This window comes from Schistocerca cancellata, chromosome 4 (genome assembly GCF_023864275.1).
Source record: "Schistocerca cancellata isolate TAMUIC-IGC-003103 chromosome 4, iqSchCanc2.1, whole genome shotgun sequence".
Lineage (NCBI taxonomy): Eukaryota > Metazoa > Arthropoda > Insecta > Orthoptera > Acrididae > Schistocerca > Schistocerca cancellata.
In genome coordinates, this window is record NC_064629.1 from 533,725,454 (window position 1) to 533,797,542 (window position 72,089).

Sequence of the window (72,089 nt, forward strand, 5' to 3'; positions counted from 1 at the left end):
AAGGCTAATTTTGTATAACTAATTTGTAGACACCCCATATTTATAAATTAGTTAGTTAGTAACATGATTCCTACCCATCGCCTTTTACACATTACAGTAACAGAAATACTGCTGTGGAATAGAAGGAGTTGTCAAGGAGAAACTCTTTCAGTTTGTTATCAAATTTTACTTTTCTGTCTGTCAAACATTTTATGTCACTGGGTAAATGATGAAAAAATTTTGTTGCAGTATTGTGCATCCCTTTTATGCACCTAATGTGGAGTAATGAATGTCATTTTTCATTTTGGTATCATAATTATGTACCTCATTGTTCCTCTTGAACTGTAGTGGATTATTTACAGCAAACTTCATGAGGGAATAAATATACTGTGAAGCAGTAGTCAGAATGCCCAACTCCTTATACAGATGTCTACAAGATAATCGTGGGTGAGCACCACATATTATTCTCACAGCATGTTTTTGAACAATGAAGACTTTCCTTCTTAAAGATAAGCTACCTTAGAACATTATTCCATATGACACTGAATGAAAATATGCAACATATGTCAACTAACTGATTTCTCTCTCCCCTGAGTGCAAATGTGACTGAACGAAGTTGTTTTAGGAGTTCCAAAATGCGTTTTTTTTTTTTCAATTTAAATTCTCATCAGTATGGACCCCTAAGAATTTATTATTTCCTCACTTTGTGTGCTATACTTATCATTGGTGTAGTACCTCTAGATCTGCAGAACTAAATATGTTGGGTCTTTTTAAAACTGGGGATGAGACCATTTGCAGAAAACCAGTCAGTGATACTGACAGGAGTGCCTGCGATGGTGTACTCAACGAGGAACCTGGGTGCACGAATGGCAAAACGTCATTTATTCGGATGAATCCAGGTTCTGTTTAGAGCATCATGATGGTCGCATCTGTGTTTGGCGACATTGCGGTGAACACACATTGGAAGCATGTATTCGTCATCGCCATACTGGCGTATCACCCTGCGTGATGGTATGGGGAGCCATTGGTTACATGTCTCGGTCACCTCTAGTTCGTATTGATGGCACTTTGAACAGTGGACATTACATTTCAGATGTGTTACGACCCGTGGCTCTACCCTTCATTTGATCCCTGCGAAACCCTATGTTTCAGCAGGATAATGTATGACCGCATGTTGCAGGTCCTGGACAGGCCTTTCTGGATACAGAAAATGTTCGACTGCTGCCCTGGCCAGCACATTCTCCAGATCTCTCACCAATTGAAAACATCTGGTCAATGGTGGCCAAGCAACTGGCTTGTCACAATATGGCAGTCACTACTCTTGATGAACTGTGGTATCATGTTGAAGTTGCATGGGCAGCTGTACCTGTACAGCTGTTTGACTCAATGCGCAAGCATATCGAGGCCGTTATTACGGCCAGATGTGGTTGTTCTGGGTACTGCTTTCTTTGAATCTATGCACCCAAACTGCGTGAAAATGTAATCACATGTCAGTTCTAGTATAACATATTTGTCCAATGAATACCCATTTATCATCTGCATTTCTTCTTGGTGTAGCAATTTTAATGGCCAGTAGTGTATTTCAGATAAGACTGGGCTTATCACATGTAAACAAATTTATAGTACTCTATCGGAAACACCGTCAAAACCAGATGAGCTATTATTTGTAAAAGAGCGTATAATTTTCTTAATTTAAGAAGGAGAAGTTGGTGATACATTCGTATGATTGAATTAACTTACAATTTTAACACACTACTGTGATTTTGCTCTTGAGCTGTTTTGTCTGTATGCTTTCTACAATATTTAAGAAATGATTATTAATTGCATTTGCTACCTGTGACTCATCATTTATAGCCCTTCCATTCAGTTCAGTAGTGCTGTTGTGTTGTTCTGCGGCTGGTTGTCCTGTCTCTTGGTTCACTACATTGTGTATTGTCTTAAGTCTGTTGTTGGAAGTACTGATTTCTGACACTGTGTGTGTGTTCTTTGATTTTTTAATAACCTTTGTCAGTAATTTTGAGTAGTTTTTGTTGTGTACAACTACTGCGGGATCCCTACTTGTTCTTGCCAAAAGACACATTTCCCTTTTCCTTTCACAAGATACTTTACCCTCTAGTGTTACATGATTTTTCACCTGGCTGTTCAGTGTCCATTCTGACTAGCTTATGTGATAAGCTATTTTCAATTAAGGATATGCATTTATAATGGAATAGGTTAAATGTTATGTTAACATTTGGTTCATTATAAATTACATTTCATGTCATCTCCTGTAAACTAAAAACATTTGTCCTTCAGTCATTAATTATTCTAACTGATTTCAACTGAGAAGTACCCATACTGTAAGGCACTATGTTATGTATTCTAAATAACTGTGCATCATGATCAGTGAAAGCATTTATTACTGGGTGAACAATTATTTTCTTACTTTGAGCTTCATCAGAGAAAATATTATCAATTAGGGCCCTACTGTTTTTATCTGCCCCTGTTGGAAAGTTAATTACTGAGACCAAATCGTAGGATCCAAATAAGGTTTCCAGATCATTTTCCCTATCAGAATCCCTTAGAAAATCTACACTGAAGTCACCACAGACTTAATTGCTTGGCGCTGTATTACATACTGCACAGTAAGGAATCCAGATTCCTCATAAATAGTTCAATATTTCAAAGTGGGGATCTATATACAGTTACAGTTAAAAGTGAACTATTTTTCAGCATTAATTCACAAGCACACGCTTCTATGTGCTGATCACTACAAAGACTACTTGTCTCAGCATTTTTGAACTTGTGTTCTGTTAATGTATATAACAATTCCTCCTTTTCCTATCTTATTTTTGCATCAGCAAGCTGCAATAGTGTGATCCTTTATATGTAACTTATCTAGCCCTGTGGTTATGTGGTGCTCAGACAGGCACAGAATGTATATCTTTTCAGAGTGCTCTTAATTTTCCAAACAGACAAGAAGCTCTTTTACCTTACTACTCAAGCCTCTAATATTTTGATGAAATAAGCTAACCTCACTTTCCTGTGCATTATTAAGCATTTCGTGGGGCTTTTCTATTATTTTCACTTTTTTCAAAACAGGTTGCCTGAATCCTGATTCTAACCCGAAAAAGGTGCCCCTCTGGCACCAGTAACCACAGGGACCTTACTGAGAGTGATAGCCCCCTGTATATTATCTGAAAGACGCTAAACCAACCTTTCCTTCCATCCCCTATTCAGGTGTAGAGCATGTCTAGTATATTCCCATTTCTGAATTGTAGCAACTGGCACTGCACTCATATGAGATACAATTTCAGTCAGCAGCAGCTTGCGTAACTCTGTTCACACAACTCACAGCAGTGTTTACCAACCATCCCCGGTCATAGCACTGTAGGACCTCCACAAAACTCACATTTGTGTGTATAATTGCTACTCCTATTCCATCCAGGTCACTTCTAATGCAGTAATTACTGTTCTTAGCCAGGCTGTTCCCTGCTCCACCAACTATAAGAACCTGATCCTCCTTACTGAAACCTATTCACAAATTACCTATGTCCTCTGTCACGTGGCTAAGGCTAGTACTTGGCTTCACAATACTTGTGACCTGGTACCCTATCTCTAATGTGTCCCGTACCATCTGGCTTACACCACTCCCTTGACTACTACCTAGCAGCAAGACTCTTTTCTTCCTACTCTTTTTCAGTACTGATCTACATTGAGTTTCTTTGCTAGAATTCTGCTGCACCCTACTGTGACCTACAGCTGTAAGAGGCTCTTCCCCTCCTACTTTAGGTAACAGGTCAAATTTATTGGACGCTGTTAGCTCAAATGTAGTTGAAGTTGAAGATCTGTTCACCTTTCACCCAGTCCTTATTACCTTTACCCAGTTTCTGAGCTCTTTCCCCTTCAACCTATCTAGTTCAAATTTTGTTTGATCCAATTCAGCCTGAAGGGCACAAATCTTTCTCTCCTGCTCAGCAGTTCTCTTGTCTTTTTTTTGCAAAGTCTACAGCTCAATAGGAGAGCCTCGTTGACTTCCCCATTCAGTTCCCCGCTACAGTCATCCCAGTGAAACTCCAACCTACAGACCACACATTCTACTCCATCTTTGGCTACCCTATGGCAACAACCACCCCTATCACACATTGCAACACAGATTGCATGCATAAAAACAGAATCACTTAACACACTTTACACTATACAAATTCTCATTACTTATCAGCAGGCCTACAGGTTGGCACTTCAGGTGTAGGATATAACGTAAAAAGTTATAGTCAAAGAATTTTAATAACCTATCAAAAATTTCCATGTTTGCTGGTGGCATAAATCAAAGTTCCAGACTCAACATGAGAACCAGTTTAACTATTAATTTGCATCAACATCTGTAATCTGCATATTGTTATTAACTACAAAGTGACAGATATTTATTAACATCACCAGAATTTCACTTCTGCCCAGTCCCAGATGAAATACAGATATACATTTAAATATTACCAATATTATGATTTATCTTAATATTTTCACCACAATATCCACATTAGCTGCATATATGGTGTTTAGACTTGCCAATGAAAGTTGTCTCAAGCAATTTTAACTGAATTTTCTCTGTGTAACTGCCATCTTCCTTCAAGCAGATTGTTTGGCTCTCATATTCACATATGAGAGATACAAACTTATGAGCATCCTCTTCCCTTTAAATATTCTGTATCTCATGTGAGCACAATAAAATAAAATCTCCAAATACAGGCACAATATTCTGCAGTATTTTAGACATGTTTCATGCAGTCTACTTTGGTGATTACCACTGTGTTCAGTTAAACCTATGACAAGAAACTTTTATGGAGGTGTAGTTTCATTAAGCTGTTAGTCATTTCATTAACCCACAGGCACAAATATTATTCGGTATTGATCCCTCAATTGATTTAATTACTCATGACACTGCAGAGCTACAATTTCTGACTATCTCAACAATGATCAAGTATTGCTACCAAGTGAACTGATTTACTAGTTTCTCATACAATCCAAAAAAGCTTTATCATTTACATGTCACGCATTTACTTGTCATACAAAAATTATGAAGACTCATTATTCCCACAGATCTTAAATAAGAATCAAACTCTTGCACTGACAATCTAACCATAAAAATAAATTTATCATGTTCACTCCGAGTCCTGTCTAGCATTTACAACAGTGTACTCTGTAATTACATGCTAGGTTAAAGTTTTGGATTAACACATAGCACCCCTATAAGTAGTTTTATTTCTATATACTGACTGAACAATGATTTTTCAGATTACACTACTAAAGTACATAAATAAAAATAAGACTCTGTACTTAAATAATTGTATATTCTTATCTTTTCCCTATACATGTAGAATTACCTAGTTAACATATTAGAAGCATGACATTTTTATATGCAGTTACCATTATGACGGTATGCCGAATTCAGTATATAAAGCTTTAAGTGTGGTGTCTTAATAGCCCCGGATTTTAAGAGACCACATTTGTGGGCTGTATTTTTAAGCTATAAACGTCACTACTATCAGTGATGAATTTCAAACCAATATAAGCACACCTCCACTGGTTTTCAATCTTGGGCTGTTTACAAATACTGCAAGTCTAATTTTGTTAATTCAGTGCATAACCACATATTGTTGTGAACTTTTGTGAAATGGGCCCACATTTTACCTGGAAAAGTACCTTGGTTTTGCATGTACTGATATTCTGAATTTTGATATAATTATCAGAGCTAATGCCTGTAATAAACTGTACTTTGTTTATAACAACTTTATGAGTGATGTTTCAGCAAGTCAATTGGCAGGTGCCAGCTGACTGCCAATTGTAGTTGTTTCTCCAAGTTCATGTGCTTGTGTTGTCTGGAAAACCTTATCAAGCATGGCTGGCTCCTTACACTGACAAAGCTATTCGTAATATTTGTTTTATAAGCATTATGCTGTGATTCAAAACATAATTCTCCATCTAATGTTTCATCTTGCAGTTCTGGAGACATCATCAGGGGCTTTAATGACTCAGAAATATGGATAAATCAGCTGTAGCAGATCATGTGCTGCGACCAGGGAACCACTAAATTTGTTTCCCTGTTACTGTGGTGTTATCAAGATCTAATCATTGCAGTGCTAGGAAGTACAGAGAGACCATAGAAATTCAAAAGCACAAAGGCAGCCTTAAGAGAAAACAAGAAGGATTGAAATCAGACAAGTCATGGGCCTTAGTGCTGAATAAAACAGCACCAACCCTTCCACAGTGTAAGCTCCATAACATACATTGGTACAACCCTGTGATCTTAGACAGCAGTCTTATGACATTTCCAACACTGTTGGGTGGATATGTATAAACAGTTTGGCTTGCTGAGCATGTTTCAGAATTTAATTTGTAACAGCTTTGAGTCATTAAAGTCACTGATGATGTCTCCAGCACTAGAAGACAAAAAATTACACAGAAAATTGTGGTTTGGACCACAGCCTAAAGCCCATAAAACAAGTATCACCTATAACACAAATACTGACCATGAAAGCTTTTATTCTATAATCATAAAGCTATTTTATTCAAGCTATTACTCTACTTTTCAGGTTTCTATTTTCTCGTTACTGTAGTAGGTCCACAAAAATGAGCCCAGTGTCTGCACATAAAACATGAATCTTAAGGTTTTACAATGGCTGTTTAACATACTGGTGAGGACTTCAACAGGTATAATCGTGCACATTTTGTGAGTCCACATGCCTGAACAGACTGAAAGTGGATTCCTTTGATGATATGAAAAACTGGGGATCCAGCTGTCCTAATACCAAGTCATTCAAAGTCATTGACATACTTTAAAATTCAAAAGTTGGTCAGGTTTTTAATTGTGCAAAACAGAAAATTTGTAAGGGTGAAGATGCAGGTCATGCTCTGACATGACTGAATTTCATTTTAACTTTCACAGCCCATAGCTAACCAGTGTTGCAATCTTTCAATTGAGCAATATTTTCTGGTGTTTGTTCTCATTTCTAATGACCTGTTTCCTGTTTACATCACACTGCCACAAACACATTTAGGCCATTTTATTTTGCTTGATCTATAATAAGGTTCTAATACCAGACTGCTGCTAAAATGCCAGTTCACATAAACTACTGCTAAATTAATTATGCTTGTTGTAAATTATACAATTATATAATTACTTATCAATATTTATCACACTATTTTACTTATTTTCATCATTTCAACTTTGTTATTGCCTTTCATTACATCATGAATTTATTTCCAATGACCATTAAATCGATTCAGTATCTCCATTAGGGAAACAAGTGATATAAGAAATTCTTGTCGCCCATTTCACTAGTGTTCCATGTAAAATCAATATCAAAGTTCTTGCACAATATAGGAGACACGCAATATAGGAGACACGCAGTCAGGCCCTGAAGACCACACAGTAATTGACCAACTGCCATATCGTTCTCAGTCATTCATCAATGGATGTGCTATGTAAGGAGATGAGGTCAGCACACTACACTCTTGGTCTTTGTTGACGTTCTGACCTTGGAGCCACTACCTCTCAATCAGATAGCTCCTCAATTGGCCTCATGAGGCTGATTGCACCCCAGACCAGTCATCCCACCAAGGAAAAATCCCTGGCAACATCGAGAATTGAAGTCAGGTCCCCTGCATGATCTGTGATGTATATATGCAGATTGAAGTGATGAATGAAAATCAATATCAAGGCCAGGATTCTAAACCAGGTCTTCTGCTCAGTAAGCAGATGTGCTAACCAATATGCCACCTTGGGACAATGGCTTCGCACAACTCCATGAACTACCATAGCATGCCTCTGTCCTCAACCGAAATCCTCATTCATGCCTCAGCCCACTTGGTATTACCCCTAAACTCGCACAGCATTTTCATTTGATTAAAGCACCTATGCCTGGCTTTCAGGCAGGATACCCCAGGTAGTTTGATGCTGAGGTGTTATTCCAATATAGTTGGAGAGCCTCTACAATGCTGTGTGAGTTTAGGGGGAATAGCAAATGGGCTGGGGAATAGGAATTTGGATTGACATGGGAGGCATGCTAGGGTAGTCAGTGCAGTTGTGCAAAGCAACTGTGCCAGGGTAGCATAGGGACTAGTGCATCTGCCTAGAGAGCAGGAGACCCAAGTTTGCATCCCATCCTTGGTACAAATTTCCATTCATCGCTTCAGTCTGAAATAAAATAGATGTTGGAGACTTGGAAATGTCTCTGGACCCATATAGTTTCATTTGATAGCTGCCTTTATGAAATTTCATTGTAACTAATTTATGCCACTTTATATATTTTATTTACTTATGTTTACATTTCCTGTTAGTATCCTAGAGACTGCAGTTTACAGAAATGGGATTTATTGATCCACTTGTACAGCACTAATTGTTTCATTTTAGATTTGTAGTAGTAAGACTGCATGTTCTGTCTGCTCAGCATAATCTTAGCTGACATAAAAACTAAACTCTGCCTGAACAGGCCATGAAGGAGCATTGTACTGACCGGCCGCTATGTCACCCTCAGCCCACAAGCATCACTGGCTGCTGATATGGAGGGGCTTGTGGTCAGCACACTGCTCTCCTGGCCGTATGGCAGTTTATGAGACTTCTCAGTCAAGTAGCTCCTCATTTTGTCTCACAAGGTCTGAGTGCACCCTGCTGTGCTCGGCAGACCGAATGGCCAAGTTCTAGCCCAGCCCAACAGTGCTTAACTTTGGTAATCTGCAGGGAACCAGTGTTACCACTGTGGCAAGGCAGTTGGCCAACAATAGCCGAGATCCGAAACATTATTCTGTGTATAGCAATAACTTTGTATTGCCTCTTACTTTTATTGGTTTTCAGTCTTGTGATTATTTCATTATAAATCAGATGCAAAAGTGATCCTTGAGCCTGATGATACCTGCATCTTTTATACTCACTGCATAACATGGCAAATATAGGCATACATAATGTGAGTGAGTGAGGTGAATGTCTCAAACAAAATTTGTTGGAATGCATTCCCTAAACTCTATGGTGGAACATTTACCAGCAAGCCTTGCTCGCAAACTTGCAGAACCAACATTGTTCTTCACATATAAAACTTTCTCTCACCAACAATCAAAATACGCTTATCAGCCAGAACATTACAAGCACCTACCTAATAGCCAGTACATCCACCTTCGGCATTGATAAGTCACTTAATCCCCACAAATTCTAGGCAGGGGGAGTGATGAGCTCTGACACCATGCTTGATCATGTCTGATGTGTTCGATCGGGTTCAAGTCTGGCAAGATGGGTTGGTGGGGAAGGGGGGGGGGAAAGAGGGGGGGGGGGGGAAGAGGGGTGGTGAGCACTCAATTTAAACTTGGCACTGTGTTCCATGATGAACCATTCCATCACACTCTTGGCCTTGTGACATGGCCCATTATCTTGTTGAAAAATGCCGCTGCCATTGGGAAACAATCATCATGAAGGGGTTTATGGAGTCTGCAACCAGTGCATGATACTTTTGGCCATCGTAGTGCTTTGCAAAAGCTCCACTGGACCCATGAGTGTTCCCCAGAGCATAATGGAGCCACTGCCAGATTTTCTCCATCCCACAGTGCAGGTGTCAATAAGCTATTCTCCTGGCCTACCCAGTGACATGGTGAACAAGGTATCTGGATTCATCAGACCAAGCAACACCCTGCCAATGGTCATGTGCCCATTTCACCCTGCTATGGTTTCACCAGGTGTTGAAACACACTCCACAACACCCGTCAAGTCGTCAAGTTTCTGAAATGCTTGTGCGAAGCCTCTGCGTCATCACAATTTGTCCTATGTCACACTCGTATAGATTGCACACCTTCCCCATTCTACACAAGGACAGCACACTCACTGATACATGCACTGTGTGTCTGACAAGCAGCCATTCCTCAGCTGGTGACACTTCTATTGCCTGGACGTGTTTGTATCGATAGTACATCTGTGACGTAAATGTTCTGGCTGATAAGTATATATTGCCTCAGACCTACAGCTGCAGCTCTAATTCAAATTATTGTCTGTTCCCAAAAAGCTGACAGTACATGTTTTGTAGCACACTGTCAATAAAGAATAATACTGTTGAGGTCTTGTTTGTATTTCTAGGTCTTAACTACCCTAGATCATTAACATAAAGCTAACAAACAAAGCACTAAAACAATCAAAACTTTTGTACCGGTCTGAAGATTCACATGATTACTGCGAGCATATATCAGTGGATTACATCTCCAGATCAATCAGAACAAATAAAAATTTTCACACATTTTATTATTATTATTATTATTATTATTATTATTAGATTGGTTCTGCACTCCCCACATTAAGAATACGCAATAGCTGTTTACACATTTTCTGGAAAGAAGTGAGGAATGGGAAACGACTATAAACACACAAATTGCTGCCAAAATGATCAATAACAAATATATTTATGTTTTATACTGATGTAGTTAAAAGATGGAAAAATGAATTTTCTGTAATTACTGTCGGGACAGACCTAGAACCACATATGTCACCAAGAGAATTTATTAGCTACAGAAGGTAGTAACTGCAGTATTTACGCATGCATTCTAGAATAATATTCCAAAAAATGTCCTTATGGGTTCTGCTGTCATTGCTGATCACAACTACTGTGAAGACCCACATTATATTGGGTACTTATGAAGGTTAATGTAACTACCTGTCAAACTGTGCACACATCATAATAATTCTATGTGAAAGGTTAGTGTCTAAGATGAGGCAAACCTATACTTACCACTGATGGACTCCCTACATTGGAGAGGAGGAAGATTGGTGTTAATGTCCCAGTGGAAATGAGCACCCAAATTGAATTAATGTAACATTTGAGAGTGGCTAGGTATTTGTCAGAATTTTCCTTCCCACCTCGGAAGTTTTGCTGATAATTTACATTTTACAAGGTGTACCTAAAAGTTCAGTGACAGGGTACACATTTAAATGTCTTCAAAATTTGTGTACGCATGTAGATACACACTGAAAGTACCACTTGGCACCATATGTTTTAAGGTGAAAATAATTTGTCTCCTGGTGCCAGGTTTATGTAGTATTAGCACATGTGAGTGCAATGGATTAATGTGTGAAGTTCTTATCCGTGTGATCTTGTCTCAGCTTTAGTTTTTTTTTTTAATTAAATCAGTTTTTCTCAACCAACTCTTGGTGAAAGGTGGCATTAATGCTCTTTCTGGGAATCTAATTCCTATGATACCATTTTGAGACATGCTAGAATGCATCACTTACATAGCTTGGTATGTTGGTCAACCTAGATGAGGAATACGTTTCCATTCTGGTTCGCGCGCGCGTGTGTGTGTGTGTGTGTGTGTGTGTGTGTGTGTGTGTGTGTGTGTGTGTGTGTGTGTGTGTGTGTAAGCATTTACAACAAGTGTATCGAGATATTTCAATTGATCATATACCAAGAGCCTGTCCAAAATCCTGGTAAAATGTTGTTTTTAAATGCTTAGATTCTCTCAATACAATGTGGTAAGTGCCATTGTATTGAAGCCATTATTAAATATATCTCAAATTTCATAGCCCCTATACACATGTGTACATTCATGTGATAACAGACATCAGAACTTCCTTTGCTCAATCAATAGTAAAACTGTCAAACTTATGATACAAAGCATCTATAGAATTTGTTGCCGTGCTGCACTCTAGTACAAAGGCTAATCACAATGTATTTATTTTAATTCAGCTGAAGCGTGCAATTTGCATTGCATCAAAACATTGTTATTAACAATCCGAATGAATTCAAAAGTAATAGTGTACATGGCTACAACACTAGAAGAAAGGATCTTCACTACTCAAGGTTAAACCTAACTGGCTCAGAAGTGAGTAAATTATGCTGCCACAAAAGTATCTTCTTTGGTCACTTACCTAATAGCATCGAAAGTCTGACATAGCCATATAGCATTTAAAAGGAAATTAAAGAAATTTCTTAATGGCAACTCCTCATTAGATGAATTTTTTGGATATAGTAAGTGGGTAATTTCCCCACCCCCACCCAAAAAAATATTAAGTGTCATGTAATATTTTGAGTAATGTAATATCTTATATAGACATCTTTTATTAACCTGGCATGTTCCACATTATGAAGTGTCTTATTCATGATCTATGGAACAAGTACTAATCTAATCTGATCATGGCACTTGCAAAACATGTACTTTTGATCTCTACGAACAACCACAAAAATCTTTCTTTATATCTGATCTGTTTTTAAGACTAGTGTTTGACTAAACTGCATTCTATTGAACATCCTACATTTTACACCATTAATGTATATTAGTGCTAAAACTTTATAACTACATAGGGGAACAACAATATTTTAATATGTTGACTGCTGCACACTTTCTGATTGATGTTTCACTGCCAGGCAAAGTACATGGCATCTGGTGAGTATTTTGCTGTAACTGACCATAGGACAGTTAACGTGTGTAAGCTTTCCCATGATCTGAAGAATGCATTTAAATTTGTTACAACATTGCAGTTTATTTCCTCAAGGTACTTTGAAAGCTCACAATTTGTTCATCATTCCTGACAGCAGATTATCCTTTGCCCTAATGACATTACATTAACATCACCTCAGACTTTCCTGTTTCAAAAAACTGAAGGGTAACAAGAACTTTTGCAACAGTGACCATTTATGCTAACTTCTTGTCTGACAATGAGAATGGGACTTCATACTAAGATCAGCTGCATAATACCTATTTATTCTTCAAGGGTTATTTACCATTGAACAAACACCGCTTGCATACTGTCGAATGGATTTTAGTCAAAACCTTTAACAGCTTGTGGATGTGTTTGACAAAGTTTGTTACACAGAGAACAGGCTTCAGCTCAAGGCATACTTTGAGCAAACATTTCTCCAACCTGGAAACATTCACTTATTTCCAGGTTTTCATCACAATTGTCCCACTAGTTCAACCATTAAGCCTGCTCTGCCCATCTTTAATTTTTTATTCAAGATCACTTGAAGTACATCACCACTGTTCCACTAAAAAGTTTCATAGTTTGTGATTAAGCAGTGCTGAAACCCACTAGTAAAAGTCTTTTACCCACATGCTATGTAACACTAGTCAACCCAAATTATTGGCATTCTAAGTTTAGCTAATGATCAACAAAAATTCTTCCAAAACACTTATACAAACTTTCAGTAAACTGCTTCTATCCAGAGTTTCTTCCAAATTTAATTCCACTAGCTACATCACGTACACAGTAGTTGTCAGGACAAGGCAAGCTTAGAATTTCTTACATTACCTTCAACATATTCACAATACATTATATGTAGCCTGTTAAATATTTCAAAGAAACTTCTAACTACTAATATGTTTTACTGCCTGATGCGCAACTTTGTAATTCAGTTATGCTGCATATAACAAACCATTTTCATTTCAATAAAGCAGTGATGTACTAGATAGTACATCCCTTTTTACATTGCCAGTTTTTCATAAGTTTCAAAACTGCCCATTTCTGGCTTTTTTTGGAACAAGAATGTGTCAGAATTCCAGCAACACCATATCAAGTTGTTTAACTCCAATTGTGTTGATGTGCTGCCTATTACAGGAAGCCATCAGTTCCAATCAGCCCACACTTCGGAAGTTACTCCGTGACAGCATGTGTAGGAAGGACTTTAGGCTCCTTTAACCTCTGTTAGAATCAAGCCCTACAGAATAATGTCTTACTTTGTGTTTAAAGTGATTTCACTTCATACCAGTTGATTGGGAGGCCACCTGAACCTATTCAACCTAACTTTTCAAATGCCAGGTTTATGTAATATGCTACATACACTAAAAGATCGCCACTTTGTGGAGATTTTAAGGTAGTAACTGATATGGATTGAAATTCCCCTAATGAATGAAAAATGCAGTACAGGCTTTATACCAGCAGATTTATCATATTAGAGCAACTTAATGTACTTTAGCATCTTATTTTATTTTATACCAATTCAGATTTTCAGTGAGTGAATTACCATTGAATTTTAAACCTTCCACATTTATAATAAGCACCTTTTTCTTAGACACTTTCCACCCATCCCTAGCTGCACATGGTTTACATTGCATGTGTGATTCTCTTTCCTACTTGCTCTTGTAATGTGAGTAAATTATTGTAGAAAGCAGCTAAGCCAAGCAGATTTTCCATATGTAACAAAGAGGACTTACAAGGTATGAAGCATATTGATTCAAGATTTTATTTTGTAAAAATTGACATGTCAGACTGCTGCTTAGGTTTGAATCTGTTACATTGTTCCTACTAAAATGGTTTAGTGTCCCAAAACTATTTACAAAACCATCGCATTACTGCTGATTACAATCTGTAGGATTAGCCACAGCAATGAGAGATGTAAATTGGAAACTGAAGACAAATCTTGTCTACAATTATTTACTTCACAAAAAATTGTTTATTTTAAAAATAAATTTAACATTTACAATGAACGATTAACTGCCAATTTATTATTCATTTTTGTCAAACAAATAATTCATGCTGAACTGCATGAAGGGTACTGTGTGGATGCTTTAACAGACACATAATGCTGAATTTTATATTTATATTCTTTAACAACATTTATTTAGCAAAGAGCAAGGGCAAGTGAATATTGCATGGGCTTGGTACTCAGTAAAAATTAACTATGCAGTTTAATCAACCAGTGTGCCGATCTGGAGCAGTATACAAACTTAACATAAAATTACTGAAACAGTTTTAATGTTTTTGAATGGGATGTTGATTTCAGTTTATCGTAACATGCAAACTTTATGTACCATTCACAGCAATCTATTTGTAAAGCAGTTTGAAGTCTTACACCATAGAGTGCATAACTTTCCAATACGATTGTCTTTTACAATTACCACTGAAATCTATCAGACAATACTTTAACCCAGATAACCCTGACATCCTTCTGGAAGGACAGTGTCACTCACTGTTGAAATTATTTTTGCCAATAGCGCATTGTTGCAATGGACTGACATTGTTATATGAAGTAGGCCAAGTCAATTGTGCACTGACAGTTTGACACTGTCGTTCATAGTGAGTGAGAAACTGTCTTGAAAATACGGCCTATTTTACCATGGACGAACTGACCGACCTTGTCATCGATGTGTATGTATATTTTCTTTCATATTGCCTAAATAATTCTGAAACTTGTCATAATATCTTCAAGAATTAACCTATATTATTTACAGGTTCATATTACGATTGAAAGTTTTCGTTAGTTGTAATTCAATGTTTTCAACCTTCCTTCCAGAAGGACGTCAGGGTAATATGTTGTCATTTTGTATTCACAGAAAATTATGTACACTGATGGAACTTTTGGACATGTTAGAATCAAAAGATGAGGAAATACCTAACACTGGCACGTGTAGTAAGGATTATTAAATGAAAGGTATGGGGGTACACTGTGGTAATGACTTACGTTGGCTAGTTACTTCCACATGTTCCCTATCTAATATACTGTGATAAACTCTTTACCAGCGTTGAACTACTACATGACCTAAAAGAGGGGCGTGGAAGCAACAGGAACAATAAGAGGAAACAGCTAAGAATTGTATTCTATCATCTGTATATAAAATGATAGAGAGAGTATCATATGAAGTTTGTTCTGACTCAGCATCCAGGATTTCCATTGTACGTTGGAATGACAATGTTACTGTAGTCACCAACTTTCAGAGTGCAACCACTACGCTCTGTAACAAGATTCTTCCAGGGAACAAAAAACGATTAGCGTGCCTCAACCTAACTTATTACACCCTTACAATACTCTTATGGGAGGCATAGATTGAGCTGACCAAAATTTATCCCTATATAGATGCTCTGTAAGAGGGAAAAGTGGTATTTCCCAATCATTGCACATTTTATAGTCATTGCAGAGCAAAATGTCTGGGATCTTTACAAGCACAACGAAGAACCCATAGATCATCTGACATTTTGTCGTCAAATTGTCACTGCAATTCTTGAAAGTAACAGAAGAGTCACTGCCAGCAGAGGACGTCCTAGTAAGAGGGCAAAACTAGATTCTAGATTTGATGGAAGAGAACATTAGGTTGCTGAATTACCAACAGACGAGATAAAGAAGCAGCTGAAATGTCAAAGTTGCCACAAATAAAAACTGCTACTATGTGTATAAAATGTGATGAACCACTTCATGTTTGTTGCTTTTTTTCTTATCGTACTTGTGCATAAAATGTATATAGGTCATTTTCTTTGTTTTTTGTATTTATTAGCTGTTTTAGCCCATAATTCAAATTTATTTAAGTTTATTTGAAAGTATAAAAACCAAAACAAGTTAATTGTGCAATGTCATACTTTAAAAACATGTTACCTTATGGTCCTGATGTCCTCCTGGAAGGACATCCATTTTTGGAAATACTAAATAAAAAATACTCAAAATTGTTTTTACTTTCTTCCTTACAACCTTGTGAATCATTGTAGATAAGATATAAATCAATTTTGAAAAACAAATAATTCAGGAATATCTGAGTTAAAGACATGACAAGGCAGAAAGATCGTAAACTTTTTTATTGTATTTAATTGAATAAGATAAATTACATTTATTTGTTAAGAAATTTAAGGGCTAATATTCTACATATTGTAATAAAATATTCCATCTACACAGAAATATTAGTTAATTAAGTAACACTGTTAAAAATAGACATTTTAACTGTTTTAAGTTACAGAACACATGCTGTAATAAGACAGTAACAGAACAAGCCATTGAACTATTCTAAATAGTTTTCCAAGTAGGAGGAATGTGCTTCAGTTTATAATTGATTGTGGAAATGAATCTTCTCCCTCCCCCATTTATGGAAGCAATTCAATTTATGTGCAGTTTAGACTGTTGCTAAAATTCACTTAAGTCTCTTGCAAACAATTTGGCTCTGCAAACTGCTTCCACTTTTACAGTCTCTAAAATTAGGCAGCAATAGTAGCCACCATTCAGGACAGTTAAGGAAGATCTGTCGAAGGCACCACCAAGGGCACAGTTTCACAACCTACATGTGTCGAGTGTTGCCAAAGTTGATCCCATGTTGGTTCGCACCCTTGTTGCTGCCATATTGCAGGCTTATCACACTGTGACTAGCACGCAGCTGCTCCTCTGTGAAGTTCCGTACATTCTTCTCAGCTTCTTTTGGACCAATGCCTGGTTTACCAAATTTCTCTGCCTACAAAGTAAAAGAGAAACTTTAGCACTAAAATTTCACAGCACACACTGCATCAAACAATCTAAAACACAAACTTATGAGGACACTAAATTTATAATTTTTGTCTATTACAATATATTTGTTGCTTTCACTATGTATATGACATTAGGTACCTTTCTTCCCAATGACTGTATGCAAATGACTACAGAATTAAGGTTCTGTCGCTCCCACAAATCTACTGTCTGGAATGTTTCCTGGGCAGGCACACCCATTTGGCGAGCAACTTCAAGGAACTGGTTTATATTCTCCATGCATTTGAATGCCATTGTGCTTTGATTTATCTTTTTCACAGATCCTGGCTGAATATGGTTAACAAGCCTGCAAATTTTTGAACAATTAGTTCAGACAAAATTTGACATGTATGGTAAGTCTGACTTACAGTTGTGGCAAGTTCACAGTAACATACCTGCACAGTACAGTTCCATCCTTCAATGTGTCATAGAAGTTGTCCATATCACCTGCCACATTTATGTCCTCTCCAGTGATCACCCTGATCCATTCTAGGCATTCTTGTGCAAGCTCTTCACTGTACTTGCTGTTAATCTGGAAGAAAATAGTGAGATTAGTTTCACTAATTACAGTAAAGTACTACAGTTTATTTCATCTGAAGGTATCTATTTTCTTTTTGAACTATCTCAAACATGTACACTGGATATCAACAGCTGTAACTTTTATTCAGTTGCTGAAAATTTATCCTACACTGAGTTACTGTGCACAAGAAAAACTAAGTGCAAGAAATCTGACAGTCTTTCAGTTCCTTTTGTCCTATGAAAAATTGCTTGTTTTGCACTGTAATGGGCCAGATACAGCAGAAGACACCAGCAATGTTCTAAGCAGAGCACACACGAGTTTTTTTTATTTATGTACTGTATGGTCTGATAACACGGGGAATTGTTCATTAACAGCTTAGTGTACTAGCACAACGTGTTCAGTATATGATCGCCTGCAAATTGAAGCGGGAAAATCTGGTGATGGCGCTACTCTAAGCAACTAAACACCTTTAATAGAATGTGGCATGAGAAACTTTTACTGTAAGAATGGCACAAACAGTTCAGGAATTATTAAGCCCATATACCGCTCAGTTATCCGATGAAAAATAAGACAAAGACCCGTCGGCGACTCATTACAAACTAAGCACAAGCTCAGGATGGCGAATTATATCTGCCGTGCACTTTACAAAGAACCATCCTACCATCAATCTTTAACGGTGTAACGAAATTATGGAAATTTGGTTGGCCGGACAGGGATTTGAATCTCCGTACTGCCGAATTAAATTCTAGTGTTCGTCACATCGCACGCTCAGTTACCCACGATTATGTCACTTCGCTGACGAAAGCATAGTTTTTCTTAAAGCGCTTCCGACCCAGAGCATTCTTAAGTCTATAGTTGCCGTTCTTCCCTATTCAAAAGCGATCTCTCTCAAAGAAATCTGTCTCAGTGCTTAGTATTTAGACAGGAAAGAAAGGAAGATTAAGAGAAAGTACTTCTTCCGTACAATACACAATCAGTAGGCCTACCGTTATGCTACTGTAACAGGTTTTCAAATGCTAGTGCGTTATACGACACTATGTTGACTTTACAACTTACCACGCTTCCAGTCTGAAAACTATGTTCCTGAGGCTTAATTTCCGTTTCGTGTACTACTTTGATCCATTGTTTTCTGAATTTTACTGTTTTGGAGAAAAATACTCCACAGTAGCGGAATCTGGGTACTGTTTAAAGAACTAAGTTCTAATTTAGAACGTAACTAGGGGCAGGTGTCCCGCGTGTTACGTATCTTTAATGTCAGTATAACAATGAATTGAGCTTACAACCCATTAGTGCGTATGAACGAAAGAAATAGTTAAAAGTTCGTGGAAAAACCGGTGTGGCGTGAGCAGCTGCAGACGTTGCGACGCTGCCAAAGGTGGCGACAGCGAAAGTGCGCGCCATCGTGTGAAAGTATGCAACGCCGCCGCTGGCTTCGCACCTGAAGATTCCTGCAGTCCCCACCGAAATGGCTCGAGCGGCAAACGTTGGGCAACCGTTGTGCAAGTCATTGCTATTAAGAAAATAGCTGTATCTTACGACCCTGTTAGTACCTTAGAGCCTTGTCGCAAGAGCTTGAAGTGCTTGGCGCGGTGACTTCCACGTTTTACGATTGAGATGGTATGCGTTTATCTAAGCTATGGTAAGAAGCAATTTGTCGTGGCCATTAAACTGCATCACTAGTGCCAGCAGTGATTTAGCAACAGAAAAACGACTACATCGCCTCTGTATCGCATGAGCTATAATTAATTCACCCGCATTAACCTCAGTCACCAACTTCAACCTGTTGCTTAGACTAGCATGGGCAGCACTACACTGACGGTATATTTTATGTATAAATTCAAACACGTGTATGGTTTATTATGGGGACACGAAATGTGTAATCTGTAAGCCGCATTAACTCCTTACCCAAACGAATAATTTTAACCTTGCATCCATTACCCACCAAATTGTATAGACAATCCATGTATGCCAAATAATGACAAGACTGCTTATCAGTCATGCAGCAGAATTATAGAAAGACACTACGGGTAAACTTATTCCGTGGCTCCTATTATACTACACAATACATTCACGACTGATCTGTAGCCCAAAGGCCTCTTCATTTCAAAGTGAAGATAATCATTAAGTCAAAATACAAAACCATTGACAAAACGTGGCAACTCTAGTACCGAGCCGGAATGGAGTTTTTCCCCCTACAGAGGGCGCGCTGCAACGAAATTTCCTGTCTTAACTACGGTTGGGACAAGGGCTTATCACGACATTCTTTTCAGGGGCACTGACTTATTTAAAACTAAGACTGTCTTCGAAATATCCTACCTCCCACGGATGTTACTTCAGCAGAATGCCGTCTAAGTAGAGATATCCAAGTTTGGTATGGGTTAAGATGGCTATCAATACCTGAAGTTCATTTTATTTCATTACCTTCCTGTAAATCATTTACATGATACAGGAATTTTCGTAAGTGTAATGAACATGCGAAGTCCGTGTAGTACAAACAAAATATCTAATAGCTATTATCAATGCATTTGAGAGTACGTTTGTCATGGACATACATAAATTAAGAATTTTACACACATTCAAAGTATTCATCTATGTCAAAAGAAAGTTTTGGTTAAAAGGTAATTTTTAAGTTGTCTTAAATTTTACTTCATCTGTTACTTCCTTTATGTACACCGTCAGCAGTATTTCAGCTGTGACGAGCATTTCGATTAAGTAGACATTCAACTCCATTTACAGATTAAGTTTAACAGAAAAAGTTTTAACTACTTTGAACCGTTAACTGAGCAACAGCGACATTATCACTCGGCCACGCCCAACAAGGAATGAATAACGTCTCGGCCACGACGTTATCAAAGACTGAGCAGAAAGTAAGGATGGTGCGGGGGGGGGGGGGGGACGACTCAAGGAACCATGTCAATATTTACCTTAATCCATAAAGACGAACTACGGGACACAGACCAGGATGGACAGACAAGAATCAGCCTATTTTCCTTAATGGGTGTCCCAGTATTCTACACACTGAGGCAAGTCGCCAGTTTCCATTCAAGAAGCAGAATACTAGGGAACTCAACCACAACCACCTCATCCTAACTTATGCACTTTAATCCATTTATGGAGTGAAATCTCTGAACACTGAAGTGCTGTAGCAATCGAGTTCGAACTCTGATGCGAGAGTTACAGCATCGTTTCTATCATACTTCAGCCTGCCATCATTGCCAGCAACCAGTTTCATGTACCAATTGTGAACTTCTAGGTAACATTTCCCTGTCCCAACAATATCGTTACAGTGTGATGAGTATAGACATGGACAATTATCACATTGAACTGCCCTGAATTATTTTGTTGCTGTGAAGGCTCAATTAACCCCCCCCCCCCCCCCCCCCCGGCTCCACTGGAGTACAGATGTGTAACCTCTGCACCAAAAATCAGCAATCACAAGAACATTTTAAGATGTTCATTTGAAGGTACTGGCAAGAGAGATTGGAATAATCTTACTTCTTCGGCGACAAATCAGCGAATCACCACTCAACATGCCTGTAGTTACGAAAGCTATCGAATGAGACAACTGCAGCTTTGCTTGTTTGTGTAGTACAAAGAAATATGGATAGGTCATGTTTAAAGAATCTCTCCAGCTGTTTAGAAAATCGAGAAACTTCTGATCCGCATTTACGCGGCGTCAGGGGTGAGGTGGTATAGTTGATAGGCTTGAGGCCGGCCAGCATACCGATGCCACGAATGAGTCAGCGAGTGCGTCACACACCATATACAGCCCAGCAGCATTGTGGGACCGCGGCAGTCGAGTTCCGCGTATGGCTCTTATCATGAGACGTCACACGCTACAGTCATGTCCATATTTAGGCGTGTGGCAAGACTGCTCCACGTGCCTCCGTCTGGGAAGCGGTACTCTTCGGCCTTTCGTCCGCGGGCCGTTTGCTAATAAGTGAGCAGAACAGCTGTCGATGATATTGCACATACTTTGCTCGATTATAGGACATACCTCATGGCAGTGTTGCTGTCATGAGCGAACGCGTACCATGAAACTTTCCTGTCTGCAAAGTAACTTTACGTTATTTGAGAACTTACAAGACTGCCAGCGACTTATTTCACGGAAGTAAATTTGATTTGTTTCATGTTTATAGACTCACAATGAACGATGTCAGTGCAGTCTGCGGAGCGAGAAACTCTAGTTTAACTGTTTCGAACGATTTGAAGCACTAGGCAGCCATTCTCGACAGCTGAATTACTGGCAAATAGTGACAGTAATCTGCTCTGCGAGTGAGGAGACACTGGACACGGCGTACTTTGTTATTCACTTACTGTTCCTTGTTCGTTGTATGCGTTATTGTACTGTGTGTAGGCCTTTCGTTCCAAGTTAGCTTTGAGGTTCAGGTAAGATGTGCCTGAAAACTAATTTACTTGTTCTCAAAAAGCAGAAACTTTCTCACCTGACAGCTTCAGAAGATAAAAGCACGGAGTCAAGTTTGTCAATTTACAGATGCATGTAAGACGGTTTACTGAAGTGCGTCACTGAAGTTTAGTTATTTAAAAGAGCTTCATTCTTGTCCCGCCACTGCAGCTGACAACCTAGGGACCTCGTACGCTCATTTTGTATTATTTCCATTATAGCTGACATTCGTTGACAAATTTAGCTTTATAAAAAATTTAAGTTTCTACAGTGTAGAAATTTCAGTTTCATGTTTTTACTGGGCGACTTGTTTTGGTGTCCCTGGTCGTGCCTTTATCTCAACTACCCATCATAACAGTCTTCGTCACTCCGAAGACCAGTGTTGCCTGTCTGGCCTAGGGACTGTGACGCTTTACGTCTAACTTTATTGGAACTGTAATTCTACTTTGATTGTTACAAGAACAATTGAAGTCACAAACGCATGGGATCTGTTGCAGTCAAAGTAGCTGTAATAACGAAAATAAGAATACAAATAATTTAAGTTAGAGGCATAAAGCGTTAATCGCAAGACCAGTGACGGAAACTACATTTTCTGATATGAAACTTCCTGACAGATTAAAACTGTATCGGACCGAGACTAACTCGGGACCTTTGCCTTTCGCGGGCAAGTGCTCTACCAACTGCGCTACCCCTCGAAAGGCAAAGGTCCCGAGTTCGAGTCTCGGTCCGGTACACAGTATTAATCTGCCAAGAAGTTTCATATCAGCGCACACTCCGCTGCAGAGTGAAAATCTCATTCTGGATACATCTTCTGATGTCTAGTTCTCATAGACACGATGGGTTGCTGACAAAAGGATCTGAAGATCATCCAGGGCGATTTAAACTAGTTACACTATAATCATAGCTAAAACTGGAAAATTAACGATATACAAAATTTGAGATGTATATGAATATACATTCACATACCACAGTGACGTTTCACCGGGCTATACCTGCTTTGTATATGCAGTTTTGCGAAACGTGCATTATCAATATTCATATCCAGCGATTCCTTATTACACTTCTATTACACGTTAGTACGAATACACCACAATGATCATTCTTTTCCTTTCCTCAGAAAACACGACTTGTAGCGTAACAAGTGTTTGGTCGAAAAAGGTTGGAAATAATGGACGGCATGACGAAGGATTGAAACAAGCGTCAATGTGCTTGTCATTCAAGATGGGTCTTGACAAGGCGAGCCGGGCTTTACTTTTACAGCTGTTTTATCGAAATAGCTGTAGTGCTGGTGCTCTTCCCTAGTATCGACGCACTGAAGGAATACCGAGAGGTCCTTCCACAGCGAGGTTTAACATGATTCTTAAGCTCGACTGAAGTTTATTTGGCAATTTCTTCTTCTGGTAGGCCGAGAGCCAACTGCGCCACAAATTGTTGAGGTTACTGTTACCATGGCTGATAATGCTGGATGCTATGGAGGCTCGATCTTTAAGCAATGCAAGCTCTTTATCACGACAGCTGAACGTTCCATGGCCTAACGTTCGGAAACTGCTGCCAACAATGATTTGTTAAATGGTACTTACTGCAATTCAGGCTATCGCTGATGCAGACGGGCGTCACATTGAGCACATGGTACGCAACTAACATGTTACCGTTACGTGGAAATTTAAATAGTTTTTTAGTTTGTTCGTTATTTCGCTTCTGCCTATCCTTACCAATGTCTCCACGAAGTTTCATTGTCCTATGAGCTCTTGTTTTTCGGTGCCCTTAAAAGTAGCGAAGGTTTGATAACCACCCTGCACTTTCGATACACCTTTCATACCGCAAATCTTCAGACATACGTCAGTGTAGACCTAGTTCAGAAATAACATTCTGGCGCTGGCTAGACAATACTGTTAAATACTTTCAGTATTGTTATTAAGTCGCGTTTTCATATACGATTGACAAATTACTGCGATGCAAGTTTTCATCAGCCCCTATTTGCTCCGCGACATAGGATTTCATCAGATGGTGGACGTTTTAGATTTAAATTACGAGTTAAATACTTCGTGAATTTTTTACGTATCTCTTACAAAAACTGGTTGTGGCTTACACGTGGATTCCTTTGGAGCAGAGTGCGGTCGACATCACGGGAACTCCAGGTATGCAAGATACAAGAGACCCTACTCAGACGATGCGTTCATGTCTTCCCGGTATTGTAGCGGTGGAACCAGCGGAAGAAATGCATTCCGAGGCCCGGTCGGGTCCGCATTCCACAACAGCTCAGCCGCCTCCGTACACTTGAAACCAGGTGGGGCACCTTTTTCTGCTTCGTTTCCAGAGTTCGAATCTTAATTACTAGTGTATTCTGACATTTAGCGATCTTGCAAGACTGTACTCTGAAGAGGTTTGCAACCCGGAACAAGAACACGTTACCCTGCTTTGTATGTATTGACTGCAGAATATAAACGGGTTTGTCGACTTTAGTTTGGAAAATTTTACGTAATGAATTTTAAACTGTTCTCATGCAGTGTCATATTCAAACGCCCACCACTAGTTTTTCCTAGTCCTGCCTCCCAGTCACCACGTGAAAACATTGGCAGCACGCGAACGATATATGGTTCCAGGTATAAATTCGTTCATTCGCTTTCAGTTCTCTACATTCACTTTAAGACTTGGCGCAATTTTTGGGCCGTGGATTTGTCCCAAATTATTTCATTTCGTAATTTACATGGGGTGAGGCGTTTTGAACGATATTAATGAGTTCTAGTACGATGGAAGTTGAAGGGATAAAGCATAACAGTAAATTTATGTCATGGGAGGAACACGTAACTGAAAACTGCAAACTTTTATGTCAGCATCTGTTTTCTATTCGTTATACAACGTGACTTCAATTACTATCTTACCGATGTCGTCCGAAGATAGCAACGGCGAATTTTCAACAAAGATGGTGCATGTTCTTGGTTTCCTGCTGACATTTCTGCTGCAGTACACGTAACACGTTCACTGAAGTATACGACAAACCGCGCGCAAACTGGAAACTTAACACGAAGTTTCAAGTACGCGTTAGAGTATGGCTATTGTGGGCCCAACTAAATTTGACTGATTCACGGTAAAATACTGGCGGTAGATGGACGAAACAGTATCACGTGCAACCGCAGTGAACTGATCCCAGCAATTTGACCAAAGTAGCAGAGACGAGGGTGATAATCGGGAAGCAAGGCCATCGATATGGGCCACAGACTACAAAGCCTGTGCCACAAGAAAATTATTCACAGCAATTGCGGATTATCCGACGATGAGGACCTTCACATAACTTTTCTAATGACTCCGTGACAATGGAGCTGATTCTATCGTCAATCATTTTTACGACTGGCAGAACGTTCTGACGTTTTACAGAGACTCGAAGAATGGTGTCACCTATATGTCACTTCGAAATGTAGCCTGCTGAAGCATTCAAGAAAATAAGTTACTTTGCTTGCCGTAACAATGGAAAACTAAATGCCCTCGTACATACATCAAATCAATGTTAAGTGTCAAAATGCACTTCATGTGTTTAGTATTGCAGACTTCACAATATCAAATTCTTTGTTTGCTCATTGACAAATTTACAAGGAATTTGCAACACAACGTGTGTCGCTGTCGCTTAGATTTTAAGCTCACTGTGGCCTAAGCAAAGTAATGCTTAATCTTTCAAAAGAACTGCATGATACATTCTTTGCTCGAGTATTCGCAAAAATTCTACGTCACCTATATATATATATATATATATATATATATATATATATATATAACTTAGTTCAATGCTCCTACACGATTCCCAAGAGTATCTTATTTTAAAGATTTTTGCCAGAGCGTCTAAACTCTGAAAATCAGTGCCACTACACTGAACGAATTACTTCAGTCTACGCCATGCTGGAAACTGCCCGCGAAACTTCGGTCCACGGCGAGTTTTAGTAGTTGGCATCGAAGTTGTGCTACGTGTGTGCAAGACAGACTGGAAAGAAGTGGGCGGAACGCCGTAGCGCGCTGGTCAGCCCTGCAGCAAAGAGGCAGCTCGCAGCCGCCCCGCCGGCGCCAGTGACGTGGCCATGGCTGTGGGTGTGGCCCGCCACGCAAGGAATGCTTTAAGGGCAGCCCGCCCCATTCATCCAGTTTAAAATAAATGTCTAAGAACGGACGCGAGGGGCCCCGTCACCAGGAAGTAAGGCAAACAAGGAATGCGGGACTACGCCCCATTTCCCCTCTTCTACTTGTGATGAACTTTGTAGACATTTTCGGAAACTTTCCATGTTAGGCAACACTGACGTCTTCACTGTTCTGCGTTTAAGGGCTATCCAGATTTCACAAACTAACCGAGCACGCTGAAAAGTAATGGCTCTCAATTTTTATTCTGGTTTCAATGTCGTGCCACCAACTGAAATCCACAGACGAATGAAAGCTGTGTACGGTGGTAATTTCATCTAAATCAGTAGTGTGCAGCGTAGGGTAGTACGTGCTCGTAATGAATGTATGTGTGTGTGTGTGTGTGTGTGTGTGTGTGTGTGTGTGTGTGTGTGTGAGCGGACTGCAGCGTAGGGCATCCGAATCATTTGCGAAGTCAGAGAAAAATCGTCGGATAGACACGGCTCTCAGTTGTGTGTGGCGTGTGTACAGGCCATCATTGCATCACTGCAGCACGGTGGGTGCTACGAACGTTCACTCTTGACGGGAGACAGGACAACAGTTTATCATGCGTTTTGAGCGTGAGTAATGGATTCGTTAACAACATTGTGACAGGTGATAAACGTTTCACCACTCTGACCCCTGAAACTAAGATATCAGTGCAGTTCCGCCACAAAGACAACCAACACCGGCCGATGAAAAAGGCCATGCCATCAGCACGCAAAGTCTCAGTCTTCTAGGATGTCCAAGATTTATCGCACATTAAATTCATGCCTATAATGCACCACAATCTCGGCAATGTACTACGTGACCTGTAAAATATTGAAAGCACGAATTCGAAGAGTTCGTCCACATCCGGAGCACCCTCTCCTTCAACCATGACAATGCCGGACTCTACACGAACGCTGCGACATCTGTACCAATCCGACGTCTTGGGTTGACGGAACTGTCATACTCTATACTCTGACTTGAACCCATCCGATTTTCATGTTTCTAAAACGAACACCGAGGACTTTGCTTTGATAGTGATGAAGCGGTGCAACCAAAGCCAACGTTCTACAGTGACTCAACAAATCAGTCTCGTTGGGATGAAATGTGTTCGTCGCCAGAGTGACGATGTTGAGAAATAAATATGTAGACATTATGAATAAATACGTAGAATGTTGATAAAGTGTTTTTAAGAAGCTTAGTGATTTCACAAATTCTGAGGCATTACTTTTCAGCACGCCCTGTTACATGTCCGCTCTCTGCACTTCGTTTAAGAAGCATTTTCGTTGCCTCGTAATTCCTGTTTCGCCACGTGCTGTTTACAACATATAAGGTTGTTGTTAGTTCAGAGGAGCTTCGCCACCTGGAAGCATGTGAAGTCGTCATGCAGTGCCTCTCGGCTGGACAGTGGCAGGCTGTTTTATGACGGGTCAAGGCCGCGCTTAACGTGGACGTAAGCCATGGCGCTGGCGCTCACCACTAAATATATCGCGCCGTACGCTTATCAACGCTGCCGTTATCAGCGCCTCCGGTACATTCCATAGCTGGCGTTGTCCAAGTCTACTCCCTACCATTTCACCACACGGGAGTAGTTACGCAGTGGTACGACTTAAGGACCTATCCTGAACTGCAACTGAGGAAAATATCCTCAAGAAAACAAAGGAAATTATGAAGTTCCTAATGCTGATGCGTTAGAAAATTTCGCTCTTGTGCTTCTTTCACACTATCCAGGCGATTCAACTTTCTCAGAAACAAAGTTCATGTTTAGATCACGTTCTCAACTTACGATATGACAGCTGCAACGTATCCTTTTTCAGCTCTGACAGTTATGGAATTACTAACTACGTCAAATATTTGCTCCAGCAAAACTTGGATTTGTTTACATTACCCGTAGGAATACGTGACGCTTAAGCACCCCACCCCCTCCCCTCCGGCTGCTAGTGCTCTTTTTCATTACTGTGTCAATACTTCAATTCTTATTTTGAAGGGTTGTAATAAAATGACAACCCCGTTACACGTCAATTGAATGTCGTCTGTCAGTGGAGTTATTTGTTCGTCCACTGTGGCGAAAGTAACCTTTATGTAAGTGAAAGTGTAACTATTAATCACTTAAGTCATTTTAAGGCTTCGAGTTGTGAAATTTTAGTAAGTATTAAAGCTCAGAACACACTGACATTAGCAATTTATTGTACAACATGGTATTGCAGCAGAGTAGAACACCAGCGCCTTTTAGTGCAGTTTATTTCTTGGCGTTTCTGTTTAGTGTAATTTTTCATGAAGTATCAACGATGAAGTCTGGCGGAAGATTTCTGTAGGGTCTATGTTTTCATAACAAGTAACCACAAAACTTATCAGATGTGCTAACAGTATGGTGGAACAGCCTTCTAGTGTTCGAACGATGTTACGGTACACACAAAAGTCACTGCTGACGAAAACACAAGAAAGTATCATCCTAAACATCAGATGCGCAAGTCACGCAGTCCCTATAGGCGTTTTCGGCCTACGAACTGCGGCCCTTACTGCGGTGGGCTGGAGTGGCTTAATTCTGAAGCTTAAATTATGAGATTGGAAACCTAATTATATTTGATTGTCAGGAAACTTAACTACTAACAAACGATCGGTTGACATTGTACTGAGGTATCACGGAATCTTAAATCTGGCAATGAAAGTAAGGGCGTTGGGGAATAAAAATTGCGAACGGGGCCGAAAAGTATCACAAGCAGGTTTAAATGAATGGTGTTCTGCAGAGCAGCTCGTAGAAGGAAGGCTGAAGAAGCTAAATCAAACTGCTCATCGTGCTGAAAACTAACGTGTGCATGGCGACTTACGTGCCTTAAATTGGGCAAATGGAAGGCAATATCTTTAAGAAGATACTCTTGCAGGAATCAAAAGAAATTACCTAACTTCTGGTAGCAAACTCATACTGACATTCTCAATAAATTAAAATCTAAATATTGCTTTGAAGTGCAGTGTGAAGCTTCTTTTGAAGAGCAAGTAGTATTCGGATGAATAATTTGTTTTCATTGTACTTTTCAAACCAATTACGTGGCGGATGCTAATTGATACAGAACCGGTCTTGAAGGTAACTTAAGATGTACGAAGCAGGCCGCTACAGTATGTAGCTATCTGATATGGGGTGACAATACTATTTTTGTGATTCATAATTATTTTAAGAACTGCGAGTTTTGAATGTTGACTTATGACAACTGGACACAGACCAGTCCTCAGTGAAAGCAATCTAATTTCAAGGCTTTTAAATTAGATAAGCCATTATGAATTTCAGTGTATGTTGAGGCAGAGCTTGTCTTTTTTTAGAATCACTCACTGCGCAACAGCGTTTACACACCGGGATTAGTCATTACAGCAATGTAGTACCTGAGGACGCTACTGAGTATGAAACGCGTTGTGAAAACAAGAGCCAAATTTAACTTTTAATTTCACAAATATCTGTTTCCTACATCCGACTATACGTATCACTGTACCTTAAATTGCTAACTTCTTTGTCTTGTGATTGAACACGAAATGAGCAATCTTCGTTTATACAGACATTAAGTACAGGCTCGTGTGCTACGCCAGGCACGGTATGCGGTTACGTGGTGCGATGCATCGCAGTCGGATTCGCAGCTTTTGTTGCAGCAAGGCGCACGGTAAGGAAGCTTGTGGTCTGGGCGTGCAGGCGTGGCCTACGTTGCCGCGTCTCCCCAGAAGGCAGGGCCCGGTATCTTCTGTTTACAGGGCACCTAAAGCACGCGCTATCTCGCACCGACCGCCAGTTGGGACCAGACCGCTCGCAGCCATTACCGCTAAATATAGCTATATGAGCCATAAACAGCTCTGCCTTACTGTTAAGACCCCACAGGTGCTGTCGGCTGCCATCATGTGAGTTGACCGCAGCCAAATCTTACTGTGCGCAGATTGAGCACACCTGACATTCGATTTAGTTTTCCGCTTATCCTCTACTCATTTTTCTAATGATTTTATCTATTTGGGTACTGGTGTTCAGTTTCCTGCACTAGTGACAATCTTAATGAACGTTTAAGGAAACGCTTCTTAGTCTTAAGAGCTCATTCTTAAATCACCACCTCTCCAACATGAACTATCAAACCAATATTTCTCAGAAATTATGCTTCCTTTTTTATTCCCAAAATCAAGACGTCTATGACTTTCGAGTCTAGCAAACTATGCATTTCGTCAATGCTACCAATAAGATCGACCGTATTAAATCGTCCCGTGCACAATCACGCTGCTTTTTGGGTTAATCTTTTATGTGTCACGTCGATGGTGCTAGCAATTTTTCGAAGCCTGTTTTATTGCTAGCTTGCTTGATAGCGAGTCAAAAACTTATTTTCTCTACTTTTCCCTGACATCAGGAAAGATTTACGATCCTTATTAAAACCCACTACATTGGCAATCAGATCACGAAATCTGTAATTTTGATGTCCACTAGTCTTTCAGGCTTTTGTATTGCCGCAGCCTATTCTCATTAAATGAGAAAACTAAAAACCCTTTGCCTATTTTGTCCTACATTATCTACGTTTTACGCCACTTGAAACGGCTGATCACTGTACGACGTCCTTTATAGCACAGATGTAATAGCAGCCGCATCTTTACACTTAAATTTGGTACCTAATAAGGTAATCTAGCCGAAAAAAATTTCCCGGTGGTTTTAAGTTACGCTGCTGCAATAGGATGCGCATAGCTTTCTATCGGTTCATACTAAATCCACATTTACCTACTGAATACCCGAACTCTGCAACTTACCAAAACTTCGTTTCATCATTACACATCTGCAACTAGCAGTGTTCTATTTTCTCTTGGCCAATCACCATAACATGCCAGCATGTCATTCTAGAAGTATAGTAATGTTAAGCTGAAGAGTATTGCATTTTATTACTAAATTTAAAGAAACTTAAATATTTTAACTGAAACAATGAGAAAGTTTTTCTTTAAACTGTAAGAAGTTTCGATTGCCAGTACTTTTATTCAGAGGACATAAGCTAACTGTAAAATTTAAACTTTCAGAAAGAAAAGTCAGACTTGGCGCAGAACCAGAGTATGCTATTTGATCGAATGTAAGCTTTCGAATTCTAGCCAAATTTTAGGGTGAGCCGATTCAAACGAAGCTAAACGACAAAAATTCTCATTTGTCTACCTGAAAAGTTGAGAAATTCGTGTGATCAGTGGCCCCTTGCTAGACATTTCCTGAATTGCGAGTTTCAGGTCCTCCAGTTATTAACCACTAGCAATTCGTGTTACCACAAACTTAAATTGGCCTTTCAGTTATCTTCACTAGAAGAACTACAGCACAACAGCTGAAGTGAAAATCATTATTGAAAAAACAGACTTACGGATGAACGCTTTCATAATTTCTTATTGCACACCTTTTGTTAAGATCCAAATTTCACACTGGAGACATTTGCAATATCTTAGGCTTAAGACAACTTCCGCTAATCACTAAGCTGTTTCTTCCAAAGTGCCATGTCAGACACTAGGAACTTTTCAGTAAAATTAATTCCTGAACAATACACGCTACACTTACTTTCTGCGATGTCAAGATTTCTGATCCAGGTTCCAAATGATCACTAAAATTTTACGCCAGCCCTCCCAGGTAATTATCTTCGTGTGAGCAACAACTACCAGCTAATTTGACCCACAGTGCTCTGCGAGGTATCCCTCTGGATTCACTTACGGCTACAGTGGAGTCATCCACGAAGTGGAGACCCTTCTAGAAGCTTTACAACTTGCGTAAGACTGATTTGGGGGAGGGGATCAAACAGCCAGGTCATCGGTCCCATCGGATTAGGGAAAGATGGGAAGGAAGTTGGCCGTTCCCTTTCAAAGGAAGCACCACAGCATTTGCCTGAAGCTATTTGGATAAATCACAGAAAACCTACATCAGGATGGCCGGACGCTGTTTTGAACAGTCGTCCTCTCAAATGCGCGTCCAGTGTGATAACTGCGCCTTTCTAAAAACTAAGAAGATTGAGAACTTCGAGACTATTTTGCGGTCTGTTCCTGGACAACCTCTTTCGAAGAATGTTGACACCACGATAAAATTTAGTTTAGACATGCAGTATGGGGCGAATTAAGCCTTAAAGACGCGAAATGTCAAAGTTTCCGAGCCGCACCCAGACTACTGTTCATCAAGATCAATACCTCTGCAGCGTACCTAATACTGGACAACGCTCCGCGCTGCTATAGGAAAGGGACAATGTTCTTATTTTGGGGCGCTCACTCCCAGCGCTGGATAAATGAGATTGGATCATGTTTACACTATCATCTGTTTTGCCATGACAATGGCTAATCTACCGAAAATTTACACCGGCTACCGTATGTTTCCGTCACCCACGAACACTATAAAAATTACTGGAAAAGCATCTAGAGTGAATGTTAATATATATGAAAAGCTCTTTCTAAAGCTATGCTAGAACTTCAGTATTGCTTTTATTTATTTGCTATTGACGAGACGCTAAAACATTGTTTCTGCCAACTCGTCCGGAACTAACCAGTCTAAGGTATGCTGACGGAAACACCTTACCGAGTCAAGTTCTCGGTGTCAGATAAAGTAATCGAAGTCTTAGGTAAAATTTAGACTGGACCGGCAAGGTATCTTGAGAGCACCACTGAGGTTCCGACGACCCACGAATGCAGCTACATTAACCGATAGGATATCTAACAGCTGCAGTAAAACGCTGGACGTTGGGCTCTTAACGGTAGGCACTCCTGAGGCGTGCTGGCATTCAGGTCTGTGCACTCCAAGCAAAGACACTCCACACCACGACCTTGGACAGAGCAGCTGGCTGCAACGTGGCTGTATCGCAGTAGATTGGCTGTTGCTGCTGCAGCAGTAGTATGCTGTTCTGGCTATTGCAGCCGCAGCAGCGGCAGAAGCAACTGCCCCAGCTACGCACAAAAGATGCTTTCGCAGAATGGAGTTAGAGCGAACAGTTCCTCTTCAAATATTCCGGCGACCTTATAGAAAATTTGCAGGTGCCACCAAGGAGAGGTTCCCATTACTTTGTTTATGAAGTGGCCATCCCCGTATATCAATTTCCCAAGCAGGGCAGGTATGAAGCAGATTTTTGTATTATAGTTTATTGATTATACAGTAAAACCATAGGTTTCAAGAATAGTTAACTGCAAGGCAGTTAGCTTTTCTGGGCAGCTATAGGGAAATCTTAGGACAAACTGATTCGGTAGAGGTTCTGATTTCTGTACGAAATACTTTCACTATTCCGTTACCATGGGTACCTATGCCGCATCAATGAAAGCTAATACCAGATAAACTAACCTCCGTGATTTTTTAGTGTAAGAATTTACACAGATAATTTTACTAAACTTTAAATTTCAATGCATATTTCTCTTTGTTAGAAACCACACGTTACTGGCATATATGATTCACATTTTTTGTGATTTTTGAAACTAGCCATACGGAAATTTAGGGACTAAAACAAGAAATACGCGTGATGTGTTCGAAACTATACGGAGATTTATGCCTTAGTGACAGCGTATATATTTATGAGGAAACTACAGGCAATCTGCGGGAAACAATATAGCGAAACAATTTGAAATCACTAAATTTCTTTGCTGCCTGGTTTTGAAAATCTTTTCAGGAGTTTCCTCTTAATGACCCCACGTCTGGGTGCTATCGAAAATATTCAGGATCATAAATCTTCCGTTGTCAAATAGCTAACTGACTCAGAGCGACAAAGATCTTGTACGGTATGCAACGCTGTTTCAACGAGGGCATATGTTATCGAGGAGATAATCTTTACGTAGCAGGTTAGCGGCCACGTGTGAAAGCTCTCTTAGAAGGTTCTGCTGCCGCTGCAGCCACAGGATGTAGAAGCCCAAGGCGTGCGCAGGCAGCAACGCCCACATGCCCCCCTCGCACCTCCACCGGACACTGGGAGAAGCGTGCCTCGCACTAACAATTATTCATCGAATTGTGCAGTGAAAATTAATCAGTCGAGGGTACGTTACTCACAACTGCTAGTTCAGTTTTAAACAGTCCTGATGTTTATAAAACTTAACTTGTCCACAAATATTAGCGACTTTCCCGTACTCTATACAATCCGAAAAATTGTGCAAGTCTTCATTAATAAGACTTGTGACTTACGAAACCATAATTGCATAAGATCCACTACATTATTATGTGTTCGACACCTGGCAGCTGCACCTATTTGTGGAACGTACTGAAACATTAAATGCTAGCCAGTTTTCATGAAGTTCTCATGCGGCTCAGAAATGCATTTCACTTATCAGTTTCAGTGTATACATAAAACTCTTGACAGCTCTGTGGAAGAAAGAACTATAAGCCACGTTTTCTTTGAAAGCCGTCTGAGTTATGTAGAAAGCTAACTTCTCTGGAGAAAAGTTACGTCGGCCAAATGATTTCTCCAGAAACCCGTTTCCTGTGATTCCTGCAAGTAAGACGACAGTTTACGCCTAATCCAACAGAAAGTTGTCTTTCCACGAAATGCCTCAGTATGGAACGAGGTACTTCACGAACAGTATGCAAAACTACGTACGTTGTTCTTTGATATGCTGTTCCGAGCAGACATTTACCGTGGTAAATAATCTGCCCGAGGAAACTACCATTCTTACCGAACTGTGCTTTAGAAACAGCTATAGGCGTCCTGAGAAACTTATGGGGCGGGCGGCGCAAGAATAAAACCAAATTGCCTTTTTATTGAGTTGGTCAGTTTCGAGAGGTGTCTTGGTCCGAGCCAGGTAATAACACCATTTATTAAATAAACAAAAAATGGAATGCGAAATCACTGAAATGACTTCTAGAAGTTTGCGAGAATTCTGCAATGAATAAAAACTACGTATTCCTGGAGAGGTGGGCCAAGCGGCTCTTGCCGCCGTCTCCCACCCCCTTCCCCTTGCGGACGTACGTTTGTAGCTGGCTTCAGCTTCGTCGTCTATGTACCTAGCCGCTGTGAAGTAAAGCGAGCAAACGCACTAAGCAAATCTTAAATAGCTACTTTACTTGCCGTATAATAGTCTTACTATTTGACAGGCATCCACGACCTATGGTCAATGAGGATTCACTTTTTAGGTAGTGCATAAAAAGTGTATTAAGAAATATTCCCATTATGTAACCTGGGGAAACTATTAGATACTCTTATGACTAAAAGGAGTCTGAAGTACTAGGTGCACTTTCATACCGTTATTGCAAGGAGACTGGACCGAACGTATAGTTACAAGTACATTAATCCGATATCTTCCCAGAACAGGCGCTGGAAATGCTCTACGCCAGCTTCCTCAACCTATTGGAAATAACGGTGACACGCTAAGCGCACTATGACTTACAATTCCAAATATTTAATTTGGATATGTGAACTGCCAAATTTTAAAAATTGCGTGAACTTTTCGTTATGAAGTCGCCATTAATATTACCTCGTTTCTTAGGCATAATGCATTTCTGAACATTTTGCATCATTAGAATGCTGACTGTTAGAAGCACATAATCTACGAATGTAGAAGACTGGTCACTGAACACTTAAACAAGGGTAGAGTTATTTAGTCTGTTCTTGAGAAATGAAGTATTGCACGTTTTAGTCCAGCAATCGTAAAACAGTAGGCCAGAAAATGAACAGTCAAGTTTATGCATACAGTAATGTCGTGAAGCAGTCATATTCAGCATCAAACTTTCGTAAACGTTAATAATGGTCAACAAAATTCGGGCTTTTCTTGATACTACCCAGGATTGGTTGCACCATTCGAAAGTTAGAGTTCCTTATGGAACCTATCAACACTGCACTTTTTCATTTCCCTCACCCAAAATAATTTGCGTACCGTATCTCATTTGTTATTTAAGGCTTCCAACTGATCAGTCTCAGTTGATATTGAGAAAGCAAAATCTATTGCTTCGTCACCAGCAGTTTCCCGAAACTAACCACCGCACAAATACATAAATTAATCACAAACGGTCCAGCGTGCTGAACGTCAAGCTACTGACTAATTGTTCAGTTACCTTAATGTTGTTACCATATTTTGGCTCTGATTATTAAGGGTGTAGCAAAGTGCTAAGCACGTATGTTCTTGTAAGCGGCTGCACGTGGCTTGGGAATCGGCCGACACGCAGCATACTCCCAATAAGTAAAAGTGGGGCAGCACACAACCGTGACTCATGGACCGCGAGCCAAATACGGGCAAAATGCGAAGTGACTCACAAGGTTGCATTCCCTTTCACGATGCCAGATTCTTTCATTTTCGGCTGTCGCCGCACCGGTCTTTGCTCTTTCGACTTTCTCCCATGTGTGGCAGCCGTACTTTGTCAAAGTGTCAAGGTCCTGAACTGGAAGCTGGCCAAAACATGTGACGTTAGCACCACAAGTGTAGCTAACGTCGCTCGACAACTAATTATTCACATTGCTCTCCACATGGGGAAAAAACCCTTTTTTGAAACCCAGCGTCTCAACATACCTTCGGGGGGTTTGACTTTCCATCGAGCAGACTGTGCGAGTTTAAACGCCTAACTTCTGAACCGTTCGGAATGAAGTCCTTCAATTAGTTGCTGTTTAATAACTTTGAACTAAAGAAAGCTGTACCTTATGAAACCTATTCGTTAACTTTTTCACGGAAAAACTATTTCCCTATTACACAACCGACGAAATTTAATTACAATGCGCCATTAGAATACAACTTGCCAAAGTTCATATTTTGCCATGTTCATGTAATGTGTTGGGCCGAGAACTTAAGACGGGCTCTCGCGCACATACAATCGTAGAATCAATGGAAACCGTGAGAAATGCAACTTGAGGTTTCCTTATGGTGGCATTTCAGAAGTACAGACTAAGTTGATAGATTGAACTCACGAGCTGTACTATTACAGCTCTTCCTGAAAGTGAAATGTGATCAGCTAGGCAATGTCGACACTTATTGCCGACTGCAGCATCATGTGAAGTATTTCGTTGTCTTATTGCAATATGGAGGTAAACCCATTGTGTGCATATAGTTCTGCTTGTTATTTTTCCCCGCACGTGTTATTCCGAGCATTCAACATCGCACAACCCCTTATCCCGCTGCCATGAACAGGGACTGACCAATTATCTTAGATGTTTATATCTGTAAAGCAGGTGGAGGCACCAATTTCCTTTAAGTTCCACAGTTGAGGGTTTACACCTGAAGCTTAGCCCAGTACCTCTAATGTGCCTTTGCACATTTACAGAATCCAACAAAATGTCCGACGATTTAGATCTAACCAGAACTCCATGATCCACCGAACTGCTTCGCCAATACACTTATCTCTGAACTATTATGCTTTCACTCATTTTTTGTTACTGAATTAAATTTCGCTTGATGAGCTGATATACGTCTTGGCATTAGAACAGCTGGGCGAGGATGAAGTTGGGCGACTGACATTTTATCATGGTTTCAAGGGATATGACCAACGTCGGCCGTTATTGTACGGGAGGTTTCAAAGTTTTAGAGCGCAGAAGCGTGTAAGAAGACTCCGTTGCCATGTACAGTCGAGATCAGCATGCCCAAACTTATTCAAGGAATTAGATATAGTAACTACTGCTCAGTACATTTATTCCTTTATGAATGTCAGTCCTGCGTCTCCTTTCACATTCCTGAGCGAAGTAGTCTTTCTGGAAAAGCACGAACAGAAAGAAGACCATGTCCAGAGTTTTATATATTATACGGAAACTTTTCGAGATTTTTGATCAGGGAATCTGAGCTATCTATAGTACATTGCAGGATAAATATATATAACAGCGATCACTGATGAAATACACGAACAGGTGGTCAATAAGGGAGCCACGGGGATTAAAATTGCTATAATACGGGAGATCCCGGGAAGTACAGGAGAGTTGGCCACCTTAGGATTAAGGCAAGAAGTCACCGCGATTCAAAGAGCGTCACTGATTTACGGAAGATCAATGATGGTCCGAAGTTAGTAACGAGATGGCTTCTTTTAATTAACACTTATGTTTAGAATATAGGTGACAGTTCTGGCTTGACACTGCCGCTGGAAAGTGCTCCGTTTAGTACAAACATATGAACCTATGAATTTGTTGCAATCTGAACAATTACTATTAATCGCTATTGCCTATCCGAGCACTGCGGAGTATATTCCTTTTGCGATTTCGCTGCACAGTTATATTTGAACATCAAGTTAGTAACTTAACAACCCACCTTCGAGAACATATTCCACTTACACTGGTAAGGTAGCAGAATGTAAGAAATGGTGCTATTAAAAAGTCTTAATGTGAGCTTTGTGTAGCGAAACATAAGTAATCAGCCCCAGACAGCTGCCAATTATCTTACGAAGTTGCACCTGAATTAGGTTTTAAATGCTGTTTTTAGTTCTCAATGTTGGTTTAGCTAAGACCAAACAATATTCAGATACATGTATTTTGCACGAAGTAATCACTACCTAACCACCTTGCGAGGAAGTCCAATTTATTTATCCCAAGAAAGTTTAGCTAAAGTTAATGTCGTGATGGAGAATGCTGCACGGTAGGAGTAACAAGGAATAATTTCTCAGAGCTGACTTGTTGCTTTGACGCCTGCGATGCTATCGATGGACTCGTTGCCTCAAAGAGGACAAGGACGCGCTGGCCTCGCGCCGCGCGGACAATCCAACCGGTTACCGCCGCCGCGTCGACAGCCACCATTCATAATACCAAGCGCACCCAAATTGCTCAAGCATCATGTTTCACCTATGTACCCTAACAGCGCTACTTGCTTATAGAGAGAAGCTGTATCTTATTGCGTAATACAATGGGAACCAAGCACGGATGCACGAGGTATCTTCGCAAGATGTTAGATGCAAACGAAACTGATGTGGTTCTGTTTCTGATCTCTGGGTAGAGAGAAAGATTAGGGTTTAACGTACTGTCTACGCGGTCACGGGACGAAGCGAAATCTGAGGAAGGCCTTGAAAGGAGTTGGGCCGTGCCCTTTCCAAAGAAGAAAATTCTGGCTTTTGCCTTAGAGTTTTGTGAAGATCGCGAATTGAGCCTCTGTCCTCCCAAATACGAGCCCAGTACACTTCTCGCTTACACCTGTCTTAGGCAGTCGCCAACTGGTTTCCAACTCTTGCTTGCAATATAAACACATGCAACATTGCATTTGTGTCCGAAACCAAGTAGCAATTTTATTCCTACTCTGTCTTTCTGATTTAACCCTGGTACTATACTACAGCAAATTCGTATTTTTAAGTACTGCTTTCCGCGTGGAGTATCGCCAACATTCGCTCCAACTTAACATGTTTCGGCGAAGGAACGGCGCAGAGAACTATAGAATTAACAGGTTTCTAGCTTGAGAGCCCCGAGACAGATCCAGTAAATTGCTACAGTCCCGACGTTGAAAAAATGTTATGTTACAGAATACAGATTAAGACACTACCTACAGAATTTCTACATTATCAACACGTTTTAAACAATTTGAGGATTTATGGGAATATTCATTACTGTTACAGATCTGCCTTACAAGAACAGCAAATAAAAACGGTATCTCGCGTGCCTTCAAGCTTCCAAGTAACAAAATTTATAGATTGTGTGCTGAGCAGTGTCAATTATCACAAAGAAACCAGCGCCAAAACATTCATCCTAAGAGTAAAACCGATGACTAGCACAAGCGTGAATTGTATTAGGCAAGGGGGGGGGGGGGCAGGAAAGCTAATGCGTGGTTTATGCATAACGAAAAAATACTGTTCACGTAGCCCCACACTCTGTTACACAACAGTACGCGAAACATTCAGTCACTGCAATACACTGCATAGCAACAATATCAGAACAGTGGTGTTTATGTAGAAGTTATCTGCACCCTCACGAGGTTAAATTGGAATATCAGTTTTACAGTCGCATTAACTTTATTTAATCCGTTAGAAGTTGCTGGTGAAATATTTGGGGAAAAAAGGGGGCACGAAGTATTACTGTTTACTATAGCACCTCGAATGTCCATTACCTTCCACACTGACTTTCCTGAATATTAGTCAACGTCGTGATGGCTCCTTTAAATAGATCACATCGTATTTTCTTAGACCATGCTTCCTGTTAGTCTGGACTTAAGACTTTACTTTTATTCGGTCCTTAATGAACTATTTCATTTTTTAGTTTCAAGTTCAGATACACATACCACCAATCTTTTCCGAACATTCCTACAATCTATGACTAATGACAACATGCTGAAAGGAACTACTGTAACCTCTTAATATCCAGCCTGGTACAACCAGTACTTATTTATTAATAGTTTTCGACAAACATATATAACGCTTACAAAGAAATAAGTTCACGGTTAGGTAAGGCTACACAATAATCCGACAGATAGCTGACCTGCGCAAACTTAAAAAAAAAAAAGAATTGGCGTGCAAGAGCAGCACAAATGCTCAACTTTCGTGCATGCAAGCCGCGCTAACGAAGGGGAAAAGTTACAAGCGTGCTAAGTTTGGTCAATCCTACCATCTGCGCATCCGCTTCTTCGCCTAGTTTACAGAGGCAAGTTCCGAGCCTCGCCAGCTACAGCGGAAACATGTCAGCAGCATATAATGCTGGAGGGCAAATGAAATCGTGGGCGTCGAACAAGCATTCCAAAAAGACTACAGTTCTAGGGAAAGAAATGCATTACCTTTACTACTTCAATAAGCGCTGTATTAACCTAACAGCAGCCACTGAAAGACGGCGAACCACACCAGTTTAATGAAACGAGGTTTATGCAGGGAAGAGGCGCCCTGAGATGGAAAAAGCATGTGACTAGGAGGAATGCCACAGTTTCTTTTACACCTCCATGTTCCGTCTTCTCCATCTCGCCTCGAGTTCCCCACAATACAGAGGCATAACATTGGCCCCATACTGTGGTAAAAATTTTTATCTTGCCCGCAGAAAGTTATATCCACCATCTTCACTTCATTAGCAAGTGTTACAAAGAGAACTTTGAGTACATCAACCATTTATCTGGAGCCTACTAATTCCGTAGTGCCATCTTAACATGTCGCTAAAAATTGCCTTTGAAGTTGCTGAAAATGCTAACCCCGACCTCCACGGTTTTCATAATTAACCGCGTATTTTAGTAAGTCAAAATTTCATAACTTCACGATTATGTTATCACTCACTTATAAGCACTTCTTTTACGATATTAATGTCAAACGTTTCATCACACGAACTAATGCCTTTGTTTCCGAACCTGGTAACTGCGCTTCTGCTTCATACACTGAGTTGCATTTTGAACCGACTTTGCAGTCTTACAAAGTCGGCTCAAAATGCAAACCTAGACCCGATGCAGAAAAGCGCGACAATCTCCCTGCTGTAACTTTGTTGTATCAAAGCAGACGCAGCTTTCAGCGCTGGCATAAACCACATTTCCACCACTCAACAATACTGCCACGTTACGAAGTAGCAACAACCAAATCATAACGTTGAAATGGTATTTGTTACCTTACCAGAGTGCATTCATTAACACAAAAGCGATTAAGAATCTTTAAGCAAATCGACATTTTTACGCCGTTCATTATTCCACGGCAACAAGAAGCAGCGATAAACCAACGACACTACACAACATTGAATACACCAGCTTTTACCAGATAATATGCACCGAAAGCGCGGCAGAACACCACCTCGCGAGACTTAAGATGTTATTCACAAACACTTGCTCGAGAGAGATGACATTGCAATTTAAGCGCTTCCGACAAAAAATAACTATATTGTTAATTACAGCAAGGTTAGTTGAAACGACTTACCTTCCTCTGGGCTTCAGCGGCAAAGCCGGACTTGGCTGCTCTGTTGTTTGCCATCGTATGTGCTTGCTCCTGTTCTCTATAGCAACACGGCTCACGCTGGAATGACAGTTACGCGCCCGGTGCTTCGAGTTATCGAACCCTCGTCCACGGTGACGTTCGCGCACACCATTGGTCCGAGGGCGGCGCGAGGGTGGGGGAAAAGCTTGTTTGAGCTCACTGGTTCCAGCAACAGCTACATCCTGACTGACGTCATCCTCTAACGTCTTCCCGCCAACTTTCAAACCGCTGAAGAAAGCGAGCGCGCAAAATTTATTACTGCCTTCGTATCGCAACACATCTGTTTTTTTGACTTTTATATCCTATCTTAATTTTTGTATTTCTTGAACTGTCATTAAATTTGATGATTTCTTACGCTGCTGAACATTCGATATTCTGCAACAGCTGCGCAGCAAGTTGCCGATTCATATCTCTTGCGTCAGGTCGTTTCCTTCCGTGCTAAGGAAAGAACTGTAAACTACGTTTTTACGAACCGCTGCAAGAACTGTGTATCAAACCATATTAGAGTCGTGAAAAATATCTATGCCTAAAAGTTAGTGGTTCTCAAGTTATGACACTGTGAAAAAAATAGCACTTTCTGTGTATGGTGTATCGTGAGATTATGATAACTAATTACCTTTCAACCTGAATCATGCTTGAGGCGGAGCATGGATGAGCTTATAGTATTCATTAACTTTTCCGTTGGTATTCTGAAGAACATGCTAATATTCACAATGGAAAAACAAGATACTATTCCTGATGCATTACAACAGTTTACATAATCATGAACTGGTTTCCGGATTTTTAGGCGAAACTGACAGTCATATCCACAGACGACATGAGTGCAGACCGGAGATATACAACATAAATTATATACTTAGAAAAATAAATTCGATTCTAGTAACCATGCCATTTTGTGACAAAATATTGTTTAATTGGAAAATAAAATGCACAAATAATGTCACTAATGGTAAATCATAGTTAATATGAGTACTAACTAATTCACTAACCGTATCAATACGGTTAAAACAAAAATACAGGCCTTAACAAGTCATTAAAATTTACATTTTTGATCAAGAGGTCTTTTAGAAGACTAAACTGCAACTTCAGCTGACTTAAGTTCCGTCAGCACCTATCCCCTGAACACAACGGCGGCAGATGTTATACAGTTGGGTCCCCCGGCGAACTCAGCTTTAAGACTTTAAATTTTTTCTTCTTACAATGATACAGACAAAACAAGTGTTAAGAAGAGATATTGAGTCACTGATTAGAAAGTATCTGTTCGGTCACAGCATGAGTTTTCACGAAGTATCACGAGAATATCATAATGATGTCGTACGAGAGTAAGTTTAGCTAGAGACGGTCGTCACCTGTAACAGCTCGTAAGTAAAAGCGGATGAACTAAACGAACAGCAAAAATATGTGTAGCATCAGACCAAACTGTCCACTTTTTTCTTTATGAAGCTGACTTCTACACACGTGAGCCCACGGTATTTTACAGAAACAACACGACACCGTGGTACTTGAAGACATTGAGCGAAAGTACATCGCTGAGCAGTTGCAACGAATGGATCCGTTGGTCTGACGGATCGTGAAGTAGTGCCGAGCCTGACTACCGCATAACCTGACTAGGCATACAATCCCATATTTGTGCGCGAAGCATCTCAGCGAAGTACCGTGGTCTCACAAAGACTTTGCGCACAAAAATCTGCACTTGCGGACATACGGACTTCAGTAGCACCCGAAACGGTTCAGAGGTAGACGGTGGAGACGCTTGCATCTTTTGTTGATGATGTTGTTTATTCACTTCCTTTTATGACACGGATCTACGACATCCCCCCCTCCCCCCCGCGAGCGTATCAGATAGGATGTAAAAAATTTAAAACACTCGAATTTTCAAAAATTTGTTCACTTTATAGCGCACGTCTTTCTGAAAATCTTTATATATAAACCATTTATGTTCGAGATGTGACACATGTTATCTGGACTTGAGTGTGCTAAAGTGCAGTGCCACGCCTCTCTACACAGCATTCTTCCATCGTACGTCTCTATATTACTCTCTGTTGAATTCTAACGTGTATATTTCGTAATGGAAACTATCAGCCTATATTCAGGAAAGTGGAAATTAAAATGTCCTGTGGTGCCTCTCCTGCTCCCAGTCGACCGGTTTGACATCCTACCCCTCTTTAAAAAAACGTCACAGCTAATAGTGAGAGGGATCATTTGTGAGCGGGAGAATAAGAACTCTTCAGAAAATCTGCACTGTTTATTGATTATTTGCTCGTAACTTCCTGTTTTGTGTGGCATAAAATGAAATATAGGAAACATAAAACCAGTAAAGACAAGGGACAAGCAAGACAGTATATATTTCATCAGTCCTTAGGTCCCAGCATATTTTTTGTCTCCAATCTTGCTACAGCTTTACACGGCGTGCTTCCGTATCTATCACATCATCGAAGTTCGTCGAACGTTTTGCCACATGAAAAATCAAAATGTCGTTGTCTAATACTGAAAAAGCTGTTGATACGAAGAGTACCGAAGACTGCTGTGGTTTCTCGATTTGATTACGTCTGTTTTGTCACTGACTGCTAGATAAAGCGAAACAGGCCTTTCTAATATTGCAGCAATTGTAACACACGCCAAGTAAGCAGGACTCTTTTGGCACAAATGGTCATTTTTATTTACCTCATTTATATAAATAACCCGACAGAATATAATTCACGAAGTACCAATATCAAATTCCTATTACGCCCATTACCAGCAAGAAGTTTTAAGTTAGGAATTATTTTCACATATCATTCATATGCTCCAGTTTCTCAAGCATGAGATCTAAAAGTACTCGTAGTAAAATTTTTATAAAAATTTTGAATCGTCATATACTTTCGTATAATTTTTGTGATGTCGCTGTTGCTTCTCCTTCGTCGTTCTAACAAAGAATTTTGTCATTATTTATTTATTTATTTAATCGTGTCAGAAACACACACTATAGCTTACAAGTTATACAAAATGTTCCAAAACATAATACTAAGAGCATTACAATTACAATCAAATGCGGTATGACCAGTATGCAGCAACTTCGCATATTTCCTTGGTGGCATCGATGACTTTCTGTGGCGTGCATAACGTTGGGCATAGGCCGCAGACAAGAAGATGATTTATTGTCTGTTCTTCACCACATTCACATGCTGTGGAGTCGCATGCAAATCCCCACTTTTTTAAGTTGGTCTTCATTCTTCCAACTCCAGAACGCACCCTGTTTAGGGTTTTCCTTATTGACCAGCTTTCTGAGTGACCTGTGACTATTCCTGCCATTGACAAAACTTATTCTCCGATTAACTTCACTGACCCTGCCAGATTCACCGGTTTAGTTATCCCTAAAACGCGTTTTTCGCGCTACTCCGAGAATAGATCTTAAGTAGCTACTAACCGGAGACTGTACAACTGGTCCATGGTAGTGTGGCGCTCTGACAAAAATTCTCTGTCAACATATAATTTTCTTGGATGCACCGAGAAGATAAAATATAATCTTCCTTACCTGTTATTCCTATTAGTCGTTTATTTCCATTCTGATCGCCTGAATGTATGGATTTCGCTAATAATTGTAGTAACGCTCTAACATTCTGCGTGGTTTCTGTTTGTTCTAAGTCGTGTCTCCCTACCACTTTCGCGCAACAACGCTCTGAGCGTGTTTTTTAGGGAATTGACTAGTTTGAACCTGGGACCTGTTGATGGTAAGGAGACGCCAGACCACACATGACATGTAGAGTTCAGAAGAGTTCAGTGAGACTAGCGATGATATAACCAAATACTTAATGATTTCGGCGTCAGCTCCACTGCACTCCCTGTAAAAGAATCTTAATACTAACTAAATTTAGTGGAAGGGTTCAAGGCTTTCCTATATTTAGTTAGCTGGTAAAATAACGTCGAAAAAGCAGTTAAGTTTACCATTGGAAATTTTATTCTACTCAGAAAACATTGTTTGTAAATTGCACTATTGATAAAAGGAAATGTTTTAATACAGGATAATAAAAACCAACTGCGTTCAACAAAAATGTGAACGAATATTCCCTGAATGGGTTTCCAAGTTCTACAATGGATCGAAGGATGACCTATGCCATATCACATCTATAATCTAGGTTTAAAATAAGTTTCACAAAAGAGAAAACTATCAAAATGGTCTACAGTGACTCTCAATTATCTTTAATTACTTATCTAACTTGTCGTAAATTACAGTGGCTGATGTGGCTTCTCAATAATTATATAACAGAAAAATCATCGCGTTTCAGTTTTTAACTTACGTAGCAAATGTGAATACCATGAGCTTTAATTGACGATCGACACTAGTATTACGCAAAACGGGGGTGGAACAGATGAGACTTCTGCAGTTCTGAGTGAAGCTTTATGCGCTGTTATGCGGCATCGCGTGCGTTCATTACCTTGTCGTTGGTTAGGCAGCGTCAGGGGGCGTCGGGCGACGCAGCTCCATCCAGTTCGCCGTCTCGGAAGCAACTCTTTTCTAACTTCTCCTTACTACAATTTACCGAAGCTGGTTTTAAAAAAAACCTATCTGGCTGTGTTTTCATCTGACCAATCAGGGTCTCAATGTTAACCTTAAGCTCCGCCTACAAAAATTCTGTCTATCCAATGAGAAACGTTATACTTTTCGTGGTGGGGCAATGTTTTTTAGGTTTGCAACGTAACAGAGACGCGAAAAAGTCTCACGCTAAAACTAGCGGCTGGTGTGGCCCTTTTTGTGTTATCGTAAGATCTATACTGTTCTTCTGGAGGGCTCTAGCTTTTAACATGGGCTGGGGGGTGGTCCTGTTGGTTAGCTGGCGACGTGGGTGTCCGTCCCTTATCGTAGGGCCTTCTAGCTTAACACGGTTCTGCTCTCGGCTTCTGTTCTCGTTTCTGCCCTCGGAACTGCGTCTGTCTCACGGTGGGAAGGTATGACATGCATTTAGGCATTCTTGTGTTAGTCTGTGGTATTCCATTTGCTCACTCGTTACTCGTATTACTTTGGTTAATTTAATGTCACGATTTGTCCGGAGCTATGTGACATACTACTGGATTTGCTTATCATGTCAGGGTTTTCATGGAAGGTGTTGGATTTGCCTGACACCTTACAACGCTTATAATTCCCACACGGAATCAACCACACAAACAGCGACTGGTTTAAGCCGTTCGGATTTATTCGGCTCAGCTCGTACACCCCCGTCCCCTTTTATCTGCGAGAAAGTTTCTTTTTTTATTTCTAGATGCGCCGGGGATTCCCCTGGCACAGACATCACGGACGCTAAGCGCGCATTCAACACTCATCTTATGTTTCGTTGAGAAATGCGTTCAAAAATGTTCAAAACCAACAGCGATGCGTCTCAAAATTATATGAATAATCGATAGACCAACGTGCGCTGGATGCGATGCCATTTCTGAAACTAGATTTTTTTCTTGGAGAATATGAATTTGGCAACACCTGAAATTGCCGTTTGGGACAGGTACCCCCTACCCCGGGCCTGCAGCTAGGGTGTCGGACGACGCGCTATATGGAGAGTACATCGTGCCACTACCTCGGCTACCACGCCCGAAGTGCTTGATTCATGTACATGTACATCTACACCTACATGGATGCTCTGCAAAACACAAGTGCCTGGTAGCGGGTTCATCGATTCACTTTCACAATAGCTCCCTATTAGTCCAATCTCGAACAGCGCGTGGAAAAATCGAACACATATATATTCCCGTGCGAGCTCTGATTTGCTTAATTTATTATGGTGATCGCCTCCCCCTGCATAGGTCGGCGTCATCAACATATTTCCGCATTCGGAGGAGAAAGTTGGTGAGGGAAATTTTGTGAGAAGATACCGCCGCAACGAAAAACGCCTTTGTTTTAATGATGTCCACCCCAAATCCTGTATCATGTCAGTGACACTCTCTGCCCAATTTCGCGATAATACAAAACGTGCTGCTCTTCTGTGAACTTTCTCAATGTACTCCATTAATCCTATCTGGTGAGGATCCCAGACTGCGCAGCAGCACTGCAAAAGAGGACGGACGAGCGTAGTGTAGGCAGTCTCTTTAGTAAATCTGTTACATTTTCTAAGTGTTCTGCCAATAAAACGCCGTCTTTGGTTTGCCTTTCCCACAACATTTTCCATGTGTTCTTTCCAATTTAAGTTGTTCGTAATAGTAATCCCTAGATATTTACTTGAATTTACGGCCCGTAGATTTGATTGATTTATCGTGTAACCGAAGTTTAAGGATTCCTTTTAGAACTCGTGTGGATCACTTCACACATTTCATTATTTAGGGCCGACTGTCAATTTTCGCACCATAGGGCCACCTTCTCTAAATCGTTTTGCAATTTCTTTTGATCTTCTGATGACTTTACTAGACGATAAACGACAGTGTCCTCTCCAAACAACCTAAGACGGCTGCTCAGATTGTCTTCCAAATCGTTTATATAGATAAGGAACAGCAAAGGGCCTATAATACTACCTTGGGGAACGCCAGAAATCTCTTGTGTTTTACTCGTTTACTTTTCGTCAGTTACTACGAAATGTGACCTCTCTGACAGGATATCAAGAATCCGGTCACAAAACTGAGACGATATTCCATAAGCACACAATTTCACTACAAGCCGCTTGTGTGGTACAGTGTCAAAAGCCTTCTGGAAATCTACACTCCTGGAAATTGAAATAAGAACACCGTGAATTCATTGTCCCAGGAAGGGGAAACTTTATTGACACATTCCTGGGGTCAGATACATCACATGATCACACTGACAGAACCACAGGCACATAGACACAGGCAACAGAGCATGCACAATGTCGGCACTAGTACAGTGTATATCCACCTTTCGCAGCAATGCAGGCTGCTATTCTCCCATGGAGACGATCGTAGAGATGCTGGATGTAGTCCTGTGGAACGGCTTGCCATGCCATTTCCACCTGGCGCCTCAGTTGGACCAGCGTTCGTGCTGGACGTGCAGACCGCGTGAGACGACGCTTCATCCAGTCCCAAACATGCTCAATGGGGGACAGATCCGGAGATCTTGCTGGCCAGGGTAGTTGACTTACACCTTCTAGAGCACGTTGGGTGGCACGGGATACATGCGGACGTGCATTGTCCTGTTGGAACAGCAAGTTCCCTTGCCGGTCTAGGAATGGTAGAACGATGGGTTCGATGACGGTTTGGATGTACCGTGCACTATTCAGTGTCCCCTCGACGATCACCAGTGGTGTACGGCCAGTGTAGGAGATCGCTCCCCACACCATGATGCCGGGTGTTGGCCCTGTGTGCCTCGGTCGTATGCAGTCCTGATTGTGGCGCTCACCTGCACGGCGCCAAACACGCATACGACCATCATTGGCACCAAGGCAGAAGCGACTCTCATCGCTGAAGACGACACGTCTCCATTCGTCCCTCCATTCACGCCTGTCGCGACACCACTGGAGGCGGGCTGCACGATGTTGGGGCGTGAGCGGAAGACGGCCTAACGGTGTGCGGGACCGTAGCCCAGCTTCATGGAGGCGGTTGCGAATGGTCCTCGCCGATACCCCAGGAGCAACAGTGTCCCTAATTTGCTGGGAAGTGGCGGTGCGGTCCCCTACGGCACTGCGTAGGATCCTACGGTCTTGGCGTGCATCCGTGCGTCGCTGCGGTCCGGTCCCAGGTCGACGGGCACGTGCACCTTCCGCCGACCACTGGCGACAACATCGATGTACTGTGGAGACCTCACGCCCCACGTGTTCAGCAATTCGGCGGTACGTCCACCCGGCCTCCCGCATGTCCACTATACGCCCTCGCTCAAAGTCCGTCAACTGCACATACGGTTCACGTCCACGCTGTCGCGGCATGCTACCAGTGTTAAAGACTGCGATGGAGCTCCGTATGCCACGGCAAACTGGCTGACACTGACGGCGGCGGTGCACAAATGCTGCGCAGCTAGCGCCATTCGACGGCCAACACCGCGGTTCCTGGTGTGTCCGTTGTGCCGTGCGTGTGATCATTGCTTGTACAGCCCTCTCGCAGTGTCCGGAGCAAGTATGGTGCGTCTGACACACCGGTGTCAATGTGTTCTTTTTTCCATTTCCAGGAGTGTAGAAATACGGAATCAATTTGAAATCCCATCTCAATAGCGCTCAACACTTGGTGTGAGTAAAGAGCTAGTTCTGTCCCATAAGAACGATGTTTTCTATATCCGTGTTGACTGTGTATCAATAGACCGTTTTCTTCGAGGCAATTCGTAATGTTCGAACACAATATATGTTTTCAGTGAACTTGTTGGGACTTCCTTCGGAGAGATTTCACAGTTAGATCAACGACTCCATAGACTGTTCCAGAGCTAGAGATTGATCTTTTCGAGATGCTATAAAATGTTTCTCAGCAACTAGTCAACTATCTCCTCGCACGTGCCAAAGAGTGGTACCTGTTCGTCGGTCATGACGCAATACAGGTGGAAAAGTTGTGGTCTCAAGTGTTGTCATATGATAAAGAATTGTATAGCTACATGCATCAATTGCTCTCAGTATATTATATGCTTTTTGATTTTGATCATTGACGTCAGTGTTGCAGCCACGACTGTATCACTTTAGTTAAAAAATTTAAAAAGGGCGCTTGTTTCAATATATGAAGCATTTGAGGCCAGGGGGCTAGTCAGTCCACATCGTTATTTGATGACAGGTTGGCTAAGGTCCTGTTAAGAGTGTACAGATACATAGCATAGTGGCGTACTGTGTCTACATTTTTTTGGAAAACTAGGACAAAAATGAAAAATTGTTTGCTGTTTCTAGCAGTGGTTACACAAATTTTGGGTACGGAACGTGTAGGCATATTTAGACACATAGAAATACTTCGTCACACAGAAAATTTGCAAACAAGATTTAGGCAAGTCAGAGAAAATTCAAATGTAGTCTGAAGACGTTACATTTCTACATATGCACAGATACTGCTGTTTCTTAGATGATATAAAGATGTTACATTATTATTCATACATAGATGTCATTTGCAAAACAAATTATTTCTGCAGATATCAGATACGACCTTGTGTCGTAAAATGGTTGTAACTATTAAATTACTATTTTTAGGAAACAATAAACTTTTCAATTGCTGAACAAACTACGGCTGTTAAACTCAATTTGTTCGTTTAAGATGTTTTCAGAAGTTTTTTGTCTGTGTAATAAGCTCTTTACCATTATTTTCTGTATTGGGTACAGTTAGTTGTGGATGTCATTCAGTGTGTGTCTGTTCAGGTAAATATGGTTACTACTGAAGATTGGTGAAATTAATTGAGTCCGAAAGCTCTTCGTAGCGTGTATACAAAGTTATTCCTTTTTTGCCTCTGTAGAACGCAAGGCAACTCTTAAACTATAATTTATGTATTCCACTACGTTCTGTTACGGAGTGTGGTTGTGTTTACAGTATGAGGCATGTGATGGCCAAGTTTGTTGTTCGTGAAGAACGATATTTTATTGCCGGTGTTTCTAAATAAGTTAACAATTTTTTGTGAGCCTGTGCCAAAGTACCGAATGTTTGTGAAGATTTCTATGCATTCTGTGTAAACTGCTTCTCCTGTAGTTACTGTTTCCGTTACTGATATTCATTTCCACTAGGTTCTCTCTACAGCCCCCACAAATCTGTAAAAGGAGTTGTGAAACACACTGTATAGCAGGAAGCAATATGTTGGTTGACTCTTCTAGGAACACACACTCTCAGAATTTTTAATAGTAAACCACACGTTGACACGCTACGCCTCTCTTGTAGCGTCTGTCGCATGGGTTGCAAGAGCATCTCCGTGATGATTTCGCGTTACTAAACAAACGCGTGACGAAACACCGTGCTCTTCTCCCGACTTTCTCTACTTCCTCTATCAATCCTACCCGTTTAGGATCCCAGATTGAGGAGCAATACTCAAATACCTGTCGAACCACTAAGTATCGGTCGAACGAGGGATTTGTAAACTGTCTTCTTCGGGGATGAAGTAAATTTCTTGAGAATCCCTCCAACAAATTTTAGTCCGACATTGACCTTTCGTGAGATAAGAAAACAGGGAGGAGACAACCTAAGGGAAAGCGTGTAGAGAACATTAGGAAACATGGAGAAGCAAATGTGCATCAGTGGAGAAGTCTGGAGGAGTCCTTTAACAGAAAAAGCATGTCAGATACCTAATGATACCTGTGATGGTGATGACGATGTTGATAATAAATGAATATGAAACCAACGCATCGTGCATACAAAGGAAGGGCGCATATTACACACTGTCCAGTCATAGTGATGCGACCACCTGTCAAAGCCTGAGCAGCCACCTTTTGCACCGTGGACTGCCAGTCTTGCAGGAAGAGAGTCTGTGAGGTTCTGGAAGGTACCAACAGCGATGTGGAACGATGTAGACTCCAGTGCGGTGGCCAGCTGCGCTAGATTTCTCGGTCTGGTTCGAACATCCCTATCGAGGTGGTCCCACAGATTCCCGATGGGGTTTAACTCCGGGGAGTATGGTGGTCAGAGGCTTACGATAAACTCATCTTGGTGCTCTTTGAACAAGGCAAGTGCACTGCGAGCTGCGTGACTGGTGCATTGTCTTTTTGGTAGATGTTATTGTGCCGAGGAAAATCAAACTGCATGTAGGGTTGTGCATGGTCCCGAAGGCTGGATGCGTTCGTGCTCATGAATTGTGCTTTCCAGACTGATGAGATCACCTAGGGAATGCCCTACGGCTTGGAACCTCCCACGATTGCTGCAGGGTGTTTGCTTTCAGGCATTTCACGCCGTACATGCCAACGCCCCTCTGTGCGATGGAGCATAAAACATGATTCATCTGAAAAGGTAACCTTTTGCCACTCATTGGACGTCCAATGACGGTGCTGGCATACAAATTCCAGTCTTCATCCCTGATGGGCATCAGTCATGGGTGTGTGTACCAGGCGCCTGCTGTGGAGGCCATACGCACCAACGTTCACTGAACGGTCATTGAGGAGACCCTGTTGGTAATCCCATGTTTCATCTGGGCCGTCAGTTGCTCAACAGTTGTGCATGTATTCGCCCGTGCACATCTCCACGGCTGTTGTTCACCCCTGTCATCTATGGCCTGCGGTGCACCACTGTTGCCTCGGCGCTCGCTTTGGGTAGCACCATTTTGCCATGCACGGTGTACTTTAACCACAGCGGCAGCCAGATAGTTTACAGACTTAGTCGTTTCAGAAATGCTTCCCCCCTTGGCCCAGATGACAATGATCATGCCACTTTGGAAGTCAGATAATTAGTTCCGTTTCCACATTACGATAACGACCTATTTTTCGCAACCCCTCAACACGCTTTATACAAGGGTTGCCCAGAAAGCAAGTTCTGATCGGTCGCGAATTGGACACCACAGTGAAAACCCGATGAAGCTTTGCACAGATATGTTGGGTAGTGTCTGTAGTATGACCATCGATCGCATCAAGTCGCTCTTTTCAGTTGTGAGCGCAGTCTGAGTGTGTAAAGGTGCCTAGAACAACGATGTCTCCCGCCAAGTAAGAGGGCCCACTGAGAGGCTTCGCCTTAATGAATGCAGCCCACCTAACACAACTGCCACGCACTTCCTTCTTCATGGAAATTCTCAGCCACACTCTGCACGGGCAGTGAAGACGCTCCTGCAGCCTTTTCGATGGGAAGTGTTCGATCACCCACACACAGCCATAATTTGCCTGTCCTGAGTATTATCTCTGTTCACATTAAACGCTGGATACGAAGACAACACTTGGGCGCAGGCTACGCGCTATAGACGAGCGTAGAGAATTATTGGAAAGCACAGGCGGCTGCCTTCTATGACGATGGTGTTGGAAATTTGGTATTACACTCCGACAAATGGCTAAGTCGGAGCGGCGACTATGTAGAGAAGTATCTGGAAAGTGTAGCTAACTCTTGCAAATAAAATGTTTCTGATTTTCACTGTGGTTTCCATTTAGCGACCGATCGGAACTTACTTTCTGGATAACCCTCGTATATCCTCCACCGCTAGGGCCGCCACCTGCCGTCTGTGAGTGATTATGAGTGATTATTGCACGTTGGCATCGAAGATAGACGGTGGTCACATTAATGTGACTGATGTGTATATAAATGTGATTAAAAGGGAGATCTTTTTCAGATATTTCGGAGTATCTCTGCATATAAGAGGATGTTGCGATGGTAATGTTGTAGTTACAGATACAGGGAATGTATTCAGCTGCTGAGACTGACGCAGTTACTTTATTATAAACAAACATACAGAAAATATGCCAGAGCAGCAGGGAAGGTATACCAAATCAGCCACAGAGAACGGTTTGAACCAGATGCGAAATCTGTAAGAAAATTACCTATTGGTTACGATAAGATGAAACAGGATCTGAGTAACGTCATTTCTTTTCTGAAACCAGTCATAAAGTCGCGTAAGGTGCACAGGCAAACCGATATTTAATTGCTCCAAGACGCGCCACAAAGAAAGGCAAATTCGACGTTGACAGGAAAGACAAAATAAATAAATAAATAAATAAATAAAAAGGGTTCAAATCGCTCTGAGCACTATGGGACTTAACATCTCTGGTCATCAGTCCCCTAGAACTTAGAACTACTTAAACCTAACTAACCTAAGGACATCACACACATCCATGCCCGAGGCAGGATTCGAACCTGCGACCGTAGCGGTCACGCGGTTCCAGACTGAAGCGCCTAGAACCGCAAGGCCACACCGGCCGGCCAGAAAAGACAAAAGTAGTTGTTGGGCGATTGTTCGTCTGAAGTGTGGGGTAGCTAAGACAGGCCACCTAAGAAGCGAAAATGAGACAAATGGAAAAAAGTAAACTGTTTATTATTTCAAAAATAATGGCCGTGACTGTTTATACATTGCCGGCCGATGTGGCCGTGCGGTTCTAGGAGCTACAGTGTGGAACCGCGTGACCGCTACGGTCGCAGGTTCGAATCCTGCATCGGCCATGGATGTGTGTGATGTCCTTAGGTTGGTTGGGTTTAAGTAGTTCTAAGTTCTAGGGGACTGATCACCACAGATGTTAAGTCCCATAGTGCTCAGAGCCATTTGAACCATTTGTTTATACATTTATTGCACTGTGAGACAAGGCAGTTAATGCTATCATGGAAAAATGTTGGTGGTTACCTACGTAATCATGACTGTACCCAGGCCCGAACCTTTTCGTTCGAAGCAAATCAACAGTTACGAATGTATTTCTTCAGGGCTCCAAAAATATGGAAATCGCATGGGGAGAGATCGGGATTGCATGGAGGATGTGCTAAGGCTTCCCAACAGAACATCTGCAGCGTAGTCGAAACAACAGGCACGCCAGCGCCGGGAAGGTCGTGATGACCTGTTTCTTTGATTGCAAGGTCCCTCTGCTCATTGACTTTATGGAACATGGCGCCACAATAAACGCACAGTGTACCTGGACACTTTGCGAGAACTGAAGCGCGCCATGATATGCAAACGCCCGATAATGCTGACGGACAACATCATTCTGTTGCAAGATAATGCCTGCCCACCTGTTGTCAAGGTTGTTTCGAGTACGTTGCAGAAGTTTCGGTGGGAAGCGATTACATATTCACCATACAGTTTCGATCTCTCCACACGCGATTTACATATTTTTGGAGGCCCGAAGAAAGACATTCGTGGCCGTCGATTTGTTTCGGACGAAAAGGTGCACGCCTGGATACAATAATGGTTCCGTAGGCAGCGGCAAACATTTTCCATGAAGGCATTGACTGTCTAGTCTCAAAGTGAGATAAATGTTATTAACAGTTAAAGTGATTACTTTTGAAACAATAAACAGTTTACTTAATTTTTTGCAACTATCTCGTTTTCATTTGACTACCCCTTCTTTGTATATGGAGTAATAGATATAAGTGCAGGTATTTTTATACCTGATACCTTAATATGTACACAAATCAGTGTGTTGGTTGTTTTTTCTCTATGTCGAACACTCATTCCACAAACATGTGACAAACTTTACAACCTGATGTTTTCTGCACTGCTGTAGCTGCACCACTAAGTGGACTACGCCTGTCAGTATAGACTAACTGTTTTGCCTCCATGTGTCCATAATTCATCAATCATCACCTGACCTGCTGCCCAGGCAAAAATAAGCATTAATGACTTGCTCTTGCCACCAATATAAAGACATATGACTTGTAATAGTTATAATTATTAGTATGCAGATGGCGTAAATATGGATGTAATGTTTTTCCATCCTGAGATACCAATAGAAATATCTGCACATTTACCCCTTACACCCTGCATATACAGGGTGAGTCACCTAACATTACCGCTGGATATATTTCGTAAACCACATCAAATACTGACGAATCGATTCCACAGACCGAACGTGAGGAGAGGGGCTAGTGTAATTGGTTAATACAAACCATAAAAAAATGCACGGAAGTATGTTTTTTAACACAAACCGACGTTTTTTAAATGGTACCCCGTTAGTTTTGTTAGCCCATCTGACCACATAAACAAATACGTAATCAGTGCCGTTTGTTGCATTGTAAAATGTTAATTACATCCGGAGATATTGTAACCTAAAGTTGACGCTTGAGTACCACTCCTCCGCTGTTCGATCGTGTGTATCGGAGAGCACCGAATTACGTAGGGATCCAAAGGGAACGGTGATGGACCTTAGGTACAGAAGAGACTGGAACAGCACATTACGTCCATATGCTAACACCTTTTTATTGGTCTTTTTCACTGACGCACATGTACATTACCATGAGGGGTGAGGTACACGTACACACGTGGTTTCCGTTTTCAATTACGGAGTGGAATAGAGTGTGTCTCGACATGTCAGGCCACTAGATGTTCAATGTGGTGGCTATCATTTGTTGCACACAATTGCAATCTCTGGCGTAATGAATGTCGTACACGCCGCAGTACATCTGGAGTAATGTCGCCGCAGGCTGCCACAATACGTTGTTTCATATCCTCTGGGGTTGTAGGCACATCACGGTATACATTCTCCTTTAATGTACCCCACAGAAAGAAGACCAGAGGTGTAAGATCAGGAGAACGGGCTGGCCAATTTATGCGTCCTCCACGTCATGGTAATGTACATATGCGTCAGTGAAAAAGACCAATAAAAAGGTGTTAGCATGAGGACGTAATGTGCTGTTCCAGTCTCATCTGTACCTAAGGTCCATCACCGTTCCCTTTGGATCCCTACGTAATTCAGTGCTCTCCGATACACACGATCGAACAGCGGAGGAGTGGTACTCAAGCGTCAACTTTAGGTTACAATATCTCCGGATGTAATTAACATTTTACAATGCAACAAACGGCACTGATTACGTATTTGTTTATATGTTCAGATGTGCTAACAAATCTAACGTGATTCGATTTAAAAAAACGTAGGTTTGTGTTAAAAAACATACTTCCGTGCATTTTTGTATGGTTTGTATTAAACAATTACACTAGCCCCTCTCCTCACGTTCCGTCTGTGGAATCGGTTCGTCAGTATTTGAAGTGGTTTACGAAATATGTCTAGCGGTAACGTTAGGTGACTCACCCTGTATAGAACAAGTAAATATATCGCGGTGCGGTTTTCGCTAGCTATAGCCGACAATGCGGCAAATTTTCTAATGTATGCAAATCATTTTCAAGGAATATTAATGCTGGATTGTGACACTTATATTTTTTTTAAATGGAACTATATACTTTTTACAGTGGCGTTAGCAACAAGAAGGCTTTGAAGAGGGCTCCAGTGACGTAACATGCATGGAATTTGTTCGAACGGTAACAAGGTTTCAGTATCACAAGCCATTGTCTCTCAGGCAAGAGATGAGGTCCGAAAAGCGTCTGCCCTTCTTTACCAATGTAAGCAATCAAATACACTCCTGGAAATGGAAAAAAGAACACATTGACACCGGTGTGTCAGACCCACCATACTTGCTCCGGACACTGCGAGAGGTCTGTACAAGCAATGATCACACGCACGGCACAGCGGACACACCAGGAACCGCGGTGTTGGCCGTCGAATGGCGCTAGCTGCGCAGCATTTGTGCACCGCCGCCATCAGTGTCAGCCAGTTTGCCGTGGCATACGGAGCTCCATCGCAGTCTTTAACACTGGTAGCATGCCGCGTCAGCGTGGACGTGAACCGTATGTGCAGTTGACGGACTTTGTGCGAGGGCGTATAGTGGGCATGCGGGAGGCCGGGTGGACGTACCGCCGAATTGCTCAACACGTGGGGCGTGAGGTCTCCACAGTACATCGATGTTGTCGCCAGTGGTCGGCGGAAGGTGCACGTGCCCGTCGACCTGGGACCGGACCGCAGCGACGCACGGATGCACGCCAAGACCGTAGGATCCTACGCAGTGCCGTAGGGGACCGCACCGCCACTTCCCAGCAAATTAGGGACACTGTTGCTCCTGGGGTATCGGCGAGGACCATTCGCAACCGTCTCCATGAAGCTGGGCTACGGTCCCGCACACCGTTAGGCCGTCTTCCGCTCACGCCCCAACATCGTGCAGCCCGCCTCCAGTGGTGTCGCGACAGGCGTGAATGGAGGGACGAATGGAGACGTGTCGTCTTCAGCGATGAGAGTTGCTTCTGCCTTGGTGCCAATGATGGTCGTATGCGTGTTTGGCGCCGTGCAGGTGAGCGCCACAATCAGGACTGCATACGACCGAGGCACACAGGGCCAACACCCGGCATCATGGTGTGGGGAGCGATCTCCTACACTGGCCGTACACCACTGGTGATCGTCGAGGGGACACTGAATAGTGCACGGTACATCCAAACCGTCATCGAACCCATCGTTCTACCATTCCTAGACCGGCAAGGGAACTTGCTGTTCCAACAGGACAATGCACGTCTGCATGTATCCCGTGCCACCCAACGTGCTCTAGAAGGTGTAAGTCAGCTACCCTGGCCAGCAAGATCTCCGGATCTGTCCCCCATTGAGCGTGTTTGGGACTGGATGAAGCGTCGTCTCACGCGGTCTGCACGTCCAGCACGAACGCTGGTCCAACTGAGGCGCCAGGTGGAAATGGCATGGCAAGCCGTTCCACAGGACTACATCCAGCATCTCTACGATCGTCTCCATGGGAGAATAGCAGCCTGCATTGCTGCGAAAGGTGGATATACACTGTACTAGTGCCGACATTGTGCATGCTCTGTTGCCTGTGTCTATGTGCCTGTGGTTCTGTCAGTGTGATCATGTGATGTATCTGACCCCAGGAATGTGTCAATGAAGTTTCCCCTTCCTGGGACAATGAATTCACGGTGTTCTTATTTCAATTTCCAGGAGTGTAGCTCAGGCTATCTTCGTGTGTGTATTGTTACGTTCTCAAAGAGTTTCCTGTTTTTGTGACTTGTCAGTGTTTCCCTGTGGACTTCTAGTTTTAATTTTCCCCCATAGATAAAAACGCAAAGGCATCAAGTGAGATGAGCGTGCTGATCATTTTGTGTTTCCCGAACGACCAATACAGGATCTCCGAATGTTCTGTTAATAATGTCCAGAATTGTGATCCTCACATTGCGTGCCGATGTGTGTGTAATAAGTGTGTTTTACTCTTTAATATGAGAATGACAAACTTGGTCACGGCAGTAGCCTTGTATTTGGGTGAATGGAGCCTCAAATTCCTGTCCCTCATCACCAACTTTTATTTCGTTGCTTCCTCCAGGTGCCTTTAAGAGTCTGTCGAGAGGATGCCTTGAAGGTCACAGCCAACTTCGTCCCCTACTCTTCTCCAGCTGAGCTAGTGTATTACCAGCAGACGACGAGACGCTCGACTCCAGCCTTGTTTGCTATGTATTTTTCAATCGTGCACTTTGTTTTTTTTTTAAATAAGTGGTGAAATACCAGTTTATGTATCTTTTTTTGTTACTTTATTGCCGGATATGGTGATCTAGCAGTAAAGCACGTGCCTGGAAACGGAGAGGTTGCGAGGTCCAATTCCGGCCGGACCACGGAAAATTTTGAGTGTGTCTCTAATATGGCTGTCACCTCTAAACAATGTGAAGAGTCGCCAGGAAGGACAAGTGGGTCGGACTCCACAGTCACCTTTCCCCAGTTGGATAATAGGGTTACATTAGGGACACTAGGGGTACACAAAACGCAGAAGTGTTGTTCAGTTGAAAGATTACACATGGCCATTGAGCCACACGAGATAGTGATTGTTACCGCTACTTCACCGAAAGCTACTGTAGAATTTAATGGCTGTTTCAGTGACATAATGACGAAGCATAGCAACTGTTACTGTATTCAGAATTATGTCCATCTTTAGACGACAACATGCCTTTCCTTAAACTAGGTTCATGAAATCATTGCAGCTATAAAACAGGAAAATGAAGGAGATGTATTTCTAATTGGGCTGTATACTTGTTTATGCTTCTTCTGGATTATATAACTAGTTTCGACTTAAAAAGCCATTTTCGAGGGTTTACTCAGGGAAAAGGAGTCGTAAGTTTGGGGACTATGAGCATTTCAGGCGAATTTTCGTCCTATCTGCATCTCTATCATAAGGGTTCATGATATTTTCAGACGTCCTTCACCTACCCTCCCCCTTCTCCTTCTAAGCCAATTGCCTTGCATATAAATGGTGGACTGATATCATATTAGTTGGTTGCCAGATAAGAGTGTTTATTTTGGTCCCTCATCGCTGTGATTTGTTATCTGATTGGAGTGGGCTATTATCTGTTGATTGGGAAGGCTGTTTATGTAGGATCCTTGCTGCTACAGTTTATTACCCAACTAGGACACCTTTTACGCTACCGCACTGCTGACCTTGAGTGTGTAGACACTTTGACTTCCAGATGTCTGGAGGTTACAGTGTCTAGACGTCTGGTATATACACTGTAGGCTCAACCTGCAAGGCAGATGTGCACATTTCCTCCCTCCCCCCTCCCCCATCACTCTAGGACACTTGTCTTATTGGCGGGAACTTCATTGGCTGGTATCCTTTTGCTTAGATGCATGCGGAGTGGCCCTCCCCACAAGGCAGATGGTTGCACATTCTCCCACCTCCACTCTAGGAATGCTGGATATTATGTAAATATGTTGGGATGGGCTGACACCAAAGTGAATGACATAGCCAATTACAATCTGCTGTTGATGATAAGATGAACTCCACATAGACTGACGTACTCCAATTAGAGCCTGTTGATGAGAGGTTAAGTCCAAGTGCACAGTATACTGATGCGACTGAAATCCAACATAAGTTCCAGTTCACGTAAAAATAATTATTTAAGCTTGCATATGTACATGTTTTTTGTGTTTTTCCTCTTGCGGAATCATCGCACACAAAATACTTATCGACTATCTGCTTGTTTTTTCCACAGGAATATTGGAATCATCAGGATATGGTCTACCAACACCACCTCAGCTGAGGCCATCGATGTCACACTCTCCTCGGCCTGTACAGTCGACATCACGATCACCTCATCCTGGACTGATAGCATCTGGTAGTAATTATAATCCACTGGCTAGCAGCAGTTTCTTGGCCCATCCTATTAGGGTCAATGAGCATCAGGTATGTTGTACCACAACTTAAATGTACTCAGCGATTCGAGGTGCATTTAGGGAGATGTTATCGTAGGCCCACGTCGATAATTCTACAATCAGGTACTGAGTCCCAATCTATTTCTTAAATGCATATCTGCTCGTTTTGGAAAGGGAGCTTCCTAAAATCATTATTGATCCATCGTGTCCTACCATTAAGCACAGTGCATTGCTATGTTGTAAACTCAACATCCCCGCTGGCCTCTGTGGCTGAGCCATTCTAGGAGCTTCAGTCTGGAACCGCACTACTGCTGCAGTCGCAGGTTCGAATCCTGCTTCGGGTATGGATGTGTGTGATGTCCTTAGGTTAGCTAGGTTTAAGTAGTTGTAAGTGTAAGGGACTGATTACCTCAGATGTTAAGTCCCATAGTGCTAAGAACCATTTTAACCATTTTTCATCTTCCCCAAAAACATCATGGCGATGTTGAGAAACAAACCATTGTGTATATGTGGAAGGAAAAAGACGTGATGTCTTGAGATACCCCAACTGCCAAGTGATTTGAGGATTTCACCTTCAGTGTCATATAGGCCCAATTCTTTGAAATACAAGAAAGGGGGTCTGAGCTCTAAGTCGAGTCATGTATTTGGACATTCACTTACTTGTCTTTGATGCATTACATGGAGGATTTTCCTATATCCCTCTTCCAGAGGATTTAGCTGGGGAACAGGGCAATATTAATGTTCAAAATGAAAACAACTTTTGCTTTATATGGTAACTTCTGGGTTGCAAAAGAAGAATATGCACAGTGTAGAAGTCATTATAACAAGTATAATATTTGTGGGCGTTATAAATATGCTAGTGTTGATTGTCCTGTGAAGCTTCAGGACATACCTAAATTTGAGAGGCAGAACCTCCATATACACTCCTGGAAATTGAAATAAGAACACCGTGAATTCATTGTCCCAGGAAGGGGAAAATTTATTGACACATTCCTGGAGTCAGATACATCACATTATCACACTGACAGAACCACAGGCACATAGACACAGGCAACAGAGCATGCACAATGTCGGCACTAGTACAGTGTATATCCACCTTTCGCAGCAATGCAGGCTGCTATTCTCCCATGGAGACGATCGTAGAGATGCTGGATGTAGTCCTGTGGAACGGCTTGCCATGCCATTTCCACCTGGCGCCTCAGTTGGACCAGCGTTCGTGCTGGACGTGCAGACCGCGTGAGACGACGCTTCATCCAGTCCCAAACATGCTCAATGGGGGACAGATCCGGAGATCTTGCTGGCCAGGGTAGTTGACTTACACCTTCTAGAGCACGTTGGGTGGCACGGGATACATGCGGACGTGCATTGTCCTGTTGGAACAGCAAGTTCCCTTGCCGGTCTAGGAATGGTAGAACGATGGGTTCGATGACGGTTTGGATGTACCGTGCACTATTCAGTGTCCCTTCGACGATCACCAGTGGTGTACGGCCAGTGTAGGAGATCGCTCCCCACACCATGATGCCGGGTGTTGGCCCTGTGTGCCTCGGTCGTATGCAGTCCTGATTGTGGCGCTCACCTGCACGGCGCCAAACACGCATACGACCATCATTGGCACCAAGGCAGAAGCGACTCTCATCGCTGAAGACGACACGTCTCCATTCGTCCCTCCATTCACGCCTGTCGCGACACCACTGGAGGCGGGCTGCACGATGTTGGGGCGTGAGCGGAAGACGGCCTAACGGTGTGCGGGACCGTAGCCCAGCTTCATGGAGACGGTTGCGAATGGTCCTCGCCGATACCCCAGGAGCAACAGTGTCCCTAATTTGCTGGGAAGTGGCGGTGCGGTCCCCTACGGCACTGCGTAGGATCCTACGGTCTTGGCGTGCATCCGTGCGTCGCTGCGGTCCGGTCCCAGGTCGACGGGCACGTGCACCTTCCGCCGACCACTGGCGACAACATCGATGTACTGTGGAGACCTCACGCCCCACGTGTTGAGCAATTCGGCGGTACGTCCACCCGGCCTCCCGCATGCCCACTATACGCCCTCGCTCAAAGTCCGTCAACTGCACATACGGTTCACGTCCACGCTGTCGCGGCATGCTACCAGTGTTAAAGACTGCGATGGAGCTCCGTATGCCACGGCAAACTGGCTGACACTGACGGCGGCGGTGCACAAATGCTGCGCAGCTAGCGCCATTCGACGGCCAACACCGCGGTTCCTGGTGTGTCCGCTGTGCCGTGCGTGTGATCATTGCTTGTACAGCCCTCTCGCAGTGTCCGGAGCAAGTATGGTGGGTCTGACACACCGGTGTCAATGTGTTCTTTTTTCCATTTCCAGGAGTGTATCTGTTCACGTTTATGGCATGGGGGAAAGCAAGTCACGGAAGTATAAGGTGTCAGACCCATTCTCTTTTCCAGTTTCGCTGGTCAGTACCATAAAGATGTTAATTTGTTGTTATTCTTTCAGGGGGATAAACAACTCTGCTGCTGTATCAAGAACATGTCCCACGTAATTTCCCCCAATTGTCAAAACATCATGGTGCACGCCATATTTACCATAGGTGCACTAACTTATGTCATACGAGCAAACAAGTAACACAGCATGTGTTGGATTACCTGTACGTTTAGGTATGCCCACCAAATAAGTTCTTAAAACTTTAGAATTTTCACGACCAGGAGTTTGTAACCTTTGTTGTACACACTGACTTTGAATGCCTTCTTGCTCCTGTTGCATGCTGTGAAGATAACCCTGCTGCCTCACATATCACCCTCACAGGACGACACGTACCATGTATGGCGGTATATCAGGTTTTATGTGTGTAAAACTTAAGCCTTAATCATTTTGAATCACATGTCAGGGAAAATCCTGCGAGATGGCGTCTGTATGAGCTTGAACAACTTGCAAAGAAAACTGATGTGATTGATCACACCAACATTTCTATGACCAAATCTCAGGAGTTGTACAAGAATGCAGTTAACTGCTATATTTGTGGGATGGCATTCATTAATGAAGTCCACCTCCACAGTTGGGGGTCACTGCAGCTGACTGCCATGTGGAGAACCCAGGGTCAGTTCCCAGTACTGCCAGGGACTTTTCCTTTATGGAAAGACTGGAATGGGGTGCACTTGTGAGGCCAATACTGAGGAGATACTTGACAAGGTAGTAGTGGCTTCATGTCACAAAAACTGACAACAGCCAGGAGTGTGGTGTGCTGATCCCATGCTCCTCCACTATGCTTCTAATGACATAGTAAGCAGAGGATGACATGGCAGTTTGTCGATACTGGTGGGACATAGTAAGCAGAGGATGACATGGCAGTTTGTCGATACTGGTGGGTTCGCTAAGGCCTGTGGACAGAGCTTTCGTTTCACTAGCTAATAAAGCTGAAATACTGCATGTTGCACTGCCCAGGCAGGTGCTGTGGTTGCTGGTCTAAGGGCCATGGGTGTGATCTCCCATGACTGACTGGCCGAATTGACACGAACTTATGTTCACATAATTATTTGGTGGCACCTGAAGGACAAGCTTCAAGCTTCAAAACCAGTCATGGAATAAATTAAGAAAATTAATGGCTACTGAAGTGGCTTTTCGTTCTATAAATATGTTCCTCAGTTGCGGGTGGTCACTTGATCAAATTTTTATACCTTATAGGGATCGTTCTCGTCTAACTGGCAAGTTCCATGCTGTAGCACACATCATTTTCAACCTCAATTAGAAACTGCCAAAGCTCATACCTGTTTTTTTCCACAATTTGAGTGGGCATGATGGTCATTTCCTTGTTGAGCACTTGGCTGATTTTGATCTGTGCAATGAACCGGCCAGTGTCCTATCTAAGAGCACAGAAAAATATATATTTCATTTTCCAAGTGAATTATTAACTGCCGCGCTGGATTAGCCGAGCGGTCTTAGGCGTTGCAGTCATGGACTGTGCGGATGGTCCTGGCGGCGGTTCGAGTCCTCCCTCGGACATGGGGGTGTGTGTTTGTCCTTAGAATAATTTAGGTTAAGTAGTGTGTAAGCTTAGGGACTGATGACCTTAGCAGTTAAATCCCATAAGATGTCACACACTATTTTTTGAATCACTAACTCATTACGATTTACGCACACACCACTTCAGGAACTTGCTGAAACCATGCATCAGGAGGACATGCATTGCACTTGAGCTGCACATTCCGATTATGCAAAGTTTCAGCTCAATGAATCGATGAAGAAACTGGAAGAAACTACACTGCCTCACATAACCGCATTTTCCAGTAATGTTATAAGCAGTGCCGCAATGGATGTGGAATACCTGCATGTAGTGCGTTTTGCAGAATTCAAACATCTCTGATTTATGGGGTTATGCAAACCTTTCTTTGGATGAGGATATTCAATTATGTGCCGATATTTTCGAGAAATTCAGGATTGTATGCATGAAACCATATACGTCGGACGCTGCTTTCCACTACACCAAGCCAGGGTTTTCGTGAGAGCCCATGCTTGAAAGCACAGAAGTTAATATTGAACTCTTAACCAATGTCGACATGCTGCTGCTTTTTGAGCATTGTGTTTGTGTGAGACTTTGCCTATGTAGCCGCGGACATACCAAGTAAAATAACCTGTGAATGGCTGAAAACTTCAATGAAGAGTAAAGTGGTTCAAGTTGCAGCCTATATTTGGATGTAAATAATTTATATGTACATGCAATGAAACGATTTCTGCCTACTGGAGAGATGTTGTTTCGGGCTCCGCTTTCTGAAGGTTTGTAGCACTGCTGGATGGAAATGATAAAGCATCCTGCTGTTGAATAGCCCTAAGAATCCTAATCTGTTCGTTATTATTAAACACTGCAGAAGCAAAAGGTTTATGGGAGAAATATTTATGATGTGTAATTCACTAGCATATTGAACTGGGCAGTTATATCAATGTGATGACATTTTGTGATTTCAAGTCTATCGATTTAAGGAATCTGTAATTCTCCCATGTTATCATCTTGTGTTTCTGCTGTGAAATGGTGTACTGATGGCTGTGAGCATCGGTTTTATACCTTAAACGCATGCTCCTGCTGTTTTACATGTAAATATATTAAAATTTCTTCACTATGAAAATTGCATAGATGTCTGTTCTGCCATACAATAATGAGCTCAAGATTGTCTGATGCCTGGATAGTCATTGGAAAGCATTTGGTGTTGGTGGGCACATCAACAATTTCACATGCCTGGCCCACTGTGGGTAAGAATCCATAGATTGTGTGAATCAAGTTGCCATTGAAATGTGCATTCGTTGTTGTATTAATCTTGGCACAATTTATGCTAACTGGTAGTACGGGTATACCTACTGGTTGAGCAAAGTCATGACATTTATCAGAAGTCTTCTCCAAAATTTGATTTCTTAAAAAATCTAATAATTTTCCTATTGAACCTTTATATCAAAAGTCTGTTGCATATTCTGGCATTTTATTTTCATTTTAAATACATAAATGTTTATACATAACCCAAACCCTTCTATAGATTTCTTTATACATGCATTTATATCGTCACTACCATATTAACCAGGGGGTATTTCCAAACCTTTACCATTTCCTAGATTTTGTTCATTGTCTGTTTCAGTGATAATAGGTACACTGTTGTGTGTTTCCAGTGCAATAATTGCACTACTCCATTTCCTCTTGCTTAAATCAGTCAGTGGAATGCAATTCACATAGTATACTGATGGTTATTCCTTTAAAGTCTGAGTGTACAAAAAAAAAAAAAAAAGATTCAAATGGCTCTGAGTACTATAGGTCTTAACTTCTGTGATCATCAGCCCCTAGAACTTAGAACTACTTAAACCTAACTAACCTAAGGACATCACACACATCCATGCCCGAGGCAGGATTCGAACCTGTGACCGTAGCGGTCACGCGGTTCTAGACTGAAGCGCCTAGAACCGCACGGCCATACCGGCCGCCTCAGAGTGTACAACGTCAGAGCTAAACATCAGCTAATGCAGTGACATATGTGTTGCTCATTTTTTTGCAGACATCAAGAAGTATATGAGGCACATGTTTCAGCACGTAAGACTCCAAATGGATCAAGGTAGTAAACGTTATTCTAGTTTTTTAAATATGCAACATGTTGTATAGCTAGAGAAGGCCGAAATGCACGCGTTAAACTCAAGCAGACGGGCGTGAGGTCTGAAACAGGATACGTAATGAATGCTATAAAGAAAAGTACGTAGCTTCTGGAATACTTAACTTTAATCCACATTTGTAGAACATCGCTCTTGATGATATAGAAGTATTATAGCAATTGAATACGGTTCCTTGCTAGGTCGTAGCAACTGTAGCTGAAGGCTATGCTAACTATCGTCTCGGCAAATGAGAGCGTAATTCTCAGTGAACCATGGCTAGCAACGTCGGCTGTACAACTGGGGCGAGTGCTAGTACGTCTCTCTAGACCTGCCGTGTGGTGGCGCTCGGTCTGCAATTACTGACAGTGGCGACACGCGGGTCCGTCGTATACTAGCGGACCGCGGCCGATTTAAAAGCTACCACCTAGTAAGTGTGGTGTCTGGCGGTGACACCACACAACAGAGTGAGTTCCAGGTCCTCCTACAACATCTAAATTTACAATCCTACATTCTTTATATTTCCAGATAACCTTAGGCTTCTTAATATACATCTATAATCTGAAAACAAATGTTAAGTGCATGATAGAGGGTACTTCCCATTATATTAGTTATTAGGGTTTCTTCTCATTCCACTCACCTATTGAGTGCGAGAAGAAGGATTGTTTAAATGCCTCTTTGTGTACTGTAACTAACCTAATCCTGTCCTCACAATCCATGTGTAAGTTACAAGTAGGGGATTGTAGTATATACCCAGAGTCATCATTTAAAATAGTTCTTGAGACTTTGTAAGTAGGCTTTCTCAGAACAGTTTACGTCAGTATTGGGGCAACCTATGTACCACCCTACTCTCAATCGTTGCCAGATGGATCCAAGGTGGTGGCGATGACGTCATCCAAAATTGTGGCGTGTAGACTTGGAAACAGTTCATGACATCATCCAAAATGGCGGCGATAACGTCATCCAAGATGGCGGAATTTGGCGGGAATTTTGAATTTTGGTGGGAAGATAAGTCATTTGGGATACCTCCACTAACCTACCCCCCCCCTCCCCTCCCCTCCCCCAGAAAAATGATGGGAAGTTCAAATTCCAACAGGATAATGCATCACACGACGGTTATCTCTACTAACCTAAGGAAATGGCGGGAAGATAGGTCACTTGGGCTACCTCCACTAACCTAAGCCACCCGACCACCACCTCTTCCTAGGGATTGAAGGGAAATTTGAATTTTGGCGGTAAAGAAAGATCACTTGGGCTGTCTCTACTAACCTAAGAAAACGATGGGAAAGAAAGGGCAGTTGGGTCACCTTCACTATCCTAAGTCAACCGTCCACTACCTCCTCCTAGGGATTCGGGGTAAAAGGACTCGACCAATGCTGGACGTAAGTCTTTATTTTGCAGGCAGTGTCTCCACCATGAGATCTTGAGTCCAACTGACCTTGTACACACTACTGCACCCAGAGAGCGTTCTCATCCATGACATAACGTGAGATGACTGTCTGGAAGGGAAAATGACTCAGCCTGCACCGGGCTGCTGGAAAGAGTAAGGAAGGAGTGTACTTTATTTCTTTTGGAACAATTTATTTAGGGACGGATTCTGAGAGATGGTATATTTATCACACTGACACAAAACACTCGCCCAGTAAACAGTCCAAATAATACATTCCACAGTCTACACACATTCAAACCACTGCACCGAAATAATTTCAGTACACAGCACACAGACATGCAAACTGCTCCTAAGTAATGCAGCACACTGATGTGTAGACACACTCAATACTCGTAAACTATCCGAATAACACATAGCACAGCCTACAGACCTGTAAACTACTCCTAAATAATGCTCTGAAGACACGCAAACAACTCCTAAATTACGGAAATAATTTCAGTACAAATCTGATAACTGCTTGTCTCGTCTGTGAAGACCTTTACATGAGAACTCGAAACAAATAGAGGAAACTGATATTTCCACTTGTTAATACCGATGTCCGTGATGTGACAGATTCCAAATCATCCCTATAATTTACAAAGTCAACTAATGTGTTTCTCATTTCTAGAGAACTGGCAAACGTGTTTTTCACCTGCCAGATTCACACACCACAATCCATGTTCCCTCAACTAAATAAAGTCGCGAAATGTACAGAAGCAGTCAACTGAACAATCTACATGGGAGGGAATAACAGCCAGCGCAAACACTCCTCCATTTTCAATCCTCTCAAATTTCCACACGATCACGAGAGCTGCCCAACACATACTAAGTATTAGATCGCTATTCTGCCGTCTAGAGGACGTCACAGTACCAGAGATACACTAGAGTTGATTACTGTATTTGACGCTTTTCTGGAAGACAGAGATCCATCCGCCTCTAAACTTACTTGTATCTGCATTAAAGGATAACTGCGAATGGACGGGGTGATCGATTGAGATGGAGCTGTATCGAGGTACGATTTAATGGCAGACTGATGATGCATTCTAGAGAGCGAGGGAGATGTTGGCGCAGGTCATTTTTTCAGCTGATCTGCCAGGATGCATCAGTTGCATGAAATAGCCAAAGTTCGACTCGTATACATGCACGTGTTCTGTATTTGATGTAGAGCACTGTGTACTTGCCATCGTTAACAGCAAACCTCTCCCTCGTCAGAGGACTTCCATCTCATGTGTGATGAAACGCGACCATCCTGTTTCGACACATTCCTCTAAACAAACGATCATTTATCCTATCTACTCCATTCCCTTGTCGCATCTTAAGTGTGAAATCGAGCCTTCAGTTTCATAACTAAATAGCAATAGTTGTTTGTGAGACACTGCAATCAACGTGTATACATCTGCTTGACTGATGTGCAGTTTACAGAGTTATTGGTGGCATGACTTGTAATTCCACATGTCGGACGTCGCTGCTATGTGTTTATCTGTTTCCTTGTAATAGGTATTCTCCGTTACTAACGATCATGTTATATAGGACTGATGTGGTGATAGCATAATTTCTGAACCGTGATCGGATGTGAACAGTGTACGGTATACATCACTGGAAAGTTATATTGTGCATGTATCACACAGAGCCAATTTTTTAAGAAAGTAGTTTTTTCGTTTTAGGAATAGATACAATAGTTTATCATAGAGAAACCAGCAAAAAGGATGTATGTCATGCGCTGGAAATGTATTTCTTACATTGGAATATTAACAGCGCTGCAGTCTACATGACTGATAGGTCAGAAACTCAAGCGATCTAACATTATAGCCTGTTTTAAGTGAGGAACATTGTAGCCTTAAGAGTGCGTGTGTTTATGTTCTTTCTTACCAACACCTTCCAGGTACAGATCCTAGACTTTAGAACAATACTGTAAAATTGATAGTGTAGTTGATTCACGTAAAATGCTTCGAACTCCATCCGTCTGGAGCTCCATCATGCATAAAAATCTCCCGTTTCTTGTTGTTCTTAACTGTCTGCTATTACGTGTGAGCTGGATATTCAAATCTGCTACTATACACTGGTAAGGGGTGCTGACCTCCTCGACATGGGTGAATCTGGAGAAATCTTGTGTACCTGGACGGGTAAGGACTCGGAAGGGTCCATTCATTCACGAGACGTGGATGTAGCAGTCTATTTCTGGTCGGCTGCAGGTGACTCGTTTCGAGATATGAGAGTGGCAGAAATATGATTCACTTGTGGCTGTGATCCAACGCAGGTATGTGGCTGAATGGGAGGACTTGATTCTAGCAGATAGATCGTAAATTAAGCACTATTCTCAAAGTATTAGGAATTTGTAGAGCTCTGTCTGATATACTTTGATGGTGTTTGTGTTCGATAATTAACAATGAATGGACGTACTGTACAGTCATCCACCCACATTCGCAATGATGCTCGCAAAGTGGGGAAGAAGTGGTTTAGCTATGATAGCGAAATTGGGAAACTTGCTCTCGCATAATAAATGAAAAGCACCAGTTTGCTCTACAATATTACTTTTATTGTAAACCGGTTTCGGCTTACAAGGCCCAGTGTTGAAATTACTATAAAACTGTTCACGCTATCAACTGTGATGCTTATTATTAGAGTACATCTATGGTGTCTTATCCATCCCATCCATCCACTGGTACACTGTTGGGTACCACATAATGATTTACTGAGTTGATTTCAAAAGTCCCGGGTTCCCGGGTTCGATTCCCGGCGGGGTTAGGGATTTTCTCTGCCTCGTGATGGCTGGGTGTTGTGTGCTGTCCTTAGGTTAGTTAGGTTTAAGTAGTTCTAAGTTCTAGGGGACTTATGACCACAGCAGTTGAGTCCCATAGTGCTCAGAGCCATTTGAACCAATTTCAAAAGCAAACGGAACAGTCACTTAATAAATCTTGATTTACTCTGATGAAAGTGGATGCTGAAAAAGATTAGATTTATTCCGTATTAAAAAATAGTTCAGTTAAAACTGACAAGAAATAACACGACAATTATCCAGGTGATCTAGTTTGATGCTTTGGCATGTCTCCCATCTGCATAGCGTAATTTCTAAATTCAAGGAAAAATTGATTCGCTCCAGAAAATAGTTCCACACTTTTATTAGTCCATTGTCTTGCAATTAAATAAGTAACTAA

At 41.8% G+C, this 72,089-nt stretch overlaps 1 protein-coding gene across 1 annotated transcript; it reads right to left on the reverse strand.

The window, feature by feature from the left end:
* Positions 1–16,469: 16,469 nt before the first annotated feature.
* Positions 16,470–42,076, reverse strand: LOC126183400 (myophilin). Its single transcript, XM_049925346.1, has 4 exons — positions 41,928–42,076; positions 17,576–17,712; positions 17,283–17,487; positions 16,470–17,130 (listed from the first exon to the last, which is right to left on the reverse strand). Exons 1-4 carry the CDS (start codon positions 41,979–41,981, stop codon positions 16,960–16,962), a joined length of 567 nt encoding a protein of 188 aa, XP_049781303.1. The 5' UTR covers positions 41,982–42,076; the 3' UTR covers positions 16,470–16,959.
* Between the last annotated feature and the right edge of the window lie 30,013 nt (positions 42,077–72,089).

Excerpts from the sequence above, each read along its gene's own strand:
- LOC126183400 (XM_049925346.1), bottom strand. The coding sequence starts at position 41,981 with ATGGCAAACAACAGAGCAGCCAAGTCCGGCTTTGCCGCTGAAGCCCAG. Across the intron at positions 17,488-17,575 it reads GATGGAACTGTACTGTGCAG|GCTTGTTAACCATATTCAGC; the intron begins GTATGTTACTGT and ends AAAAATTTGCAG. Across the intron at positions 17,131-17,282 it reads TACAGTCATTGGGAAGAAAG|GCAGAGAAATTTGGTAAACC; the intron begins GTACCTAATGTC and ends TTTACTTTGTAG.